Source organism: Xenopus tropicalis, chromosome 5 (assembly GCF_000004195.4).
Source record: "Xenopus tropicalis strain Nigerian chromosome 5, UCB_Xtro_10.0, whole genome shotgun sequence".
NCBI lineage: Eukaryota > Metazoa > Chordata > Amphibia > Anura > Pipidae > Xenopus > Xenopus tropicalis.
In genome coordinates this window covers 103833204-103905292 of record NC_030681.2, presented here as the reverse complement: position 1 = coordinate 103905292, position 72089 = coordinate 103833204, and the positions used below count along the sequence as shown (strand labels likewise).

Genomic DNA, 72089 nt, shown 5'->3' with positions numbered 1-72089 from the left:
TTTCCTTTCTTTCTGGGATGCATTCTTCATGAATTGCTCAATTGTCATTGGCACCATTGTAAGGGTCCACAAAAATGTACAAATATAAAATTATATCCTACCAAGAACTGACGATAGATAAATCCTACAGGAATATTATAAAGGAATATAAATGATTTGTTTAAAATATTACAATTAATACATTTAAAGGTGAGTCAGGGCAAGACCAACTATCTGCTTTTGAGGCAGAATTAGAGTTTTCACACTAGCAGCAAGAGGATAGAGGTATGATGGATTTTTTTACTTAAATGAATAATGATAATAGAGGATCTGATTTCTACTTTCAAGGGATAACTAACAGATAGAAAGGGAAAAAGAAAAGCATCCTTAAATACTAAGTATATTCCCAAAGTGCTCCGCCTAAATCCATAAGTTGTAAAAATTCCCACATAGTAAAGAGGTTGTAGTAGGCAGAATGCATAAAATGGAGGGATTGCTTTGCCAGTGTCTCACAAGCAACCTGTTGCTTATCACCCCCTTGGATGTTGCTCCCAGTGGCCTAGGTGCCTATTTACTCCAAGCAGAGCCTCCTGCAGGCCAGCAGTCCAACTGGGGCACCCAAATAGCCAACCACAAACCATATTTAGCATCTCCAAAGAACTTTTTTTCATGTTTGGCTCACAAGTAATCATTCTATGCTTAGCATGATTTGAGGCAGCAGGCTGGAAGCACCTGAATTTTTTTCTACATATATTGTATCCTTCAGTTTTTCAACAGTTAAATGTAGCCGTCTCAAGCCAGTTTGTGTTATGTCAGCACCTGGTGATGTACTGCCATTATTCTTATACAAAAGTGTTAAGATGTGTATTAATGGGTACTGACATTAGGCCATAACTCATTAACGTTTGAGATCATTGCCAGGAATGTAAGACTTTGCCTTTAACAATGTTAGTTACATACAGTAAATATAAAAAGAACAGAGAGAATAATTTTTTTCACTTTTGTGTAATTTAATGTCTCACACCCATATAAAAATTAAGCATGAACTTAGCTTCATTATCCTTTTAGTGAAAGACAGTGGTACCTGACCATAAAGGAAGAACTTTCTATACAGTTCTAAACAAAACGTTAATAGTTTTTCCATTTAGGAGAATTCCACTAAACTTAATCACAAACTGTTTTGCTTCAAGTCAAGTATGACAAACGCTTTGTGTATAATTCAAGCAATCATTCAAGTGAATTATAACCACATTTGTAGCCCTGCTCCTGTGTGTTTATTGTGGGGAGTGTAGTGCCTGTACAGCTGCACAGTCATTCATGATGTGTATATTCGGCTAAAATGTGATGAATACTCGACTACAAATACAGGCACAAGCATTCAGACTGAGAGTGATTGTATCACCTAATCAGCATGGTGGTGATGTGTCTCGAGTCTGGACAGACATAATACTGGGTGTGTATGTACAATGCTGATTCCAGAACACAGCTTTTCTTTACTCATCTCTAATTGTTATGATATATGAGATCATTTCCCATGAACACAGAGAGAGAGAGAGTAACCATGTAGTAAAGGACTGCACCTCACTGATTTAGCAATATGCCGCAGGAACAGGGATCAAATTATGGGGCATATTTACTAAAGGCTGATAGTTAAAATTTGTATAACATCAGCAATTTAGGTGAACTTACTTATATAGGTGACATTACTTATATTTGACTGTTAGAGTACACGTTTGTAGGGTCATGATGTATTAGGAAGCCATACTTGTAAACTCAGAAGCCTGTAAGAATTTTTGAGAGTCTTACAGGCTTTAAACCCCCTCATCTAGTCACCTACAGTAACAGCCCACTCACCCGATGTCAGTAATTTGCATCAAACCCTTTTCTTACCACACCTTTTAAAAGTATTGAAATTCACCTGAAAACCTCAAAAAAAAACTTAGCAAGGATGATCAGGGCATGGTTGGGGTGGCCAGGAGGAACTATATCCTAGTTTGCATCTCTGGGGTGAATATAGCTGTATACCCTACTGATGTGCTGGGATTGCAGAATGAATCACTTCAGCCAAGGGACCAATGAAGAAACAAGCAAACAAGCAGAACAGATGCTTGTGTGTGTGTGTGTGTGTAGATAGACAGACAGATAGATAGATAGATAGATAGATAGATAGATAGATAGATAGATAGATAGATAGATAGATATAGATAGATAGATGATAGATAGATAGATAGATAGATAGATAGATAGATAGATAGATGATAGATAGATGATAGATAGATAGATAGATAGATAGATAGATAGATAGATAGATAGATAGTAGAACAGCTTTAGTACAAAAAAAACCCAAAACCTATTACTTGCCTCTGTAGGATAGGGGTAAGGAAAGAAGGCTGCAAAGTACCAGGTGATAGGTTCAGCAGAGGACAATAAAACAGGATATAGTAGTGATACGCCTTAAGCAACAGAACTTTCTGAGTAATCATGGAAATGTTACATTACTCATCTGAGTGACTTCTACAGTTCATCCTGTTGGATGAGTGAAGAAACATTTTCAAGGTTGCTAGATACAGTATAATATGGATGAATAAAAATCTTCATAGTTACAAAACAGCAGGGGACAGAACTACCTGGGGTACGGCAGGTGGGATCACACCTGAGCCAGCACACCCTTGGGCCCGTGGGGGCATGCTGCACCTCCTGCACTGGGGCCCCATCACCACTAGTTCCATTATTGCAAATCTGTATATGCGTTTTATAAGTGCTCAGCATGCATTTGTAAACACATAAAAAAGCCTGTTTATTAGAGCACTTAGGTGGCTTATACCAATAGGTATCGTGGGAGCAGATTTAGTTGCCTGTTACCTATCTATGGCAGTGGCGTAGCACATTGCCAACTGATCACCCCCATCTACTCATTAGTAACACAGGAGAGTCAAGTTCTATACACAAAGTATGGCATGGCAACATGGGGCACATCTGCTGGGGTTAAAAACGTGGGTCCATAGAAGTCACTAATGAAATAACCACAGCTACTAAGGTTGTAACAATAAAGAATTTGGACCTTGTGACTGTTAGAAGATCCAGATCCAGTGAAGCCCTGGCTCATGTGCAGTTTCAATAAAGGTTTGCAAAAACAGGTCATTTAGTCAAGGATTTATTTTTGGAGGTAAGGGGGCAGTAATTAAAATTAAGGTATTTTTTTTCCTATCAAAATTTGCTCCAAACAACAGAACTGGTAGAAATAGGGTTACTTTATGTTTAGTTGATGAACTGAGAACTGAATAGCAGAGTATTTCTCTGCACTTCTTTGCTGCTGTGACCCAGACACAACACTGACAGCTGGCAAGCAGACCAATAAAAGCCCAGTATTTTGATCTTGGGAGAAGGACATGCAGACAGACAGAGCAGGACGGGCACAGCTGTGACAGCAACAGATGCCGGGCAGCACAAGAGAGAGCAGGGAATTTCTGCAAATGCAAGCAATGGTGGAAACTTCCAGAGAGTGGCGTATATATCTGGGACAGGTGTGAAATGTTTACCCTGAAATAAGAAGGACAATCGTACAGGGGGGGGGTTAGTTTGGTCAAGTTGCTTGTGACCCAGGGTGACACCAGGCTTAAGGTTCTTAAACTGTAAGCTGTGTACCCTGATTACATTATATAACCAATCATTTCTGTTCTCCTTTGCTTTAGTCTTTCATTATTTGTTACTATCTTTCTTTAAGCAGAACATGTTCTTCCCTTGGTATTAAAGAAACAGTAAAACCTAAGATTAAAGGTGGCCATACACGCACCGATATTATCGTACGAAACCTCGTTTCGTACGATAATCGGTGCGTGTATGGCATGTCGGCGAGTCGACCGATATCGCAGGAAGCTGCCGATATCGGACGACTCGCCGATCGGACAAGTTTGAAAATTTTGATCGGGCGCCATAGAAGGCGCCTGACCAAAATTCTCCCTTCAGAGCTGAATCGGCAGAAGGAGGTAGAAATCCTATTGTTTCTACCTCGTTACCTGCCGATTCAGCCCTGAATGGTGTGTGGCGGATCTCACGATGTTTCGTGCGACCGATGGTCGTACAAAACATCGTCAGATCGCCACGTGTATGGCCACCTTAAAGTTTAGTAAACTAATTAATATATTATGCCCTGCACTGATACAAGTTGTTTATTTGCTTCAGTAACCCTACTATAGTTTATATAAACAAAGCTGCTGTGTAGCCATTTAACTTGAAAAAAGGAGAAAAGGCACAGGTTACATAGCAGATAACAGATAAGCTACATAGATTCTTATTGTATTCTATAGAGCTTATCTGTTATCTACCATGTAACATGTGCCTTTTCTCATATTTTCCAGCTTGAATGGCTGACCCCGTGGCTACACAGCAGCTTATTTATATAAACTATAGTAATATTTCTGAAGCAAACACACACACTTTTACCAGTGCAGGGCAGCAGTAAATTATATTTTATGTACTTTAAAACATTTTCATTTTTGGTGTTACTGTTCCTTTAACCCTTAGGGAGGTATTTAACAGTGGAAGAGTTTCTATAGATGTCAATGGGAATATTCTCTAACAAATTATTTAAGCTCTGAATTATGGAAAGCCCGTCTTCCATAGACTCCATTTTAATCAAATAATTCAGAATTTTAAAAAATGATTTCCTTTTTCTCTGTAATAATAAAACAATACCTTGTAATTGATCCCAACTAAGATATAATTAATCCTTATTGGATGCAAAACAATCCTAATGTTTTATTGATTTTTTTGTAGACTTGAGGTATGGAGATCCAAATTACAGAAAGACCCCTTATCCGGAATACCCTTGGTCCAGAGCATTCTGGTTAACAGGTCCTACCTGTACTTATAAGTTAAATAAGTTAGTATTCGGGAAAAAAAATCACAAAAAGACGCTCAATTTTTGTCTGGATTTTTTTTCGAACATAACTGTTGAGAAATCATTCCCATATTGTTAATACAAAACCCTGGAACTATGTGTGTTGTGCTGGAAAGCTATGAGGTTAAGTCATTGCAAGCTGCAGTTTTTGAGAAAGAGTGCCGCTAGATTTCCCAGCAGAAATTTCTATGCATTGTTTATTTTACTCGCACCCTTAATATGCTGGCAGCACCATACTTCACAGTGGGCATGTTCTGCTTTAGCTGTAGCAATAGAGCCATGTGTAGCAATAAATATTCTGCTATGTGAGAAACTCTATACTATCATATATCTGAGCTATGATATCTTCACTGTTTAGTAACTGATGCCAGTTATTGTTATTAACTAGTGATGAGTGAATTTTTTCGTCAGGAATGGATTTGCAGCAAATTTCTGCATTTTGCCATTTGCGAATTGATTTGCGATTCGTGGTCACGTCAAAAAAAGACACGTCAAAATAGGCACAGTCGTGTCAACATAGGGAACAGTCGCGTAAAAAAAACAACGACCGTGATTTCTAAAATTTTCCCCATTTTGCAAATTTTTCCATAGTTTTTGCAAACTACTTCTTCAGCACTTGACAGTGGTATATACAGTGGTATATTAATTCATGCAAACTCTCAAAAGGTTTGTAAGGGTTCGTAAGCCATTGGAGTGTGGACTGCATCAACAAGCTGATGCAGTCATTGCTACAATGAGATTTTTCAACCTATCCAGTCAATATTTGGCTAATTTTCGGCCACATATTAATCAGGTAGGCCTGTCAGAGTGCCCTCCAAATGGGCAGATAAGCTGCTGACTTGAACTGATGGAGCTGAATTGGTAACTAACTTCTTCCCTTGTATGGCCACCTTAAATGGAGGTAAGGTATGCTCTGCAGTAAAAGAATTTGCAAATGCAGTCCTTGTAGCCTCTGACTTAAGTCACAAATAATGCTAAAGACCCATCATGTTTTTTTCTGGCTTTTCTTGAGTAATAGCTTCCTTCACTTCTATTACACAGGTCAAAAAAGTGTGCGGAAATAATTGCTTGCACCACTCGCACACTCTAGTAGTAGGAACCAACCAGTAATTAGCTTTGAACAGTCTAGTAAAAGCTCAAAAATGATTGGTAGCTTGTCACACCTGTACATTTACTATACCTTTATTACTGAGTTTAAAGGCTATGGACCAATCTGTGAACTTGTATCCAGTCTGAAGGCCAAAACTAATCTAGGAAAGGACTGGTCGTTTGTGTGTGCATCCCCTAAGCTATGTGTGCAATGTGTCCTAGAGCTCTTTAAAAAAATCAGATGTGCTCATAGTTCAGACTTTTCTTTGAAATATACAGTCCAGTAGAGCAATATTAAAGAATCCAATTTATCTTGCAATTACATTAATCTTTCAGATGTTCAGTGTATCTACCAAGTACTAAGTAAGCTCTCTCAAATGTTCAGTGTATCTAACATGTACTACCCAAGCTCCCTCAGATGTTTAGTGTGTCTAACATGTACTGCCCAAGCTCTTTCAGACATTCACTGTATCTACCAAGTACCAACCAAACTCTCTCTAATGTTCAGTGTATCTAACATGTACTAACCAAGCTCTCTCAGACATTCAGTGTATCTAGCAAGTACTAACCAAGCTCTCTCAGATGTTCAGTGTATCTACCAAGTACTAACCAAGCCCTCTCAGACCTTCAGTGTATCTACCAAGGTGACTGACAAATCAACCAAGTTCTTTCAGATGTTCATTGTATCTACCAAGTACTAAGTAAGCTTTCTCAAACGTTCAGTGTATCTAACCTGTACTACCCAAGCTCTCTCCGATATTCAGTGTATCTACCAAGTACTAACCAAGCCCTCTCAGACCTTCAGTGTATTTACCAAGTACTAAAAAAGCTCTCTCAGACCTTCAGTGTATCTAGCAAGTACTAACCAAGCCCTCTCAGATGTTCAGTGTATCTACCAAGTACTAACCAAGCCCTCTCAGACCTTCAGTGTATCTACCAAGTACTAAACAAGCTCTCTCAGATGTTCAGTATATCTACCAAGTACTAACCAAGCTCTCTCAGATGTTCAGTGTATCTACCAAGTACTAACCAAGCTCTCTCAGATGTTCAGTGTATCTACCAAGTACTAACCAAGCCCTCTCAGACCTTCAGTGTATTTACCAAGTACTAACCAAGCTCTCTCAGATGTTCAGTGTATCTACCAAGTACTAACCAAGCTCTCTCAGATGTTCAGTGTATCTACCAAGTACTAACCAAGCCCTCTCAGACCTTCAGTGTATCTACCAAGTACTAACCAAGCTCTCTCAAATGTTCATTGTATCTCCTATGTAGTAAGATTATCAAATGATGTGGGTTAGACTAGTAGACAGAGAAGGCCTAGGTTATACAGTATATTAGCACTTGTTCAGAGTGCTTCCTAATATTGCAAATGTGTTGAAGGTGGAATTATTCTTAGTCTATAAGGTAATACGTGCATATTGGAGAGGGCCTACACTTTCTACAGCTCTTTATTCTATGAATAGCAGTACAGCAAATTGAAATTTTGACAGAGAAATTCAAATTAAAGCATTAACTGTTAGGTGTAATATTGAGATATTGCCACACCTTCAATTACCATCATATACGCTCTCAATTGTCCCTGAACAAACTTTTAAGGTTATTTCCCAGGCTCTGGTGGTACAATAATGGGTTATGCGATTATTTATTGGGATGCAGCATTAAATCTTAATACTAATATATTGGTTTTGGGGTTTTTTTTTGGTTTATTTTGTCGCCCGCGCCTATTATTTCATTGAGCGGCTATTCTTTTGACGCCCGCGACTATTCTTTTTTGACGCCAGCGACAATTTTTGGACATGTGGCAAATTTTTCTACGGCGAATTTTTTCATCCGTTTCGCGAAACAATCCACCAATGGTGAAACGCGGAAATTTGCCACGAATCCATGGCTGGCAAAACATTTCGCCCATCACTAATCAGAAGTAAAAGACTAATCAGGAAATATAAGTTTTGCAGAAAATGTCTCTCCCTGTGTATTTTCCTCTCATGTGCTCACTGCTCTAAAAATGTTATGTTTACAAGTGGGGGTGTTGTAATAACCTGTTGGAGGAGATTAACATTGAAATGTTTTCAGCATCCATACCAGGGTCTGTTTGCATTCCTTTTTCCTGTCTTCAATGCTTTCCCCCTGGCAATGGCCATTGCTGATGTTTGCATGTTTCTCCTATGGTTAGAGGCTGATACTTTATGCATGACTTTAGCACTATTTACCTGCCTGTATGTATTTGGAATGTGGGGGGTAACTGGAGTACCTGGAGGAAAACCACAAAGACACAAGGAGGCCATACGAACTCCTGTTGCAAGGTGCTACCCACCATGTTGCCCCACACATAGGCTGACTTATAAAAATGCAGTTAGAGTATATTTGTTGTAAAAATGTAATAAACATACAAAATAGTAACTAATGAAAATGTTTGCACTTATAAATAGTGCATCTTGCCCTTAGGTAAACGATGATCACAAGGTGAGACCCTGTAATATTTATGGTTGTACTTTTGTAATCTTGTGTGTTCTGTTTCACTGCTATTCTAGTTACAATTTCAAGTGTTTTATTATATTAAGCACAACACATATGAGAACATTACTTAAATTAGGTGCAAAGTCTACTCCTCAGCCACAAGACTGTATGTGGCCTTGGACACTTGCTTGGAAAAAGCTAAGTTTAAGTTTAAGTTTAAGCTGGCCTTTGACAACTGCACCTAGTTTAGGGCCACATGGGAGATTTGCAGAAATAATCAGTTTGTTATCCTCTGGGTATCACTAATACTAGTTTCCCAAAAAAGCTTTATTGACTTGTCCAGATATAAACTAGGTAAGACAAATATTTGGATATTGGAGGTCAGGATATTTCTACTATACCCCTTTAGGATATGTTCAGAGTAAGACCAAGGGATTTGCTCTTATTTTAAACTCATTTCTTTTAATTAAACACATGAAATACAACTTAATTGGGCATATTTAGAACTGCTCTTATCCTCATTTCTTTTTAGCCAGACATTAAAATGTCAGTCCTTATAAGGTAGCTAATCCTGCTACTCCAAGGAGCTCTTCTTTGACATTTTACAGAGCTGGCGTATAATAAGAAGCAATGACTAGTTCTCCATAGGAATTACATTAAGGGAGCTGATTGCAGGGCATTAGTTGCCCTTTAAGCTGTAGAAGATCGTAGGTTAATCTTGGCAGGTGTGGCTCACCAGTACTCAGATACAGATATCCTAAGGCATTCACTAGCTATTTTAGGCTCTCTAATTGTGTTTTTACAAAGAAATCACAGACTGCAAATTTACTGAAGAAATGAAGGTAGATGAAATTTTCCTGAGCCACACCATGCCAATAACTGTGTAGCTATAGCCGTTGGCATGTTTTGTTTTTTTGATCAATTAAATTGCTACCAGAAATTAACCATTAAGACCTATACTCCTGCTCTTCCATGGAATAGCCCACAAGGTTCGGGAAGAATTTTAGTGATTTATAGGAGTTGGGTTGATAGTGAGGAATGCGGAAATGTACATCACTAATCACATCAAAGGCAGCCTCGAAGTACCTGGCATTTGTGATAAAGATCACAAATAATAAATCTCTCTGATAGAACTTTAGCCCTTAAGCTGCTGCAAGTCCTCCAGTATAACAGCACTACGAAGGCAATCTGCATCAGGCTTCAAGTATCCATCACATGGAGGGCAATGCACACAATAAGCTGAAATGTATTGTAGCAGCAGAACATGCAGTAAAGCCTACCATGTGGATATGCCTGTAAAATGCCCTTATACTCAAATATGTGCCCATTTGGGGTGGTCAATAATGGGTTGATCTGATCTTCTGGCCTCCGAGCCGAAGGATCAGAAAACAATGACAAGGATACAGGTCGTCAACGAGCCAATGCACTTCTTTTCCCAATAGGATTTTTAACCTGCCCATCAATTTTCAGCCAGATATTGGTCATGTAAGCTCCATACATGGGCTGATAAGCTCCCAGCTCAGCCTGTCTGCATCTTTTATCAACCCATGTGTATGCCTGCTATTCATTGGCAATATTGAAATGTTTTATTATTGCTATATCCAGAGTAAGCAGTCTCTATATTTAGTACAGCAACAACTTGTTTTTTCAACCCTACACATGCTTCACTTTTATTTTTCATAACCCTTATCCCAGCAACCATGTGCCATTTATTAAAGGCAGCTTAAGGTGTTGCTGTCATCATGTGAAAAACTGCATGTTGCCTCAAGGATTGCATTATGGTGTTTCATCATGGCATCAGTTCTTTTGTTTAAGCCATGGGCATAATTATAGGATGCAGTGTTGATGGTGCCAAGTTATGAAAATGTGTCATACAATATAAAAACATACACAGAAGATCACAGTGAGAGAAAGTTCTAGAAGCAGATCTACAGTGTCCTGGTATAGCCATAGTAAATGCATTCAGTGTACAACTTAACTCTTTTACAACTGTTTTGGACAAAGTGACTACAAGAGAGGCGATAGATCAATGCACATTCCCTGGCCCCCTGGCCCACCAGTAATCTGTGCAGAGTTATGATCATATTGTCAAGCAGTGGTGTAACTACCATACAGAAGCCCAGGAAACAGGGGAGGCCAGACCACATGGTGGTCCTAACTATTTACCTCCAGTTACGCTTTTAATAGGCTGGCACCTTCCTGCATGGAAGCATTTTCAAGGAAAAGTGTCCTGATCAATGCATTGGTCTTCCAGGCTGATCTTTCAGCACTGTTAGCTTTTATAGGGGAGAGATAGCCACAACCAAAACATTGGTCTCACAGACTTAATCCTTCCCTTCTTGTGGCTTTTATAGTAGAGAGATCGCCCAGAACAACCATTAAAAGGACAAGTGTGGAGATGCTACCACCACATGGTTGTTGGTTACACCTGCAGAATCACTCTGCTAAAGCACAGAAATACACAAAAAGGGGTTGTGCACTCCAATGCTAAGCAATATATGATAACAATTGAAGTGAAAATTACCTGACCAAAATGAACACAACATACAAAAGAGAGGGGATTGTTCAGTCAACATTCCATGAGGTAAAGATATGGCGTCAAACTCAAATTGGGTTTCCTTGTCCTATAAAAATAACTTAATCAGGTACTAAAAAATTATACAGGCACGGGACCTATTATCTAGAATGCTTATGACTTGGGGTTCTTCAGATAAGGGTTTTTTCTGTAATTTGGATCTCCATACCTTATGTCAGCAAAAAAAATAACTTAAATATTAAATACACCCAATAGGATTGTTTTGCCACCAATATGGATTCATGCAGCTTAGTTACCATCAAGTACAAGGTACTATTTTATTATTACAGAAAAAAGGGATGTTAATTTTAAAAACAATTAGGTGCATAAAATGAACTCTACGGCAGGCGGTCTTGCTGTAGATCAGAGCTTTCTAGATAATGGGTTTCCAGATAACAGATCCCATACCTATGGTCAGATTGGATTTAGCAATTTCAAAATAAATGCAGATGTTATTCATACATATGATAAAAAAGGTAAAATTGTACTGTATTTTAATATACATTTCTGCTGAAAATGAAGTATTATAAATAGCCAAAAAGTCAGAAAAAAGGTGCAAATGGTGACCAGTTTCAGCAGACTTGAACTATCCTGCGAGGGTAACAGATAATGTCCTAGTGGGCTCCAGACTGACAATTCAGTAACCCTTTAAATTATTTGATTAATATTGAGTCTATGGGAGAAGGCCTTTCTGTAATTCGGACCTTCCTGGATAACTTGTTTTTGGATAATGGATCCCATACCTGTACCATTATGTCAGAATCTCTGGTGGGCTCTAAGAGGTCAATTCCAACAATGAAGTTTAGTACTGTCCTCTGTAAATATGGTGCCAATGCATAAGATTTATATTTATGCTCATACACAGTGGAGAACAATATGGTGGCACTTAGGAATGTTATAGTATCAAATAAGGGTTTTGGTTTCATGTGTTTCAGGGCTAATCATGTAGTTGAGGATGCTACTGTATTTGTTTTGCTTTATTGCAGTATTGCCCGTGTTGGGATTATTCTCTTGGCATTTGGTCAGGGGACAATCAGTGTTGTGTAGAAAATTCCTCCAAGGGGCAGCAAGGAACTGGAGCTAAAGATTTGCTTGTAAAATCTGGATACTGTGTTTGACTGGCATGAGGCGTGAAAGGCTTGCAATCCTTACTTACATTCTCAGGATTTTATAACTGGCGCATGAAGACTTTGCCTATTCCCTGCTAGGAGCTTCTATTTTAGAATGTACTCATTGTTTGAATGCTTAGAACACAGCTGGCATGAATCATTAAATGTGAGCATATCACGATATGGTAGCCAAGTCCTCTTGTGATTTATGATATGAAAGAGCTGTGCATGGGTTCTGCTTATTCAGAATCAAAATATTAGTGTCAGTTTGGCCTAGCGTGGGGTGAGAACAGAAACACATTTTTTTGAGCTGTTATATATACACAACAGACCACCCAGCACAAATGCTACATACAGTATGCTGAGTAAAGACACTTTTTGTGGCATGAATCAGTTATCAAATAATAATCTGAAAATAAATTCCAATAAATTTACAGCTTCCATATTCACAGTCACACTAAACCACTGCCTTTGATGTCAGTCTGCAGGATAGGTCGTACAGGTAAGGCACATGGGGAGATTAGTCGCCTGCAATAAATCTTCAGTATTGCGAGCGACTAATCTCCCCGACATGTCATCCCACCGGCAAGAATTTAAATTGCTGGTGGGATGGTATACGCATCGCTTTGGTTGCCCAAAGATGCCCCGCAAGGAAACTTTGGAAAACAGAAGCGACGCGCATGCTATCCCACCAATGATTTACATTCTTTCTGGTGGGATGGCATGTCAGGGAGATTAGTCGCTAGCAATCATGAAGATTTATCGCGGGCAACTAATCTCCCTATGTGCCACTGCCCCAAAGAGTCAGTTATCTGGAATGCTTGAGGCCTGGGGTTTTTGGTAAAGGTCAGTGATATGGATCACAATACCTTAAATCTGCTAAAAATAATTTAAACATTTGGGTAAATAAGCCTAATATGATTGTTTTTTTTCAGCACCCCCAGAAACCTTTTTCATGCTTGTGTTGCCCCCAAACACTTTTTCCATTTAAATGAGGCTCACAAGTATAAAAGGTTGGGGATCCCTGCTGTAATTCATAGTTTTATAGAAAACTGGTGTCTTGATATGGGATATATGGGATAGGGATAGGGATAAGGGAGTATATTTTATATTTAATGCCCTTTTATTGGATGGATGGATGGGCAAATTCTCTTAACCTAATGTCTGAGCCAGATAACAATTGGACATTGGAAAGTGAATCTGGTACAATGTCCAGCCTTTTTCCAAGCTAAGTATTTGCTTGTATTTAAGCCAATACTATAACTAGGCAATTACATATGAACAACAATGGCTCACAAAGTCAGGCTTTTTTTTCTTCTAAAAAAATAAATTTTTGTTAAAACGCTGCAAAATTCCATTCTTTATTTGCTTGACTGTTGAATAAGCCCAACTATGTTTTGGATACCTGTATAACCTTAAAATCTGCAGCTGCTGATCTACAAATCTAGTTTCATAACACTTGTGATTCATGCAAGGATCATGCAGAAAACTAAGCCAAATGCCATAGATCTTTAAATATATAGAGGCCCCACCACCTCTCCAGGCTAGGGTTGTGACTGGATCTTTTCCTGCGAATTAATAGTAACAAAAAATGATTGCATCAGCTACCATTAATCAACACGATCATGAAGAATCAGCATTAGTCAGACATTTCTACATTCAGGAAGTGTGATGAAAAACAGCTAGTGAAAGGTATATATGATTGCAACCCACGTCATAGGATGCTACTTTTTAAGAGATTTATATAGAATTATGCAATACTGGCTAATACAGTATATGGTCCCAGTCTAGCCACATATAAAGCATTTGCTAGGTATCACCCTCTGAGAATATAATATAAACTAATATCCTTTTTCCTTATATTTGGAAAGCTCACCCCCCATTTTAGTTGCTCACAGAAATAAGGTGCTGAAGGAATCCAACCCTACCTAATGAGAAAAATGTCTATAAGTAGGATTAGGATAAATTTGTCTTTAAATGTAAAGCAAACTGTGAGAGCTTCACTCCCTGACCGACATCTGGCATGAAATTGGCTCGATAGGGCAGGTTTGATTTTTCCATCAAATAGTGGACTGTATAGGCTCATTGATGCGGTCCTTGAACCGACGACGCCCATGCCTGCTGTTTTAATTGTTTGGCACTAGGGCCAAAAGATCAAATTAGCACGATATTGCCCATATTGGGAGAAGATCCTATGTGAATCAAATAAACCCTGCAAACTGCTGCTGTCAGCTACACAAATAAAGAGTCTATGAAAAAAAGACTATAAAAAGGTAATCAACATGGCAGCCCTCCAGTTATTTTACCAGGGCATTAAACCCCTTTGTTCAACATGAATTAAATGAATAGAACTTGGGCTGAACATACTTTTTATTGATTGTTTTTATCATGAAAAAAACATGATTTTTGTTATTTATTGTTCTCCAGTAAAAAGACACTGATTAAACACACTATTTAACTTATTGTTAAATAAATGTTTTTAATAGTAAGTACAAAAATTGATGGCACGTTTTATATAAATCTTAATTTATGAAAGGTCAATATCAGTGTATCAGCTAAGTGATTTTGTATATGGAATATTTGTACAAGGTGTATGCCTCGCATCTCACAGGGCTATTTGTAAAAACGTACTTAAATGGCTAGATAGAATTAACATTTGGATCTTGAATTGTAATATGTAACCGCATATTTATTATTTTACTATGTTAATGATAAAGTAATATGCCTACACCTACCAAGCCACTGAAACCAAAACAATGATAACATAATATAGTATAATTGCAGCTGCTGCAAACATTCACCAAGTTCAACAAATGAATCCATTTCAAAAACCAACACTTCCTCTGGCAAGCGAATAGCCAAGTTTGTTGCGATTTCCAATAAAGGACATTAATCCAACATAAGTTTCTATCGCAATTGGCTGCTTGAGGACCAGGGCTCCATTGGCTCTGCCTGGTACAGGATTCTCCTTATGAGCTTCTTCTACAGCATGTATCAGGCTGTCGGCAAAACCAGAAATCTGCAAAGAGACAGTATAAGAATTTTTCAGATTTCCCTAAACAGATCTGAATATAACAATTTGTTTGACAGTAACAAAGTATGTAAAGAAATAATAATTTGCAGTGAACACAGTCATTTTGTACTATGGCGGGATTCAATTTACTGTCAAAAAACAATCTCCTAGTTTATATCATGAAGACTGAAGTCCTTGGAGGAAATCTTAACTCGGTTTGAATGATGAAATACATTTTTTTCTCAATAAATTAAATCATGTCCTAAAGCTTTTTAAATCATATTAAATCTCAGGTAACAAATTGAAGAGAAAATACAACTCCCTCTTTAACCAGAGCTCAGTTAGTTGGGCTTAAGTAGAAAAGGTGCATAAATGCTGATGGAACTTCCACAAATAAATATAAATAAATATTTTTTCCACACAAACATGCATAATTTCACAGATTGAAAGGAAACCATGATAATCTGTCTCTGTACACAGGCACCATCTCCCTTAAATTTACACAGTAATGCTACCCCTCCCTACATGGTGAAGGGATGTTTTCTGGAGTCCCTCTGCTTTGCATAGTGGCTGGTAGACATATTTTCTGGAAAGCAGAGGGACTTTAAGATCCAGAATGCATCACTTCACAATGGAACAAGGCATGGGTGGGGTTGCCTAACATTGTGTGTCTAAGGGATTTTGGGAAATTAGGAATGTTTGTATAGAAAAAAAATAAACTTTTGGGAATTTCAGATAGTATTTATGCACCTTTTATGAGCTGAATGCGCTCATGTCAAAAAGGGGGGAATTGGGACATATCGCACACATTTATCTTTCTTCAGTTGGATTTAGATTACAGCTAACACAGAGCTGTAGACAATAAGAATAAAGTAAGGCAATGACAGGCAGTGATATCATCATCAACATGTGACCCTCTCACCCAGACTAAATTATGATCCCCCCTTTCAACTTGATCCGGAGAAGGCAGACAGTGAAAGAAGCTATGAAGGGTAATATAAAACATGCATTTTTGGTTACCATTTTTGATAGTAACACTTTTAATAGGGCACAAAAGTTGAACAGATCGTTAAGATGGGCAAATGAACAGCCCCTTTAAAGTTCACTATACCTTAATGTATTGTATTATTTTTTCTTTGTATTTGTCTAATGAAAATGTTAAGACAGGAATTTATAATTATTTACTATTTCTTACACTGCCCAGCTTCTGGCCCAGCTTCCAGTTTTATCCATGAATAAGCAGCACGACCAAAAATAGAGGTAGGCAGGTGCCTTAGGTGCAACTGGAGGGAGCAAAATTGTGTATGGGGGGGGCTGGCGGCAATCAACAGGGCTGGCATCAAGTGGGCAGGCGTAGTGATGGCTAGCAGGAGGGTGTTTGAGGTTGCCTTTGATCAGTTCGGCAATAGGCCAAGGGATTGTATGGGATGGCCAACAGAACACCTGTAATTAAATGAGATCTTATAAACTTTTTCTTTCAAAGAATTGCTTCATTAAAGGGACACATATAAAAGTATCATGCCGATAGCATGCCCAGGACCCTATTTCATGGGTATTAAACCTTTTTTGTTCAACAAAAGGTTTCCATTGTACTGACACAAAAAAAGTTCAGCAACCAAAATGGTCTTATAATTTCATGAGATATGTGCATATGGGTTATCAAAAGTTCCAAATACTGGAAAGGTTAACTGTATCCTTAAGTGTGTATGGCAGTGGGGGCCGTAGACATTTTTATTTAAAATGTGTTCAGTGACATGTTGACCTTTTGGTTTCTGAAAATACCTGTTTTAAACAACCCAGGTTCTGGAGAATTCTCTACACACAGTAACCTATGGCCATAATTTACATAAAAGCTGTGTTATTAAAGCTAATGGCAACATTACATTTCTGACAAAATAGAACTTCAGGCAGTGCACAAGAGAAGAATCCATACACAAACAGAGAATAAGGTTTCTGCAGGCTAAAAACCACAGCTCTATTAGGAGCTTAATATAAGTGCAAAGCTAGAAGCAAGCTGGATTTTCCATCTATATATATATATATATATATATATATAATACCTGGCAGATTACTGAGAACTTTTCAGAGGAGCTTTTTAGTGGGTGATCAATAAATGTAGTGTAAGGTAAAACTTCTGAAAATGGATTCCAACGATTGGCAAAAGTGGGTTCACGCAATTTATCCCAATGAACTCGAAGACCCTCTCCTTCTCTCCTAGAAAGACAGAACAATTTGGTTTATTAGTACATTTGTTGGCACATTGTTAAATGCTGGATAAGCAAATCCTTACACTGGGCATCACTGTACACTGAGCTTTCCCACATTATATTGGGTTTTGCCAAATTGTGGTACAACAGTGTCTTCTTCAGCGATTCTCAAACCATTTTCTCCCTGGCCTCATAGAAATATCAGAAGCAACACCCTGGTTTTATTCATCTGCTTCCAAAACTACAATAAGTGGTGTCTGCAAATATTACTATTATTTATATTTTTTCAGTAAAAGAAGAAACATTAATTACTGGAGTTTATCATTTTCACACACTAAAGAGTTATCACCAAAAAACTATTTTTTTACATCATGAAAGGGAATGTAATTCTTAGTAACTCTCCAATATACATTCATAAAAGTGTTTTAAGGTTATATGTAAATGTATTTGTTAGTGAAAGCGTCAGTCAGACCTTTCCTGAACCTACGATCATCCCCCAGGCCATTGGATCTGCTATCTTTATTGGTAAACTTAGCCACCAGTACAAAGAAACTAAAGAATTTACAACAGAGAATTAGTGGCTTAACTACTATGTGGGGCAAGTGCATCAGGGCGCTCTGTCTCAGTGTGGCCCACCAAGAGACCTGCACCGACATAGGTAGAATCCATTTTAGCTCATGGAATCCCTGCATGGACGGTGGCTACAAGCTGAAGGCATGGGAGTAAGGGGTGTCGTATGCATTGATGGGGGCCATGCTGCACATTTTGCCTCAGGGCCCATAAGTCTATTATAAATCTGCTTGTAAAAGGATATGAGCAAAGTATTGTAGAGTGCCCAGAAGACAATGGCCCAACTACCTAAAGATTCCAGTTATTTAATAAGACATTAATAATCATTTGGTATTATAGAGAGCTGTTTTGTCAGCCTTGCATTTTGCCACAGTGCATTCTTTTAGCCTTTTTTCAAAGGGAAAAAATATCAGATTCTACACTGACCTCACCTATTTGGACACATTATACTGTATATTAAGATATTTGGCATCGATTGGCTATTGTACTGTACTATTAAAAAACTTTTGCAATTAAATTTGAAAGAGGAAACCTAATAATTTTTGCATGTAATCCTCTTTACAAGATTAGGTATCTTTCTGTAGAAAAATATAAAATTTAACTTGGAGAACATGCCCTTCATTCTCTCTAAACTAATGGTTTTAAGTAATTATTAGAATGTTTTCTTTGCATCCCACTACAAACCTCTTTCTTAGCAAAGCCTGGTATGTGTGGTTAATTGAACCTCTTGGCATAAGTCCACCAAAGCTTTATGTACAGTTGAGCGTTAGCAGCTTTGTATGTTAAACTCCTTTTAACAAATTTACTGGATGTCTAAACTACTCAGTGTTTACCCATCTGTCCTTAAATACAGGTCTGCATTTTCTGCAAACCCTTTTGTGCCAGAATATAACTTATTTACTAAATATAAGTAAAATATAAGCCAAAGAATGATTTGCTGACCACACAACTAAATAAATTAAAGCACTTTATGCCTTGCTGCTGTTTATAAAGCGATACTTATGATTTATTTAAAGTAAACACTGGTTACCAGTACAAAGAAACTGCTGTTCTAAACTGGTTACAATGATCAATATGGCCAGAAACTATCTGATTAAAGTAATCATAAGACAATAAAACATATAATGGCTCATTGAATAAAGGAGCCAAGTGCGCAAAGCTGGCTTGCTGGTAGGATCCTTGCTTTAAGGCATCCGAGCTGCAAAGTATTCTCCTAATACAGGCACATATTAAAGTGTAAGGGAAGCACAATTCACTGTGGGGTGCAATTTTGTTTACCTTTCAATTTACTAAGGGGGTGTCTACATTTTTCACTTGGTATCTAAGATTTCAATATATCTCTGCCTTAGTTTTTTACGTGGCTTGGTAATGATTAAGAAATTAAAAAAATTGAGAAAACATTGCTTGATATTTTAGTCTTGAAATGGAAAGAGGGGGAGGGGGGATGGAGGCCTCTAATCAGGTGTATGCCCAAAGAGTCTTTTCAATGTTTAAAGGGGAAATTTGTTAAAGAGCCCCACACAAGACAGAAACCCTTGATAAACCTATCACTTTAATCTGTTCCTTCAAAAAGAATCATCTCTACCCTGCTCAGCGTTTTTATTTCCTGTTTGGCTTCTGATCTTCTGAACGGGTGAAGTATGGGGAGACTTAAAGGCACTATTGAGACAACTGAAGGTATGCCTGCAGTTTGAGATTAACTCTTTATTAGCCTTTCCTTCTCCTTTAAGGCAGGCCAAGTCAGCCAGATCAGCAAGAGAACAGGGGGCTAGGATTAAGTTACTCTTCCAAACCATATCATTACATAAAAAAAAATCACAAAAAGGCTGCATATTTTTAAATTGATGTATATTGCAAAGTTGCTTGAATTGATGTTTTCTTTTCAAAGAGCTTAAGTATCCATCCAGACGAAATATGCACAAATACTAAGTACAAGAACTGTTTAACCTTTTGGCACAAACAGCATTTTTTATTGTATAAACCCTTCTCTGCTTCCCTTTGCACTGTCCAGAGGTTAAAACAAAAATGACAGTAGAAGAATGCAGCAAATATAGAAGAAAATATAATAATTCAGTGAAATTAATCTGTTCTCCGTTAAATGACAGCTAAGTGATATGGAATTTTGTCATTTTTATATTGAGAAGGTAAGTGATACCACATACTATAGAAGTACATATTCAGTTATAAGTATCTAAAAAGTTAAAAACAGGCACTGACCAAACAATTTTTACAGTATAAAGTTATAAAAATCAAAAGGTGTATTACAAAAGAACACTCCTAGGTATATAGAGAAGTATATAGGAGCATATATAGCAAGGGTAGCACCCTGGGATATGAAACTGACCCCTACATCTTTCAGCACTGAGGAAACCTATCCAATTAGCTCCAGGGAAGAAATGTTATTTTAGTGTCCACATACAAGCTTTAACTCAAATGGAAGAGTAGGTGGAATCTGAAACACCACCACCATCACAACACAATTTCTTGTTAGCCCCATCATCAATAAAAATTAAGGAACATGGCAATGGCACTCACAGAGGGGTATAGTTATCAGAAATACACTGCCACTTTTCATTTAACAAAATGTGTGTAGGTATCAATAACTGATGTTTCTATACTTTGAATGCTTGTACAGGTATGGGATACATTATCCAGAAAGCTCTGAATTACGGGAAGGCCATCTCTTATATACTCCATTTTATTCAAAAAACTATTTTTTCCATTTTCTCTGTAATAATGAAATAAATGCTCTCTACTTGATCCCCATTAATCTAATTTATTTAACTTATTGGAGGCAAAACTATTTTATTGGGTTGATTTAATGTTTAATTTATTTTTCGTAGAATTAAGGTATGGAGATCTAAATTATGGGATAACCCCTTATCTGGAAAACCCAAGGTCCCAATGATTCTGGATTACAGTTATTATACCTGTATGGAGGAATCAATTCCTGGTAATATTGTGACTATTTTCGTTTCCTTTATTCTGAGGAGCAGATCTAAAGGCTCAGTTTGAAACACAAGAGTTTAAATGATTGCATTATTTCAGGGCTGCCTTAGTAGATGCACCAGGTAACCCAGGCACTAATGCTTTTAGTGAAGCCATCACAAATGCAGTCAGAAAAAATTAGCACCGCAAATCTGGGAAAATACCTCCACTGTGATAAAAAAAAATTAGCAATTTCTGTCATAAAATTGCATTTTGCACATTGGAGTGTGTTTGTAAATGAGCCCTCTATTATCCTGCAAGACATAGCAGGATTAAATGCCTTTTTTCAGGCCAATTTTAACATTTGCTACCCTAAAGCTGGGAGATGCCTGTGGGTGATTTAACAATAAGAATTAAAGTTATATGAAATCTTACTTCAGGCACATAAAACAAAAGCAATGATCTTGTAAAACATTATACAAATTTTTAAAATAAATATAAATATATGAAAATAAAGGGAGGTAATTATTTGATGACAAAGTGTTAATTTAATAGTATAAACTCTCGTCAGATAATCATGTCAATAGCTAGATCGTATTGGGACCCCTTGCTAGAGAGACCACATCAACATGCCTATGAAGTCCTCACACAATGGGATTTTCAAGCCTGCCTGATTGATACCTGCCTTATATCCAAAGGCTCTATACATGGGGTGAGCTGCCAACTCAGTCTAATGGGACCAAACCAGCAGCTTTTACCAGCCCATGTATGGCCAGCTTGCTTTGGCCAACTTGGAATAGGTGACAACCTAAGCCTTGAATCAGACATGAAGGAATCCAAGACAGGAGAATGCTGACGCAAATACACATCCACAAAATATACATAAATCTACATTTATTATCTGATTATAGTTACACCTTTAACTGGGAGAGTCTCCCAACTGAAATAAAAGTCTAACCCCTAGGGGGAAAAGAAAAGAAAGATTTACAAGGCAGATTATGCTGTAAATGTTGGGTGTGTGTATAGGAAAGTATGCAGGGAGATAGAATAAGAAAAAAGCTACTTGGCTACCTTCTGAAAACAGACATTACTGTTAGAATAAAGGCTCCACCCCACCTTTCTCAAGGAAATGTGACCCCATGTTTATTTTGTGAGCACAAAGGATGTAAAAGAGCTGGCATCACAGAGGGTATTAAATGCTGTTTTGCTGACTGAATGACCTTAAATGAAATATTTTAAATGACAAAAGCAAGGCACGCTGGCACTGTGTCAGACAAAAAGATTGCAGAGTGTCTCGAGTCTATCCATGCCCCAAGGCTCTTACAAACCTAAGGCAGGTGCTCCTTTATCTGCTCTTTGCTCACCTGGCTCCCAACCAGCTTCATCCTGAGCCCTTAACTTCTTCCCATTAACCGTTTGTTACCTTTGGCAGACAGAGAAAAATACTACTAAATGCTGATGAGGGAGCCTTAGGGTTCCTAGTCTGGCACTTACTATTTACCAGAAAGCTAATTACTAATGCCCCTGAGCAAAAGATAACTTGGAAGAACAAAAAGTGTTGGTGATAAAAAATGATTGCAAGAAAAAAAAGGTGCTCAGAGAATTGACAACATAGAAAATTGCTTTATGAACTGTCATTTGCCATTCCTTCTGTAGGGATCACAGACTAAATACTAACTAGCCGTAACACCTGTGTGATCCAACTGAAAGGCAGCTTTGTATCAGTCTGAAGCAGTTATTTTATTTGTGGGCATCCCTGTGATTTACTCTCAGTTCCACCACAACACCAGAATTATTTGCATAAAACCACAAAGGAAAGTAGAATAGGCAAGGTTGTATAGCTCAACAACACAATTATTGTTAACACAGAATATGTTTGCCATATCCTAATAGCAGCCATGCCTAAATTTCCCAAAATAAAACCTGAGAGATTGTTCTTTTTCTTTCACTTGCAAAATGTATAGATAGCACAAAACATCAATGTTGTGGCAATTTAACCTTATTAATAAATAATCCACCAAGGTTCATGTTTTAACCTACCACCATTTCCTTCATATATACAGCAGGTTATGAAAGACGAAATGTTCTGACTGGGGAGTAGGTCAGGGCTTCAATCATTAAAAACACTGAAAGCATGACTCACAGTAAGCCAGCATACAATACATATAAAAATTAGCTCTGTGGGACCAAATCAGACTGACCTGGTGGTTGGCTGGGACCAACAGAGACCAGTTGGGTGAGGACTGCATCATCACTAGGGATGTAGCGAACCTCAAAAAAAAAGTTATGCCAAAAAGTGCGAAAGTTCGCGAACCCAATAGACTTCAATGGGAAGGCGAACTTTAAAACCTAGAAAAGCCATTTCTGGCCAGAAAACTGATTTTAAAGTTGTTTAAAGGGTGCCACAACCTGGACAGTGGCATGCAGGAGGGGGATCAAGGGCAAAAATTTCTCTGAAAAATACTTTGTTGACACAGCGTTGCGTAAAAACGCAAGCTATTCCTATGTATACGCAAAGGCAGCTGGCAGACCTAGCGGAAATACGCGGCGCTTTTTACTATTTCGCACTATTAGCACCATGGAAACGGGATTTGCTGAAAAATGCCATGTGTGGCTTGTGCTGCATTTTTAGGCTGAGAAAAAACGCAGCGGAAAAACGCCACGCGAACCCAAATTGCCAACATACGCGAAAAGTTAGCGAACTTGTGAACACCCGATGTTCGCGCGAATTAGTTCGCCGCCGAACAGTTCGCTACATCTCTAATCATCACACCAATATGGTCCTCATCTGAAGGTATTTTGAAACCTACCAATGGTTGAACAGGCAGTTCTGAGTACCGCCTTTAATGCATATTTATCACCACCTTTAGCCCCTTAAACCCGCAATATTCTTAACAAATAAATAAAAGTAGTAAAATAATTACTAATGCTAATGGATTAGTGTATAAAGTAGACTTATCCACTCAGGTTTGCTCATTATGACTTGATCCACCACCTGTTTGAGAACAAAAAGAGTTTCTGAGAAACAATTAGCAACATATAATTTATATATATATATATACAGTATATATATATATATATATATATATATGATATAGTCTTGTAGTTTGTTTAAAAGAAACAATATGGCTTTAAACCATTTAACCACTTGCTAACAATGCTCCCTTTTTTAGTTTCATTATGATTTACATTCCTTTATCTTCTTTATTAGCCCAATGGTTATGTTTTTTCCTGCTTTGATCCAATGATAAGGCAGCAAACGTCAGAATAATGCAGATTGACTTATTATCACACAAAGTGAAATAGAAGAAACAAGGATACCTTGTTAATCTGTTGGGTACAGTAGTGTGTGTTCTAAGGAAAATCTTTTGGCTGGCATGTGCTCAGAGGAAAACTCTTGATAGGATATCAGTGTTAAGATGAAGGACCCCTTATAGAGGATTCTTTTGGCTTATAATGCCTCACTGTGATAATCCTGTAAATCAGGCTTCAGTGCTTTTATCCACTATTTTTATTTTGATTGTAAGCCTTGTTCGTACAGTAAAGAGGCACCTCATTGATACAGCATGTTCCCACGTGGCTATTTCTGCTGGAAAATGTTTAATTCTTTGATGTGATTCAAAAGATTATTACTGGCTATCTGACCTATGCTTAAGGGCTCTGGCACATGGGGAGATTAGTTGCCCACGACAAATCTCCTGTGTCTCGGGCGACTAATCTCCCCGACATGTCATCCCACCGGCGAAAATGTAAGTCGCCGGTGGGATGGCATACGCGGCGGCGAGATTTTAGTGAAATCGCACAAGTTTCCTCTTGAGGCAACTTGCACGATTTCACTGAAATTGCGCCGCCGCGTATGCCATCCCACCGGAGATTTACATTTTCGCCGGTGGGATGGCAATCTGGGGAGATTAGTCGCCCGCTAACAGGGAGTTTTGTCGCGGGCGACTAATCTCCCCGTGTGCCAGAGCCCTAAAGGACAAGGCAACTCAAAATATAATTTTTTGCCTAATAAAAGAAACCAAAATTCTAAGCAGCTTTACAATATAAATTTATTACAAGTTTGTAATTGTTTTTGAGTTATTTGTATTTATAATTGCTATTACAAGCAGTGCTTGCCCCTCCTTTTCTATTCTCTGCACTGGTGGCTCAGACTGTTGAAACAATGTAACACAAGGCAGCAGACCTGACTCGCTGGAGAAGCAAGACCTTTGCAACATTGCTTAAAATGTAACAACCAGGAGTTCAGAAAATGCTGCTTTCAATAGCAATTACATTTACAAATAACGTTTAAAGCGCTACAAATTTTTAATTATTTCATATTGGAAAAATATATATATAAATTTTTGGGGTTGACATGCCCTTTTAGTTGTGTTGCTTGGTTATAACCTTGCAGTACTGGAATGTAATAACAGAAGACAGGTTATTAAGTGCAAAAAGGCTTAGTATACTCATACACTTTATAAGTATACAGTAGGAGGAATGAATAAATAGAGACAATGACTGGAGGCAAAGTTAATGTCATTATAGGAAATGTAAATAGTTGACGGTCAATTATTCATACTGCATCATTGCACAAAAATGCCATGTTGGATACATTCCCTTGATTATAAGATTATAAGATTTGAATATATTACCTGCAGCAATTTATATGGCCAGCAATGGCACTGCATTTTGGCCATTTAGCTTTAATGCTGGAAACAAAATAACCTGTGTGTCATAGCATAAGCCAATTCTGCTTGGGTTCAAAGTTAATCTTTCAAAAGGACAGTTATCACAATCACAAGGCCAAAGTAACACTGGTATGGCTTAAGACCAAAATGTCAAATGCCCAACAATATCCCATTTAAAATTATTACTGAAAAAGGTGGCACTACCAAACATCAAAGTTTGGACATTGAATACTCATGGAACCACCAAATTATAGGTTTTTTTACAGGTTTTTTTTTATTATTATTATTATTATTTTTAAGATTTTTTTTCTGACATAAAAGGATGTTACAACAATAAAATCTTGTTTTGTTGCTTTGGACACAATTTCTATAAAAGAAAAACATGAAAAAATAACAAGAAAAAATGAAAGAACTGGACAGGAAACTATATTTTGCAAGGCACCATTATAGACAGCAAGGACGACTGCACACACAGGACTTGCCACAAGTAAAGGAGACCAGTCAAAATTATTCAGCAATAAAAGTAAAATGTTTATTGATCCAATGTCTGAGTTTCATACTGGAACCTTGGTTCCTGAAGGTATAGAACTGAAACATTGGATCAATAAACCTCACCACTTATTCATCATTGCTGAATAATTTTGACTGTTCTCCTTTACATTCTTGTGGCAAGTCCTGTGAGTGCCATCATCCTTGCATTCGTTTTTGGCACTGGCACCTGGGCATTACCCTTTTCTTATTGAGTGCTCCTTTTTCTGGACTAATATATATATATATATATATTAGTCCAGAAAAAGGAGCACTCAATAAGTAATTTGTACTGTCTTTTCTCTGCCTCCTGACGAAAGTCCCTGTGGGGGACTGAAACGTTGAGGTCTGTAATGTTCCTTTTTCATATTTTGTAATAAAATGTATCTTTTTTCAAATATTTTAAATCCTGTGAGTGCTGACACTTTTTTGTCTTATTATATATATATATATATATATATATATATATATATATATATATATATATAAATAAAAGTTAAGTAGAGAAATTGTTATATTTAGTCAAAGGCCAGGCAGACAGGAGAATACGGTTAAACAGTGTTTACTTGATCTATGACAAATATTAAGTCACTGTGCTTTCAAAGTGCAAGGAAAAAGAATGGTATTAGATTTAGCTTGGCTGTGTAAATACTGCAGATTCTATTATTTTTTCAGGTTAGCAATATAATAAAAACCCACAAAATTCCACAGGACCGGTGTCATTCCATAGACGAGCCACAACATGTTGAACAGTGTTCCAGTTGAGAGCAGCCCTATTTCAACTTTGCTGCTAGACACCAAAAACTTTACCTTTACAAGCTACATGTTAAAAAACTATTGCTGACCTATTAACCTGGTAACTGGCTCTTTGGGGAGGGCAGAAATAAAGTGATATTCACAGAACCAGAGATGGAGAAAAAGGAACACAGAGTAATCCATAAAGACTGAAGGGGAAATTATATATATAAAATTATGGCTTAGAAGGATGCTAAGAGTTGTATTTTAACAACACCTGAATTGTACTGAAAACTTAAATGTCTTTTGTGTGCAATGGACCCTTCTTGTGCTGAAGGCCCTACCTAAATGGAACCCTGAATATGGATCATGGATTTGTACATTTTCAGTTTCATGTGGACCTCTATAATAATGAAAGGACTGCAATTTAATGAAAACTGGATGTTAACAGATCCTTGGCATAACTAGTGGAGTAAACTTTTAAATAATTCATGTTCTATAAAACAGCAAAGGGATGGACCTAAATATTTTAAACATAGAGAATGTAAGAGAGAAAAACTGCATAGACTGCAAGCTCCTGTGGTGCAATGACTCATGAATAACACATTGCTGCTTTAAAGCAGTATGAAAGATGTAGGTGCTGTATCAATACTGGATTATAAATGATAAAAGCAATCATTATAATATAAATCCAGATGGTTTGTAAAAAGTCACTTAGGGAAAAATAGCACTAATCACTTGGGAGGAATCTGTTTCTCACAGCATGTGGCCAGTGAAACTCTAGCTACTTGGCCTGGAGCTTTATATAGTCATGTTTAAAATACTTCCACGGGATAATCGTCAGAGAAAAAAAACCAGTCACTCGGCACATTAACAAGTCATATCATTTGTGTTAATGTAAGAGACGCATTATAACAAATAGTAATAGTAATCATAGTAACATAGTAAGTTGGGTTGAAAAAAGACATACGTCCATCACGTTCAACCATAACGCCTATATCTAACCTGCCTAACTACTGGTTGATAATCAAATAAAGCTAATTCCTTGTATCAATGCTGAGATGTAAAACCTTGTGGGAAGTAATAATTTAATAGATAAGATGTGATTTTGCATGTACCTTTACTAAGATAACACTTCTATAAAATATAAATATAAATAATATAATGAGATTGCGTTGAATGTTACAATGCTTACTTTAATGCTTAAATAATACAGGGTTATTAGTAGCTGCTAGTAGCTGCTAGAATTAGGCTTCTTTGCTTTGTAGCAGGTCGTTAAAGTACAATGCAGGATGCTGTCACTTTGCAGAGTGATTTGAAAAAATAGGAAAACTGCACAACAGTAGTGATGTGCGAATCTGTTCCGTTTCGCTTCGCCGAAAAATTTGCGAATCTTTCAAAAGATCTGTGAAACGGCGAAAAATTCGTGAAGCGGTGAAAATGTTGTGCGGCAAAAAATATTTCGCCCACGGCTATTATTTTGTCGCGCGGCTATTCTTTTGTCGCCCACGGCTATTCTTTTGTCGCCCGCGGCTATTCTTTTGTCGCATGGCTATTCTTTTGTCGCCCCCGGCTATTATTTCGTCACACGGCTATTCTTTTGACGCCCGCGACAATTTTTGGACGTGCGCCAAATTTTTCCGCCGCAAATCCATGCCTGGCGAAACATTTCGCCCATCACTACACAACAGCAGTTAGGCTTGTAGAAATAATATAAATGTGAGACATACACTAAACAATAGGGTATTGGGGGATCCTTAATAGAGTAGGATCTGGAGATTTTGGTAGATAACTAGTTATCTAATTCCACACAGTATCATTCTGTGGCTACTAAAGCAAATAAAGAGCTGTCATACATAGGATGAAAATATAAATGTGCCTCTTTATAGGTCCCTGGTAAGGCCTCACCTTGAGTATGCTGTGCAGTTTTGGGCTCCAGTCCTTAAGAAGGATATTAATCAGCTGGAGAGAGTGCAGAAAGATTAAACTATGAGGTTAGACTGTCAAGGTGGGATAGTTTTCTCATGACGTGAGCAACGTCGGATCTTGACCCGCCTTTCTCCCAACCCTAACCCCTTTACCTCTTTTACTTACCATCCCGCAGAACATTTATTAATAACAATCAAAGTTTTAATTTAAAACATATCATAAAGAACAAATAAGATACAAAACATCTCATGAACACAATACAAATGTTTGTATAACAAACAACCAACTTTGAATAACCATAAACCGTAACAAGCCAATAACTGCGCAGCGCAACTGGCGCTTCCAGCTGCCCTTCCAGCCCGGAACCCCCTATCCAACAAAACTCACCTCCTGATCCACTTACTTACCCCTGAGGTTCCAGGCATGCCAGCCCCAATCAACTATCAAACTCCCTTCCTAACCCAACTCAATCACCCCGCCAACAACCACTCGTTGCCTCCACCTCTATAGGGAGGGAGGGTGGGTGTTTTACTATGCTGCCTAAAATGGATTGAGGAGCAGGAACGGTTTCCACTATTTATACCTACTACAAACCAACCAATCACCCACAACTGGGAGTGACTATGTCTGCCCTACAGCTCCGTCATGCCCCTGCTTCCCTACATTTCCCTACGGGTCATTGGGCTACTGGAAAAAAGGCGCTTGCGAGTGGACATGACTACTCTGTACAAGTACATTATAGGGAATTATAGGCAGATAGGGGTGTTCTTTTCTCCCATAAAACAGATCAGAGCACCAGAGGCCACCCCTTTAGATTACAGGAATGGAACTTGAATGGAATTTGAAGCAAAGTAAGTGGTTTTTCATGGTGAAGTTGGGGAATGCCCTTTGTAGTGATGTTATGATGGCAGATTCTGTTAATGCCTTTAAGATGGGCTTGGGTGATTTCTTAAACAATCATAATATCCAAGGCTATCCAAGGCTATTGTGATACTAAAATCAGTATAGATATTGGTATATATTGTTAATATATGTGAGTATATCGATAGGTTGTATAGGGTATGTGTGTGTCTTTTTTAAACCCAACTTAACTATGTAACTATAACTATGTAACTGTACCACTTTGCATGTAACCTAGGCCCTCTAGGATTAATAACATTAGAATTAAGATCTATAGTGTATACAAAGCTATAAAATATACTTGGGATAAAGGAGTTGGCTTTTCTCTCATTGCCTTAGTGATTTTTGAACTCTAATAAACTATGTAATGTAATCCCAGCACCATACCAGACCTCAATGAATTCTTAAAAATTAAGTAAAGAGGTTTAACATTTACAGAGCTAAGCTCATTTATTACCCTGTGATGAATACCATCCAGTCCTGGGCTTTTGTTTATCTTTACATATTCAAATCACTTTTAAATTCTTCCTGAGTGACCCATGCATCAGTAGTTATATGACTAGAACTGGGCCTATTAAATAGGAAAACTTTATTAGTTGGCTCCTTAGTTGTGTAGACAGATGAAAAACAACAGTTCAGAATTTCTGCTTTTTCCCTGTCCTCATCAACCTACTTACCCCTCTATTATTATACGGGCCCTAACCCATAATTTTTATTTTTTGCTATTTACATATTTAAAAAATGCTTGCTGAAGTACCGTTTTCCACCTCTACTTTAGCTTGATATGTGTGCATCATTATTGCTAACACTGCAGTGGTGTCTCAGGCACCATTGAGGAACATATTTTGGAAAAAAAACCAATAGAGTCGCGTGTCATGGTGCAGTATAAAAAACACTCAAAAGCAGCAAGTTTATTAAATAAAATAAACACACACTGCCAATAGTCAACCCAATCTTTAATAAATATCACATGTGGGCAGAATAGCCTTAGTAGCATACTTGGGTGCTCCAACTTATAACAGTTCAGCTGTCAACAACCAAGTCCTGCATGAGCAAGGTACCTACCAAGAAATAGAAAAGGAATAGATTGCCAAGTAGTTGTGGCTATCTATTATGTAACCAGGGAACTTATTATGGGTAAGTCTGACCACATGTGCTATTCATTCAGTCATGTGTTTAAAGTGCTTGTTTACATCTATTCTTTATTATACTAAGGGTTTTTGGTTTAATAACTCCCCCAATAAATGAATCAGCACAGATATAATTCTAATTAGTGATGGTTAAAATACAATGGCAGGCATGGATTTTCGACAAATTTCCCATTTCACCATTGGTGGATTTGTTGCTCGAAACAGACGTCAAAAATTGCCATGCATCAAAAAATTGTTGCTCGCGTCATTTTTGCCGTTTTGCGAATCTTTGTAAATCTTTCAGCAATGCAAATAGGGACAGATTCGCTCATCACTAATTATAATGTTTACACACTGAAATATGGCAGTTTATACTAACAGTGTTATGGATTTTGTATGCTTTGGCAAGCTATATTGTTCTACACTACTGGCACCTTTTACATTTTAGCACTATTTTCATAGGAGAAGGATCACAGACAGAACGAATGACATATTAAAAATATACCATCCTAGGGGGAAAAAAAAGTACTAGGTATTGTAAATATGATATTAAAGGAGAAGGAAAGGTAAAAACTAATTAAGTTTTATCAGAAAGGTCTATGTAAATACAGCCATTTTTTGTCTCCTTTTTTGTAAACATGTTCTTTGGTATCAGACTTCCCCTCTCAGAAAAATCCTTCATTCTTGGGGCCGGAGTCTGTGCACCTCTCTCCTTTCTCCACCTTCCCCTCCCATAAGAATTCATAAGAACTCACTCTCCCCTCCCTTAGGAATGTGTGATCTGAGCTACCAATGGCTAGAGCTGCAGCAGGAAGCTAAGAAGACCACACTACAATGGAAACTGCTATCTTAAACAAATAGAGGGAGTTTCTAGGGCTCTTTACTGAGGTATGTTAAAGCTTTCTTCAGAATAAATATAGTGTTCTAGGTGGCACTAATGTAACAAATCTATTGGCAGCAAAATGCCAAAATGACTTTCCTTTTCCATGCTCCAAAAAGGTAGGACTGCAATATGAAGATGGTGTTAAAGAAGCCTCTCATTACAAATTTCCACTTCCATTTCCAGTTGATGTCAAGAAACCTAATATACTGTAGGTTTCCTGCTCCATAAAAAAAGGTGATTCAGCATCTAGGAATAGCTGCTCCACTCACTCAGGTAATAGGCATACCTCAAATACCTGCCATGCTTTCAGCAAGCAGCCTTACTTAGCATGAGTGGCACTCTGAAGCAAACTACACACATTTCCAGACCTCTGCTATTTCATCTTATCATCTGCCAAACCACTACAAGCATTATTAGCCTAGCTGATAGAGTAATGCAGCCTGACTTTGCAGTTATCATGTAAGCAAGGGCAGTATGCTGTGAATGTCTGCACTGAAGATGCCATATATTCTTTACACAATATATGCTTGCTGACATCAGAATTGTACATTTCAGCATTATTTTATACTACAGAATTATTACTTAATGCTGTCAAATGATTTCACACCCCATTTAAAAAAAACAAATGACCTATGTCAACCTATTCAAGTTACAGCATAGCTGTGTATGCTCAGCATACCACTGGAACATGTAGTGCTAGAGTTTGTTTAGTATATCAACACATCACAAAACTGCTGTATTTAAAAGTATATGTCCCAAAGTTTTCAGATAGGCTAAATTGGTATTTATTTATTTTTTGTTGCTGTCGCTCTGTTCGGAATGCAACAAAATACTCAGCAATCCAGTACTAGATGAATCCTGTCATCAGACCACGCAGGGCATTAGTGGTCCTACCGCACCCTAATGAAACATGGGACATTCTTGGAAGCAAGCCACAAAGGCCTGGTCATTAGAAACTCTAAAGAATCTGTTGCTTGAAATCCCAATAGTGGCATTTGGAATATGATCTCATGTGGAAGGCTGGTGCTCATATTCACATCCCTCTTAGCTACCGTGTAATACACAAACAGCATTTCTGGGCTTGGTTTACTGGCCAAAGAATTGTAACTATACAGATGTTTTCGTGTTTTACACTTGTCTTGGAATCGATACTAATTTGCCAGTTGAAAAAAAAAATTGGTTTGGTTTTGTATAATGTATGCATCCAGCATACTGGATTCTACAGATAACATAACCTTCCTAATCCTCTCAATTATCTTGTTTCAACTGTGGGTCATGTAAATCATGCACACTACACTTGCCTATTGGTAAAAAATACATATAAATTTATAACACATTTAAAGATGGGTTTAAAAAAATCTTAAAATTTTTAATTTTAATGGAGAACTCCAACAAAGAATTAGGCTAGATCTCCCTTAAGTTGTAAAGATCTGTGTCTCTACAGATGACCCCAGTAGATCCCCATTTTCTTTTCTGATGATTTACATTGTATGGTCTGATATGTGATTAGTTACCTGAGTTTATGGACTAACTGATAATAAATACAATATACACATACACACAATTTATCATTCACAATATTTGGCAGATTAGCAGTTATTCAGATTTAAATTAAACAGAATCAGGCCAGTAGCAACAGCTTTAAGGACAAAAGTAACCTCACTTTATGGTTTGTGACAACCTTTTGTGAGAAATCTTAGCTTTTCAATAGCAGCCCAGAGTACACTGGGCATGTGCAATGTCACGGACACTGAAACAGTGGTCTAGAAAATTTCAGGATAGGGAGCTCCTGTGCATTACATATAAGGCATGGATCATTACTATTATAGGGATGCTGAACGTCTGGGCTGGTACAGTCTTCTACCCATTTGCTTTTTTTTTACATGTTTTACTACAAAATTTCCAGACATATTTCTTAGATTATAGTTCTTCTTTAAGGCTTACAGTACTTTTTTTTCAAAACTATCAATCCCCCCATCACTTGGTCGCCTAACATCCATCATGCACTAAAGAGGTTTTGTGAGGGTAAGAAAAGGAAAGCAATGGCAAATTCACATTGTGCTGTGAGTGTACTCTACTTCTACAATTATATTAAGAAGAGATTCCTTTAAGTATATCATGTACTGAGCATAATCATGTTTATCCAGAAACAGGGGGTGGACTGGATTCTTTTTAACAAATATATACTATTTCACTTACACTATTTGCTATCTTGTATGTGTGTTAATAGCATTTACCAGAAGGGTAAGGCGTTTAAGATTTTCATTTATTTTGTAAAAACTTACATTCACCCATTTATGCTTCTGTTATTTGACCCTAAACAAGGTGTGCACACTAATATACAAAGATATTATAGTTGCAAAACTGCCTCTCTAATGAGGTGTAGAGGATAACTTAAGTAAAAGAATTAGACCACAAAATAATATTTGTAATATGAATGCATGTTACATGCTCTGCCCATACAAAACCACCATTGTATTCATATTAAATTCACCCAGACCATGAAAAAAAAATCCTAGCAAAGCAAGCGTGGATGTTCCACAAGAGTAAATGGTGAATTGCAAAAAGAAAACATCAGCTTCATAATAATATGATCTTAATGCTACAAATACAAACATCAAACAATGTAAGATAAAAAGACATCAGGTTGCAAAAGAAGAAAAATAAGCAAGGAAAACAGTTGCCACCCAGACAAAGAAAAGCAGTAGTTTCATCCATTACAAAGAGAATGCTTCAAAAATAGGTGAGGTAATTTTCAACATTTCCTCTGTCACGTCACAATCAAGTTGACATTATTGTCACTATATTTGTGGCTTGTCGAGGTAGCCACTAAACATTTAATGGCTTGGCACCATTCTAGTAAAGCATTCCCTAATACAGGGTATAACAGACTATATGCCCTGTAAAAACAAATTTTTTAGCAAATTAAAAGTGGCAGCTTTAAAGGTGCAATACTAGTTTATTAGTGTTCAAAATGACACACACTGCATTGTTTTAGGAGCACCCCTGGAACATTTTGAGATAAACGAGGAGATTCCAAAATCAGTAAACATAGGTACAGGTTTGAAAGGCGGCGCTGACTTTATAGTGACACTATTATTGACATACCCAGATTAGGTTAATGCTGCCACATGACAACCCTTATTGCCATCATCATGATTGCTGTTCTCCAGCAACATAAAAAAAACTGGGCAGCTAACTGGAAAATGAGGTTCAATGTTGACAAGTGCAAAGTTATGCACTTTGGTAGAAATAATATAAACGCGAACTATCTACTGAATGGTAGTGTGTTGGGGGTTTCCTTAATGGAGAAGGATCTAGGGGTTTTTGTAGATAACAAGTTGTCTAATTCCAGGCAGTGTCATTCTGTGGTTACTACAGCAAATAAAGTGCTGTCTTGTATAAAAAAGGGCATTGACTCAAGGGATGAAAACATAATTTTGCCTCTTTATAGGTCCCTGGTAAGGCCTCACCTTGAGTATGCAGTGCAGTTTTGGGCTCCAGTCCTTAAGAAGGATATTAATGAGCTGGAGAGAGTGCAGAGACGCGCAACTAAACTGGTAAAGGGGATGGAAGATTTAAACTATGAGGTGAGACTCTGTACTTACATTTTATAGGTAGGTTTTGAGAGAACTTAAAGGACATTGTATGTGGCAGCATTGCAACACCTGACAAGGCTTCATTTGTTTTTTTATTGACATTCTACTGTTGTTGAAAAAAGGCATGAAGTCAGGTCTCAGTAAACCTTAGTACTGACTACTAGCAATTAAGAAATATACTTTTCTCTATTACAAAGCTTCTAACATTGATCATAGTTAAATCAATTAAGCAGGCAGCTACTTGCCTAGATTTCTCTTCTAATTAAAGCTAAATAATCATACACTTGAGAAGGTCCTTGTTGTTTAGTAATGATATTATTGTTATTATAACATAGTGCTTCACATCACAAGCACAAAGGTATTATTTTATGGCCATTTTACCGCCTTTGTGGCGTGTTTTGTTTTTTTCTTTTTCGTTTTTGTTTGCTTGTTTATTTTTTTGGAACACATAGTTTTTCTTCCAACTTTCCTTTAGGCATTTATAGGAGTACAACCCTCCTAGGTCATTTATTTATAGACTAACAATTAATTGCCCCATTGTTAATCCAGACAGGATTGTCAAAGTAGACAGAATGGCTTCCAGGTAGCTGTAGCGTAAGTTTCTATTTGCACTGTGTATCGTACTGAAAACCAAGTAACCCAGATGGGCCATTCTGAAATCCAACAGGTACCACAAAGCTGTATTTAAAAAGGGAGATGGTAATTTAAAGCTTCAGGGACACAAAGTTGTGCTTATAGAGCTCCATATGCTCTAGACTAGAGCAAGGAGGTTTCCAAACTATGAGACTGGCCCAATGCTTTAGATGGGGTCCCAGCCTGAAAGCTAGTAAAGGTGAGATTTAAGATGAATTTATATTTGTTGACCCCAATAACCCTGACAATGTCTCAGGTGCATAAGTTTAATACTCACAAAACACAATGGTGAAAATGTATTGCACTTTCCATTTTACCATTATTTTAAAACCTTGTGATTATGACACATGGGCATTTCAGGGAGACCATAAAACAGTTTGTGCCAACAATGCTCCTGCAGAATTGTGTCACATTATTGTGCTGGTAGCACAGGAATGCTGACTTTCACATTCCTGAAAGATACCTGCCTACTGCCAAAAGTGTGTGCCTTTAACAGCTCACTTTCCATATTTAATAATACCATCATTATAATCAGAGGTTCATTCCCAACAATACAAGATGATCGTTTTTTTTTACATTTTGACACTTAATTTCTCTTGTCAACCCCCTCATGCTAGAATCCAGTCCCACAACAATCTAAAGGTGGCAACCCTATGGCAGTTGCAAACTTTGCATCCGCGCCTGTAGGTTTTACCAATATAGTAGTAAGTCAAAATATGAGCCCTCTTTACTGGATTGATTATCATGGTGACCCCTCTTTTTTCTAGCTTGACTGATCATCTTCCTGAGTTTATAAAGAACATAAAGTGGTGAATGAAGGAGGTGTAAACCATATCCAAGGCCAAGTGTTGGAAGAGCAGCATTGATTTCCACTGAAGAAGAAACACTGAACACGTCAACAGCACTTGCCAAGAAACAAAGGGACACACCATATCTCCCTGTACAGACCATGAGCAGGGATGGGAATGGGGTCATTCCTGTTGCTATGCCTTCAGATATCTCAACATTTGTATCTGCCCCCATTAGATGTATAGGGACCTATAACTGAATAAAAATATTCCTTCTTTAAAGAAGTTAAAATTCATAGATGTAATGCTTTATCTCATCAGTATAATTGATTCATGGTTTTGGTGTTACTTCCTAGTCATATTCTGCTGTAAAGTGAAGCTGTACAGTGACTATTCTAAACCAAAGTGAGATTTTCTCAGTTTAAGGAATGTAGAACATGCAGTGGCATGCTGGGTGTCTGTAACTGACATACACATGTGTACCCATTCACTTGCTTCATCATAATTATGTTCCTCAGGGAGGAGTTTTTGCACCAAACCAGTTGCATAGTACAACAACAAGAGATAATTACTAGATAACCACACATATCGGAGACACAATGCCAACTGCAAAGTAAAAAGATAACAATAACAAAATATAATGGGGGGGATGAAAAAGCCCAAATGACTATCAGCCTGGAGTTATTGGCTGGAAAATGAAAATAACTCAGAGAAGACAAAATGCATATTCAATTTGAAATTATTGCTTCCCGGCACTGAATCATTTCTCCCGCCCTAGCTTAGGGATAAAAGCATTTAATATGCTGACTTAAAAACTGGCAGCTCCCAGGCCACCATAAGAGACTAAACGTTCCCTGCCCTGTAACACGCAACTGCAGCTCTTTGTAATGCCAGGGCAACAATAAACATTTAGTATTAAACAGACCGTGCAGCTGGTCTAATATTTGATGGTTCCTAAAATACAGTTTTGTTCTATAGCTTTTTGACATGCTGGAAAAATGAATTAGAGAGGGGGCGTGAGAGAAAGGAACAAATAGGTTCAATAAACCCATTATCATCATCATTAAACTTATCTTGGAGCAGAATAATTAAAGCTTGCAAAAAATTCTTTACCCAGTCCTGCTACCAACACAGTTACTTCAACTTGAAACAGGGGGACACTTAAAACCATTAACAGATAACATACATAGACATATGCAGTCTTTGGTCAACTGGATTTTCTTTCCTGCCCAATGAGTACTTAAACATGACCAGTCAGATAGGATTTGATCAAGCCCCATACAATCAACAAACTAGGATATTTTAAACACTTATTCTGTCATGATCTACTGTTCTCTAGTTAAGTCTGAAGATGCACTGTTTGTAACAACAATTCCCAGCAAACATTTTATTTCTGATGAAGGAATATATTCCTTTTACAACAAGCAAGGAGTATATAGGATCATGGTAATCCTATCTAATATTACAACTGGTCACAACTGAGGGGGGATTATGAATTATGCAAGCAGCATCTTGACTAAAGGATATTTTAAATAGTATATAGCAATATAGTTTAGGCCATAACACTTACCAATTGAACTTCATGAAGCTGCCTTACATAAATAGGAGTACCATACAAAAAGTAGCCAATGGGCTAATTGATCAGATAGTTCTGTATGGCCATCTTTACTGAGGCCTAAGTACTGCACAAACCAAGGGAATATACTCAGGCAGCACTGGTGTTATTCTCTAAACTGTTCTTTGTCATAAAAGTACAGAACGTTCCTTTAGAAACTTTCAGTATTACTAAGATCTCCAGGTGAGTAATTTGGAAAGTATATAAATCTGCATCATAACAAAGACAAGTCATATCTTACTTTAACAAAGAAAATCTCATAATAAATTTAGCTTTAGCAAGCCCAGAGAATGCACAGTGTACTGGCACATATTCACTTTTGCATTATCTGGCACTAAAATCTCTGGGCAGCGAATGTCATATTCATGATGCTGCAGAGGCCTCTGCTGGCAAGAAACTGCAAAACAAGTTAACAAAGCCTGTTCCTCAGGATGTGGAGGTGTTACTTATTATTGTGTACATTTCTTCTGTCCCTTTTTCTACAATCCAGTGAGAATCGGCACCTTTGCCTAGGCCACATGTGGCAAACACAAGGCCGAACACAGTGAAAGTGGTGAATGTGCCTGGCCGTGCACCACCAATCGCCTGACTGCACTGTGACTGTGCCTGACCGTACAGTATCTTAATAAAAAATTGGGCCTGCAACTTAGCCTGTGTTTTAGAGTTTGGCCCCTTTATGTGATTGAGTTTGACACCCCTGGCTTGTTAAATTCATTTATACAAAGAGAGGGCAGGATATTATAACTTGGACTGAGATAATTTAAAGGGGAATATCACCAATTTTTTTTCAGTATGTCCTTAACGCTTTTCTGTGGTGATTTGAAAATTAATTGCGTTCCAATTATTGCATATTTGTAACACCAAATGGTTTCCAATCTTTGAACAAAATGTAACATTAGACAAAGGTAATGCAATACATTTGTTATTGCTACAAGGCCAGTTACATTGTTTCAAAATAAACTGGACAGTTGTGTATGTGGAGTTCCCCTATAAGGAATAGGTAGTTTGTACCATGAGAGTAAATCCTAAATTGGCCTTATTATCATGTCTCTGATCCTCTATAGCAGGGATCCTTAACCTTTTTTACTCATAGTGATAAGACAAAACAGAGGCGCCAAAAGGAAAATACAGTGGTTGCCTATTGGTAACCCTGGCTTGTGAGTATTTATTTGTTTATTCTACCATTACTCCTTGTAAAAACATATTACACTATTGGGGCTCTTGGTGTTCCTTTTTGTCTTCTTTTTTACTCATAAGCCATGTTCAGAAGTTAAAAGTGTTGGTGAGCCACAGAAGCATGAAAAAGGCTCTTTGAGGCGGGGGGATGCCAAAGAAGGACTGTGATTGGCTATTTGGTAGCTCCACGTGAACTGCAAGTCTCCAGGAGGCTCTACTTGGAGTAAAAGTAAAAGTCTCTGTGCTTCACCTTCACATTCAACATTCATGAGCCACTGGTTGGGGATCACTGCTCTAGCTGTAAATAGTACTTTGAAATGTCCCAAGCTTTGTGTAACTGTAAGCCATCATATTCTTTATTCAGATGAGTTATTCTCCCTAGATCTTAGTGGAACAGTCCTGTGTAACTATATTTTAGTGTTTTATCGAATGCCAATAATGGAGTCAACTTAAAGGAGAAGGAAAGGTACAATCACTGGGGGGGGGATAATTTTACTGGACAAGGCTGGCGCAAGTCAAGGCGGATTGTATTCAAACAGCCCATCCTAATTACCCCTTTAAAGGGATGGTAAACCCCAAAATCAAATTTTGCCTAATGTATCAAACTAAAACTTCTATTAAAAGTAGGATATGTCTGTCCCTCTACACTCTTGAGTCGAGAAACAATGTAGTAGAAGGCAGCCCTTCTCCAGTTCTCACAATGCCTTGCATGAGTCTGTGAAGATAATTTCTGCAACAATGATTTCAACAGCAATTAGATTTAACAAAAATGAATATTTCAATAAATGTCTACTGGAAAGTTACATAGAATTAGGTTTTCTTTAATAGGGCAAAATGTTATTTTTAGGTTTACCTCTCTTTAATAACAAAACACCTACAACTGTTTATCTTCCACACTAGGAAAATTACAATAATGGTGTCATTTTTTTTCTCCCAGGTTCCGCATACAACTACATCAAGAAGATCAGCTCAAAATTACGGAGATAGAAACGCCCAATCAAAATCTTTTAATCCGCCCGATTGACGAGACGACCGATATCCACAGCCTTTGTGATATGTCATCTTGTCGATCCGCCATACACGCACTGAATATTGTATGAAACGAGGTTTCGTACCATATTATCAATGCGTGTATGGCCAATGCGTGTATTCCCAGGGAAATGAGTTTTTCATAAACAATGTTGACTTTTAAGGTAGAAGTTAAAGTTATTTTTTAACTCTTAACCCCTGTGACAGTCTGCATGGTTTTATTTCTCAAATGTGCTTACAGAGACATCAGTCTTTGGCAACATTTTGTGAGACAAGACCAGGGCAATATGATCAGGTAGTAAGTAGACTCCCACTATATTTAAAAAGTAGAAATACTCCCCCCCCCAAAAAAATAGCAAGAAATCCAGACTACTGTTCTATTTCGTTGAACCTCATTTTGTAACCTAGGGCTGACCCACCATTTTCTTCTCTGTTGCAGTCATTTTTTACTGAAATGCTGCGCACACTGATGTTTAACACTTTTATATTATTTGTAGATTATGTTTTGCACAAAAGCAATATCAGGTACAAGGGCACAAATGTGGCCTTTCTTGGTCATGGTTTCAATTGTGCTCCTCCTTTAAAGTGCTTTACTTACTTGTCAAGAGATCTCTCAGGGAATGTGAAAGGTCCAAGACATAGTTTGTCAATGAAGTTGAGAGGAACCTTTTGAATCTGCTGGCAGCACAGCATGATAAAGTCATATTTACAAATGAAAAGGCTTTTATCAGTGATAAGAACAAGCCGTTCCTTCTCGTTGTTCCAATGATCAACTCTGCAGAGAATAAAAACATTAGTGGGTATTAGCAAATGTCATAAGGCGGCATGCTAAAAGCATCTCAAAATGTTTAGACATCATTTCATTTAAAACAAAGTAGCGAAGTCAATTTTAAATACAAAGTTCTTGCATAGTGCTAATGTTTGGTTCCAGAACAGGAGACGTTGTGGGGAATGGAGTGTCTTTGAGCTGACAAGATGATTTCATGTTCTCTCGTGTTTTTCAAATTGCTCTGAAGGTGGCAGCAAAATACCAATTCGAGTGTAAGTAAAATCACGCAAGTCTTTTATTTGACATTATGTGATTATACATTCTGAAATCTTGTTAAAAAAATATATCCCATCTGGATTATCAACAAAACTGTAAATCCTCACAGGTTTCTGGGAATTGCTGCATCCTTCTCTAAAACATTCTGACTGCCAAAGAGAATGTGAAAATAAGTTAGAAGCATCTTTTTTAGCAATAAACTGTACTGAAATCAAAGAACTTCCCTAAAAATAAAAGACTACCAAATGAGCAATCCTGTCTGTCTACAAACAATTAATTTAAGATGACTGTGCCAAGATTATTCAACCGCAATTATCTCAGTCTCAAGTAAATACAACCGAGAGTGCTGTAACCTAAGAGGTCAATGCGCAATGTCCACATTATGACACATGGCTTAAGGTATTTTATATATGCAACTAGTGGAGTGTCTGCATGTTTTATGTAGAAGTTGCAGACCTGCTGTTCTACATTGAACTTGTTATGCCTAGAGGCTTAAATGATGTTTATGGTCCACCATTTATAGATGGGAGGGGGATTATATTATATATAGAGAACAACAAAAGAAAAAAGCTTAGGTACACTTTTAGCAAATGAATATATGCTGTAGAGAAGGTTAAACATTTACAGATATTGATTAAAGAATTTTTTTTTTTTATTGTGAACCACTGTTTCAGCCTCCTCCTTTGTCAAGGTTACAGTGCAGTGAAGTGTTCAATAACAAACATATACCCAAACCCCTTAAAAAGAAATGGCGCACTTATATAAATGTAGTAATCACATATTCAGTTCATCATTATATCCTTGCATTTCTGCATGCATATACATGGCCACAATGGTTAACACATGAACAAATCTTAAATGTTGGATAACAGCAGACTGCATGGGCTAACTAATTTCTCATTTGTTCTTATAAAAGGACACCAAGTTAATATTAAGGAGACAGATTAAAAACACAAAGAGATAATAGAGATGTAGATAGATCGATAGATAGATAGATAGATAGATAGATAGATAGGCACATTCCAGCCATTATTGTTATACAGTATAAAGAAATTGTGGAATCTATTGGGCATGACTTTGCTCCATATAAACAGCAACATGATCTGGAAACCTGAAGACTCACTAGTGAGTTTATGGTACATCTGCAGGGAGTATGCTTTGGACCTTTAAGTCAATTTTTGGGGGGCTCTCAGAGGTGTCAGTAGGCATAAGGTACAACATAAACCCTAGATTTACTTGTAACCAACATTACAGATGAATATGAAGTTCTAGATGTGGATACTAGGAACCCCGCTTCATAATTGTTTTCAACTTTCCATCCTTTGTAATGTTTCTATACACCTTCGTCTGCTACCTTTGCTATAAAAATATTTACTTTTTATGATTTCATTCAGCAAATGGAGCTAGCAAACAAGCTAATATTTATAAATGGGCAGGTAATGTGTACTCAGGAGGTAAAGGGTGACATTTTATAACAGAATGAAAGATGGAAGTTATTATGATATATGTGAATATTGTTTGGTCAACAAACAAGAGGTCAAGATAGCATTTACACATCCCTGTATTTCTTTTAACTGGAAACTAGCCTGCTTTGGAATGACCAGTTGATCATTTCCTTCAACGGGTTGAAAAACTTTTTTTTGTAAATTGTGTGTTTTCTTTGTCTTGTTTTTAAAGTGGATATAGCAGTATTATTTGCAGACATTGTAATCTGGCCTGCCACCAGGAGTTAACTGAAGTCAATGGCCCCATGGCAAAGGGGGGGGGGGGTTGTGGGAGTGGGCTGGGTTTGACCAGGGTGGATCAGGGGCATAGCCATGCATGTGTGGGGCCCTTTTTTTTATTAGGGCCCCATTTTACTTGTTGGGCTCATAACCCAGTGGAGCCAGATGACCAGTGAGCTACTTATTGGGGTCCCCTTGGGGGAGGTGCCCCAGTAGTAAGGTAAGATTACTAATGTCAGCCTTGTCTGTTATGCGAATTGCAGGTTCATGAACGACGTCTCAATTTGGCCTCGGTGCTAGTAAGTATTGCCCAAGTGGGAGAAATGAGAACCCTTACTACTTTAGTATTAATTTCAATACTTCCATTACTTTCAAGTGTCCTTCTAGGATAGTTGCCAATATGCCCATTTCAAACACCCCAAAGGCCAGCTCTTGCTGGAAGTTTACTGCACTGAATTCAAACATATTTGACCATGCTACTCAGCCATCCAACCCTTATATTTCAACTTTTACTTTTTAGGTATATTACACTGTATGCTTAATATTAATTAAACCAAAAAAGAATGCTGAATAAAATTTGGCCAGCAGAGGGCAACAAACTTACAACAGATGGGAGACATATTAAATCCAACACAGTCACTGCCAGTAATATTATTTAATTTTCTGGTATATGGGTTTGAGTTTGAGAGACTCAGGAATTCTGAAATCCAAACAGTTTTGGTTACTTGTTAGGCCAAGGAGCTTACAATATTACTTTCTCAGCGCTATATTTGTAAAAGCATCACATCTGGTAGAGAAAATGTTTGCACAAACTATTTCCGGAAGGCAGTGCAGACACAGACAAAGATACTGCCACACAATTCTGGTTAATCTGGTATGAAGCTCAAGCCCTCATTTAAAATGCCTATATACAAGCAATCCTGTTGTTACACAGTTCAAATATAAAGTAAAATGTACTGTCTATTGAAACTGGTTTTGTAGAACTGATCAACATACTTTTTAAAATGTAGGAGGTAAATATGAAGATAAACAGTTGCTGAGCACTTTGAAACTCTTGTTCCAAATCTGCATACATGTGGCAGACTGTCAATCAGTCAGACCTTCAATCCTGCTGCCACTCATTCTCCCAATTACAGAAAATGGTTAAATAGAACACGGAAAAAAAGTATATTTTTTTATTTTGTTTTCAACTCCTTTTGTTTTAAACTGCTTTTAACTACTTACAGAGCACCCATTTAAAGAGCAGCTATCCACTAGAGCAAGATCCACTGGAGTCCCAGTGATTCTATTTATACTGTCTGTTCAGGTGCAACTAATTAAACCCCACCCACCTGAAACTGAGGGAAATGTACCTACAAAGGTAATGCTAAGCAAAGCTTCTGGCAAACTTGCTGCAGGCCTTATAGTTTATCAAACTTTGTAATTCAGCACCTTAAAAAGCAAAAACTTTGAAAAATTAAACCACAATAAATATTAATTTATTAAGGGTTCTTACACACAGGCATTTACAACTGCAATCCCTGCATGCTACATTTTATCTACATTTGGTGTTTCAGTGTACTCCCATGGGTGCAGTCCCTATAGAGTCAGTTAACTCCTTTGTTCCAGTTCAGTGGAACACAAATAGAATATACTACATGGGACTGCAGTGGTATATACCCTTCAGCAAGAACCCTTAGACAGAAAAATAAAATATGACCCTCTGATAAAATGTGTAAACCTGGAAGTAGCAAACACATAAGTCCACACTTTGCTGCCTGTGTGCAAAACAACCGATTGCATCTTTCAGTTTCAATTCTCTAAAGTTACCTGCTGAAGATTCTAAAGTAAAGGTTGAATGTTTGTTAGTCTTACAGTGGTCACCAGATAACTTGTATTCTCAGCAGGCTGTTCTGTGCCACATGCTTTTTTTTTTAACTACAAAATGTATCTTTATTACAGAAAATATTATTTATGGCGGTTCATTGTTATCGTACGTATATGTTCCTTTATAAGCAACCTACTGGGGATATGTTTGACTAGAAACAAATAGAAAACACATTTTGAGTGCCAACAGAGAGCTGGCACTGACAATCATTGAGCCGAAGCAGTTACAGCAGATAGAGTCTCTGTTGGAAATGGAATTGATCTGTAACTTCAGCATGAAACAAAATGAGCCATGCCACGTGATTCCATAGTTATCAGAGCAGATGCTAGGTCTATACAGGCAGATGTCTATCCATTTAATCTGTAGATACATAAGATAAAGAAATAATACAGAAAGCCATACTTACTCTGCCAAAAGCCAGGCACTGTTTACAGTTTCATTTTCCTTTGTCAAAATTTGGTTTCTCAAGTCTTCATTGGCCTGCTCAAATGCTCCCGGCTGAGGGGAAACATAGATCTTTGTTAAATAATTGAGTAAAATGTAAGATATTATTCTGCAATTCAGGAATGTCCAGCCAAAGGCTGTTCAGCTTTTGCCAAGGGCATAACTAGGGCTTTTTTTAGGGCTTTTTAACAAAAAAATTATCATCTTACAATGGATGATAGTAAATAAAGTACCACCTATTACAACTACTACCACTTAAACTACCTGCAGTGTAAAACTTTTTAGGGGCAAGGATTATTGTTAAATATCTTCTTGAAGCAATTTATATTTATTTTGGGACTATGGGCCCCTCTTATGGGGCATTAGTTAAGCAGAGCCCATTTATCTCATGAAAAGCTTCAAAATACATGTAGAATGCTAAATTACTCATCGTGATGCAGGCCCACATTTTGTTTGTAAAGCAACGCATTGATAGGTTTTTATTCTGGGAATCCCTGCCATCCTTTGAGACAATGGCCTTTTTTCTTATACTGTGGTTAAAAAATAAACAATTATAGGAGGCTACACAGTGTCAGAGTTTCAGGAGCACATTGATAAGTAAAATCTAGCAACTGTACCATTACACTTAAAGGAGAAGGAAAGGTAAAAAACTAAGTTAGCTTTATCAGAATGGTCTATGTAAATACAGCTATAAGCATTCACAGAAAAGCTGCACTGAGTCCTCTATCAAAAGATACACGGGATGTCTTGCCTTTCTTTGTGTACACATGTTCTTTGGTATCGGACTTCCTCTCTCAGAAAAATCCTTCATTCCAGGGGCTGGAGTCTGCACAGCTTTCTCCCTTCTCCTGTTTGCCCCTCCCATAAGTATGCATAAGAATTCACTCCTGCTCCCATCAGAATGTATGATCTATGCTAGCAGCAGAAGGAAGCTACGAAGACCAAGCTAAAATGGCACCTGCTATCTTAAACAAACAGAGGGGGGTTCTAGGTCTCTGTATGGTAAAGCTTTCTGCAGAATAAATATGGCATTCTAGCTTGCACTAATGTGGCTAATCTATTGGCAATAAAATGCCAAAATTACTTTCCATCTCCCTTAACGAGGCATTAATGGGCAATACATAAGAAGTAGCAGTCAATGGAGATTGGTATGTATGAGCTCATTGCAGTGTTGATGCGTATCTTAGCACTCATTTGCTAATATGGCTACAACATTTTTAAAAGCACTATGTTACATTCTAACTCTTATTTATTGTGAGAAACAAACATAGTTGTTTGGTTTTTTTTTTAATATATATATTAAAGGTAACAGATTTTTTTACCCTAGCCACAAAAAACTTTCTCATAAGGTAGGGTGGCACAGCATTTTGAGAAGATGACGGCTCTTGTTCCTTCTTGCTTGCAGTGTCCTTTGGGTCATCTGAAATAGGGAGATTCTTCCCTCCCAGTTCCACAGGTCGGAACTCCGCAGCTGGACCAGACTCAGCCATATTGTAAATCTAAAAAGGGAAATGGAGCTATAAATACAACTGAACTAAATAGCAAATTGTAAGTATATGTATGCTTATAATACAAAAGATTTGTGAATATCTTGAAAATAATATCCTTATAAAGGTGGTCCAGTCTGAATCTGTACATTTGTATACTAACAGAGCAGACACTGGTGCAGGGCAATCCCTAGTTCCCAGAATTTCTGTGAACCCATAATCTTGAACAGATTTGCCTGAAATTTAAAGAGATAACTCTCCTCTAACGTTATTCATTATATTCATTATGACTGAAGAAACCAGTGGCATACTGCCTTCCAGGTAAGTGGGTACTGGATGGACAGCAGCAGAGCCAGAACACATTGCAGGATGTTTCGAGCTGTAGAGAAGAGGTTGCTACTCTCCAATTCTAAGCCCACAATTCCCTAAATATTGGATCCTAAACTGACACAAACATTTAAATTTACATTCACCGATATGCATCCTTCAATACTACATTTTAATACAACATACATTTACCCTGAACTGCATGTATGGCACTATACCAGGGATGAATAACCCTCCAGCTAATACGAAACTACAGTTTTCAGCACCTGCTAGCAAATGGTATTTCCTGGGAGTTGTGGTTCAACAACAACTGGAGTGTCACAAGGCAGACATGTCTGCATTATATGTATGTATATCTTTATTTATAAAGCGCTACTTATGTACGCAACGCTGTACAGTAGAATACATTAATACAAACAGGTGGTTATTAAGATAATAAATAAATACAATAACAATAAATACAAGATACAGTTGCAATAAGTTAAGAGTCAAAGACACAAGAGGATGGAGGTCCCTGCCCCGTAGAGCTTACCATCTATATGGATTATCTATAGATTATATTCACCAAGCAAAGAAATTAGTAAACACAAAAAGGCAAATCGATTTAGGTTTTAAGAAGTCAGTCAAGGCAGTTGTTAAGCTCACCAGTCAATGAAAGCATTCACTTCACCACTTATTGCTTAGTTAAGACCACATGCATACTGATTAAAAAAACTTGCTGTGTCATCACTGTTTGTTCTTGTCTGTTATGACCCATAATATCATTTAAGGCATTTCTATTACACAGCCATAAGCACTTAAGGATCAGTAAGCACATATGGCAATAGTATGTGTCTAACATTATCTGATCCTTCAAAGACAAACATTATCTGATCCTTCAAAAACAAAAAAATAATATAAATACAACAAGCTAATTTATTAGGTCAATTTGACACCAGTGCATAAATTCAAAGTAACCATTTGAAAGTACTATTCATCAGTCTGGTGCAGTTTGAACACTGAAAGTAAATGTCTGGTCAGTCACTAGAAGTTATTGTACATGTGGCAATTTGTACCTTTAAGTAATTGTGTCACAACACATCTTGTATTGAGCCTGTTGGGTAGAAAAACCTGTTTGACAGTAACAAAAATGCTGCTGCACATGGAAAGTACATAGATGTGACCCTGCTGACATGTCATTACATCCAACATTTAGTGCAAATACAGTTAATGCAGATATTATAAATGCTGTACGGATTTCCCAAGACTGTCCCTAAACTTCTGGCTCTGGGAGGGCAGGTCCCTCAGCTTTATCAGAGCATTACTTCTAATAGAACAAAGGGTGGGGCATTTGCAAAACAATTATTGCCGTTTGTTTTTGTTTAATACTTGTTAAATCCACTTACACATTTTAGTTCAAGCAAAGTTAAAATGGGCTTTAGAAATAGTCACTATAACATGCAGTACTTTACACACACTGGCTTTCTTACAACTTTCCATTTCCCCTTAGAGACACACAATGCACTTCCTGGTTTGCACACAAAACTGACTGTCTGTCTGTCTGAGTAACTGAGTTGAATCTTCTGCTTTCCCCAGCCAGCCCCCCTGGCCCCACCAATCACTTGCAACAGTTGCATCTTACCCGGGCCTGTGCCCAAGGACGGCCTGTAGTCTGTGTCTGGATCAGGCTCGGCTGATTCCCAGGCTGCTGCTTCCACACACCCACAAGCTTGTGATCGTTGTTGGAAACATAAAGGAGGAAGTGGCTGGTCACATATTATACATCCTGCAGTTAAAGTGGAAGGGTTACTTTTCTTTCTGTTTGTTTGGCTTTCTTCTATTGTTCAGCTTTAGCACTTATTATGTGGTGTCCCTAGAGCAATAAATACAGGGGAGATAAAGCTGGGGGAGGATTCCCTTTTTAAGCACATTTTGTGGCATAAATATGTCTACCAATAATTCACAAACATTTGAATACCAGTTTTATTTTATTTTCTTTTAAAACATCAAAAAATAGGAGTAACAGGGTAACCAATAACTTAACTTCACCTTTCTGTCACTAACGCATGCAAAATTAGTTAACAGAACCAAAAAAGTTAACAGCATATGACATTCTGACATGCAAGTTAGGGATAGGGTTGCTGCCTTTCCCCCCTGCCGAAAGCTGGGGTCAGGGGTGCTGTCATTGGGCAAGAGACAGTGATGTCATGGGGTGGTGACATCACAGGGCCAGGGCTATGATGTGGCAATCCGCGATTGGTCAATCATCATCTCAATCTTGACTAGTCCTGCCTGGTTTTCCAAATTAGGCAGTTTTCACCAGGACAGCCCTTCCGCAAACTGCGCTGTCTGGTTCAAAGCCGAATGGGTGGCAACCCTAGTTAGGGAGCAGCAGAAGGGGCAGGTTGCAATGAAGCCCTGTACTTAACTCTTGCCTTTTGGGAGGCAGTAAGCACAGGGCTTGCCTGTGTCACCTGACGCTTCCTTAGTGCCCTTTTGTCTTTAGCTGTCTGCTGGTGAGTTGGTTCAGTCCACTACTGGTTCTCCAGTTTTCCACTCTGTTCATTAACTACTCTATTCATGCTGCCTACATCTCCCAGAATCCTCTGCTGCAATGTTACATCAGCAATATCTTAGTTTTGTATATTCTATCACCAATTTCATATCAAACATCTTTATTTCCCATTCAAGGCACCTGACCAGAAAGTGGGGTAGGTAGGGTTTTTTTGGTCTTTCTTCTACTTCTGCGCAGCCCTGTGCCTGTTCCATGTGTCTCTCTTTGTTAAATCAATACACTGCACAGGTGCAGTTCTGTATCTTAGGTCCCAGGTACTTAACAGCTCATACAAATGGACAATTGTCCATGCATTGTGGTAGTATTTCTTTGCATTTCACTGCACAGTTAACAGAACTTATTCTTTACTATTGTGTGCCTGTATCCAGTGCATCACACACAACAAGTAGCCTGAGGGACAACATTTAACCCTTTAAGTGCCAGCCGAATTCGTCATTTCGGTTCCCCCCAGTGCCAGACGTTTTTTAAGCATTTTGTACTCATTCACTTTAACAATGTTTTTTGGTAGAAAAACCTCCATGAAACTAGGGAAATTATATATCGTTTTTTTCGTCACTAATTGGGCTTCGACATACATACCAAATTTTATAACTTTTCTGGAGATATGATGTGTATTTTGGGTGAAATATGTAAAAAAAAAATAAAATTATGAAAAATTTCTGTATATTTTGAGTTTTTTTTCCATAGAAAAGTTAATTTTACACACTTTTTTTTGTTGTTTGTAAAAGCCCTGATACTCCCAAGTCCAACGATACCAAATATGTGGTGGTACCCCACAGTTCCTGTCCAGAAGTAACCCCCAAACTAAAGCAATACTTTGTACAATATCACACCAGAACAAAGCAGAAAAGCGCTTGTAACAGTTAATGCAGCATAACTTATATGTAAATCTAAAATATCCCCTCATGTTTGGTATCTTTAGAAACTACAGACCTTCAGGTTTCTAGGTGCAATGTAGTTTTCACTCAAAAGCCAAATACCTTTTGTCAGTGCATTGTGAAATTTGGAACTTTTTATGACATTTTTTTTTTTTTTCTAAAACGTAAACTTGGACGCATGATCAAATGTGGATTTGACAAAAAAAAATCTCATAAAAATTTTCTAACAAAGGCATATTTGAAAGACAAACTTCTCCTGAATAAAATGATGCCCCATATGTATGGGTGCACATAAAGACATGGGCACCAAACACTCCAAAGCAGGGGCAATGCACAAGGGCAATTACAGCTAAAAATGTGGGGGCTGCGCTCTATATGCACTTCCTGCAGTTTTTCAGTGTTAACCCCCCTACCTGTGAAATAACCCCCACAAACTATATATTTCTGAAAAGTGCACACCTTCAGCTATTCAGAGACACCACTCTTCTCTTTCTACATGGAAAATTGTGGCCGCAGTCCCTTGCAGAAGTCAGCGCTTTGGTCAGAAATCAAGGAAAAACCAGATAAAAAACCTAGATTTCTCCCCAAAATCTCCATGGCAACTACCAAAAACTTACTAAACATCAATCTGCAAGTTCCCCTGAATAAAACGATACCCCATATGTATGGGTGCACATAAAGACGTGGCCACCAAATGCCCCAAAACAGGGGCAATGCATAAGGGCAATTTCAGTTGAAATTTTGGGGGCTGCGCTCTATGTGCACTACCTGCAGTTTTTCAGTGTTAACCCCCCCTAATTGTGAAATAACCCTCACAAACTATATATTTCTGAAAAGTGCACACCTTCAGCTATTCAGAGACGCCACTCTCCTCTTTCTACATGGAAAATTGTGGCCGTAGTTCCTTGCAGAAGTCAGCGCTTTGGTCAGAAATCAAGGAAAAAACAGATACAAACCTAGATTTCTCCCCAAAATCTCTATGGCAACTACCAAAAACTTACTAAACATCAATCTGCAAGTTCCCCTGAATAAAACGATACCCCATATGTATGGGTGCACATAAAGACGTGGCCACCAAATGCCCCAAAACAGAGGCAATGCAAAAGGGCAATTTCAGTAGAAATTTTGGGGGCTGCGCTCTATGTGCACTACCTGCAGTTTTTCAGTGTTAACCCCCCCTAATTGTGAAATAACCCTCACAAACTATATATTTCTGAAAAGTGCACACCTTCAGCTATTCAGAGACACCACTCTTCTCTTTCTACATGGAAAATTGTGGCCGCAGTCCCTTGCAGAAGTCAGCGCTTTGGTCAGAAATCAAGGAAAAACCAGATAAAAAACCTAGATTTCTCCCCAAAATCTCCATGGCAACTACCAAAAACTTACTAAACATCAATCTGCAAGTTCCCCTGAATAAAACGATACCCCATATGTATGGGTGCACATAAAGACGTGGCCACCAAATGCCCCAAAACAGGGGCAATGCATAAGGGCAATTTCAGTTGAAATTTTGGGGGCTGCGCTCTATGTGCACTACCTGCAGTTTTTCAGTGTTAACCCCCCCTAATTGTGAAATAACCCTCACAAACTATATATTTCTGAAAAGTGCACACCTTCAGCTATTCAGAGACGCCACTCTCCTCTTTCTACATGGAAAATTGTGGCCGTAGTTCCTTGCAGAAGTCAGCGCTTTGGTCAGAAATCAAGGAAAAAACAGATACAAACCTAGATTTCTCCCCAAAATCTCTATGGCAACTACCAAAAACTTACTAAACATCAATCTGCAAGTTCCCCTGAATAAAACGATACCCCATATGTATGGGTGCACATAAAGACGTGGCCACCAAATGCCCCAAAACAGAGGCAATGCAAAAGGGCAATTTCAGTAGAAATTTTGGGGGCTGCGCTCTATGTGCACTACCTGCAGTTTTTCAGTGTTAATCCCCCCTAATTGTGAAATAACCCTCACAAACTATATATTTCTGAAAAGTGCACACCTTCAGCTATTCAGAGACACCACTCTCCTCTTTCTACATGGAAAATTGTGGCCGTAGTTCCTTGCAGAAGTCAGCGCTTTGGTCAGAAATCAAGGAAAAAACAGATACAAACCTAGATTTCTCCCCAAAATCTCCATGGCAACTACCAAAAACTTACTAAACATCAATCTGCAAGTTCCCCTGAATAAAACGATACCCCCTATGTATGGGTGCACATAAAGACGTGGCCACCAAATGCCCCAAAACAGGGGCAATGCAAAAGGGCAATTTCAGTTGAAATTTTGGGGGCTGCGCTCTATGTGCACTTCCTGCAGTTTTTCAGTGTTAACCCCCCATACCTGTAAAAAAAACCCCACAAACTATATATTTCTGAAAAGTGCACACCATTAGCTATTCAGAGACGCCACTCTCCTCTTTCTACATGGAAAATTGCGGCCGCAGTCCCTTGCAGAAGTCAGCGCTTTGGTCAGAAATCAAGGAAAAAACAGATACAAACCTAGATTTCTCCCCAAAATCTCTATGGCAACTACCAAAAACTTACTAAACATCAATCTGCAAGTTCCCCTGAATAAAACGATACCCCCTATGTATGGGTGCACATAAAGACGTGGCCACCAAATGCCCCAAAACAGGGGCAATGCAAAAGGGCAATTTCAGTTGAAATTTTGGGGGCTGCGCTCTATGTGCACTTCCTGCAGTTTTTCAGTGTTAACCCCCCATACCTGTAAAAAAACCCCCACAAACTATATATTTCTGAAAAGTGCACACCATTAGCTATTCAGAGACGCCACTCTCCTCTTTCTACATGGAAAATTGCGGCCGCAGTCCCTTGCAGAAGTCAGCGCTTTGGTCAGAAATCAAGGAAAAAACAGATACAAACCTAGATTTCTCCCCAAAATCTCTATGGCAACTACCAAAAACTTACTAAATATCAATTTGCAAGTTCCCCTGAATAAAACGATACCCCATATGTATGGGTGCACATAAAGACGTGGCCACCAAATGCCCCAAAACAGGGGCAATGCAAAAGGGCAATTTCACTGAGCTCTATGTGCACTTCCTGCAGTTTTTCAGTGTTAACCCCCCATACCTGTAAAATAACCCCCACAAACTATATATTTCTGAAAAGTGCACACCATCAGCTATTCAGAGACGCCACTCTCCTCTTTCTACATGGAAAATTGCGGCCGCAGTCCCTTGCAGAAGTCGGTGCTTTGGTCAGAAATCAAGGAAAAAACAGATACAAACCTAGATTTCTCCCCAAAATCTCTATAGCAACTACCAAAAACTTACTAAACATCAATCTGCAAGTTCCCCTGAATAAAACGATACCCCATATGTATGGGTGCACATAAAGACGTGGCCACCAAATGCCCCAAAACAGGGGCAATGCATAATAATGGGGCTGCAATTTATGTGCACATCTCAAAGTTTTTCAGACAAAATTGCCCCTTAACTGTAAAAAAACCCATATAAACTATACATTGATTAAAAATAGACAACTTCAGCTATTTAGAGACACCATTCTTGGTCTGAAAAAAAATATAAAGTTAGATTTCTCCCCAAAATCTCAACGGCAACTATCAAAAAACTTGCTCAGTATCAATTAGCAAGTTACCCTGAATAAAATTACACCCCATATGTCTGGTTGCACATAAGTACATGGCCGCCAAACCTGAAAATGCACTCTATGCACCCCTTGCAGTTTTTTACTTTACCCCCCCCCCCAAATAAACCCCTAAATTGTACTTTACTCACCTATTTCTGTTTTGTGGAGCATCTTTGATTTGAGTTCCATCTTTCCTGTGGTGTTATGATACCAGTTTTTTGCTTCTTCCTACACTACTTTAGAAATGACAAAATCTGCACCACATTTAGAAGGATATTTGCCAAAAAATCCATAGTAATTTGGCCCATAAATGATGCAAATGTCCTTAGAAGTTGCACTAAAGGTTAGGAATTTAGGTGCCAACAATAAAGCTTGGGGCATTAGCATCAGAGATAAAATTATGTGCACCATTACGTGCCGTGCAGCAGTCACCAGTGGCACACCAGTATTACGCAAAGTTTTTATATTTAGAGAGCCACTGCAACTTGTGTAACCTAACCAGAACATACAGTAGATATTCAATTTGTACTACAAGCACAAAAAACCATAATGTATCTGTCATCCTGTGCTCAAGAACCTTTGCAAAAAACTCAAGGCCTACACTTACAGTAGTTAAATGCTGCCCAGAAATGCAAAGTAATATACAAAACTATGCACAGATAACTGCGCTGACAGGCAAGCTTTTGAGGTGCCAGTAAAAGGACTTGTGGCATCAGCTTTAGAGATAAAAACATCTCATTGATTCATCACACACCACAAGTTTTATCATGCGCCCTGTCAGTCACCCAGCACCTCAGTTCGCTATACCAACAGCACAATATAAGTCCTACCCCATAACCAAAGAAACACTGCAACTAGCCTGAATAACCATAGCTCAAACACAAAAATCTGAATGCCCAAGAACAAGTCTAAACAACCACAAGCTACAAGCACACTTTGTTTTTCTGACAACCTGTGCAAAAAACAAAATCACACACCATAAATCCCTACTTTACTAAAAAAAAAACAACACTTTTGCCAATATGACACACCTTACCAAACTTTTCATCACATATATCTATAACCTAGTTATAAGTAAAGTACGGACCTGCCAGAATAGATAAACTCAATAAATAAAAAACAGCGTCACTTTGCCAGCACAGCTAAGTTTGGAGTCCTGAAACCTTGTGCATAAAAACCTAGAACATGCCAAGTTCACTATTCTGATATGCTAAATCCTTATTCCACCAACAAACCCAGAGAACCATAACCTACCTATAAAAACACAAAATTCAAGTCCTCTCATAGTGTACCACAGTATGGTACACTTCAAAACATGGGTGGAAACACAAAGCAGGCTTGCTAGGACACTTGGGACAATAATACCGGACATCTCGCCTAACACCCTTGGAACGGCAAACCTTACATTTTCTCTGGGCATATGTTTTTTTAGGTGTTGGTGGAATTTGTGCTATAAAATGCTTACCCACCATTCGGGCAACATTGTCATTACCTGGCATGTCAGGAACCTCCTCTACATCACCAAACAACAAGGAAGGGAGCAACTGCAGCAAATAATTGTAATAAGACAATCTGGGGCCTGGTACTGCCGCCTTGTAAACGACATAAGAATTATAAAGGGCCATTTGGATCATATAAATTGCTGCTTTTTTGTACCAGGCCCTGGTTTTTCGGGTGGCATTATAATAATGTTGTATTTGGTCGGATTTATCAACACCACCCATATGCTTACTATATTCTTTACTACACAGTGGCTTTGTTTTTGAGGGCCTACCGCCACTTCTGTGTTGGACAATCATGGTCTCATCGTGGATAGTAGTAAGCATAAAAACAACTTTGGTGTCTGAATATTTTATGGCCAAGAGCTCATTGCTTCTTAGAGCATGTACTTCTCCACGCTTCAGTTTCTTATCCAGCAATTCCCTGGGCAGTCCTTTGCGGTTACGGTTGACTGTGCCGCAGGCTGGGGTGTCCAAAGAATTTAGGGCTCTAAATAAAGGGATGCTTGTGTAAAAGTTATCCACGTATAAGTGGTAACCTCGGCCCAGCAGTGGAGTTATGAGCTCCCAAACAATTTTACCACTGGTAGTCAAGTCAGTGGGACAACCGGGGGGGTCCAAATTAGTGTCCTTTCCCTCATACAGCATGAAATAACTAGTGTAGCCCGTGCTGCTTTCACAGAGTTTGTAAAATTTCATCCCATAGCGAGAACGCTTACTTGGGATATATTGGCGAAATTTTAGGCGCCCTTTGAAGAGCAAAAGGGACTCATCAACACAGACATTTTGGGAGGGGGTGTAAACCTCTGCGAAGCGCTGAGACAGGCTATCTATAAGGGGCCTCAATTTATAAAGCCTGTCATAACCGGGCTCATTAGGGGCAACAGCCGTTGTGTTGTCGTTAAAGTGAAGAAACCGCAATAAAATTTGATAACGGTTTCTTGGCATAACGGCTGAAAAAAGAGGGATGGAAAGGACTGTATTGGTATCCCAGTAGGAAGCTAAAGAATTACGTTCTACGAGTCCCATTGCCAATGTAAGAGCCAGGAATCTTTTTATTTCGTTTATATTTGTGGGATACCATGCCTGGGCTCTTGAAAAACCCGGTAAAGGGTTGCTGGCAAGATACTGCTCAGCATACAAATTTGTGTAACGGACCATGTCCTGTAGGATGGCCTCTGTAATATAGAGATTAAAAAAATCTATAATTTCAAAATTAGTGGTGTCCACACTGAGGCCAGGGACTGCAGTGAAAGGGGGAATTTCAGGGACATAATTACAGTGAGGCCCCCACGCAGGCTCTCCAACTGCTGCATCAGTGCTACCCTCACCCTCTTCTACTTCCATGGGTACATCTTGGGCACTACCACCAGCCTCTGCCTCTTCAGCAGTAAGCGTGCCACCACTACTAACCTCTGCGCTAACCGTGTCACTATCGTCTATCTCTGATTCCTCAGTAGAGTGGTCAGATGGAACATACTCAGACCCAGAATCGCTAAATTCTTCTGAGCTGGAGTCCATGCAATACCTAGCAGCTTCCTCGGTGCTGTAAAACCGTTTGGCCATTGTGCCAGAAATATACCGACAACTGCAAATCTAGCAATCAGCAGGCAAAGTGAAAACAAGCAAGCAAAAAAAAAAAAAAAAAAAAAAAAGCAGCAAGCAAGACAGCACTTGTAATAGGAGAAGCTAGAAAAAAAAAACCTCACTGTAACCTTTTGATAAACTCAAGCCAGCAAGGGATGACCAGGAGTTAACCTTTGGCAATAGAAACTACTAGAACAATCTGAACTTAGCACCTCTGGATCTTTCTAGAACAACTGAAACCAAATGGAATAAAACCACTAAAAGCAATCAAAGAACAATAATTACAATGAAATCGGTGGTCAGAGCCCTGGATCCACCAATGTCACTGCAAAAGCAACCTTTTAGGGGCACTAAATACACAATAAAGAACAATGCAAAGATAAAACACCATAAAATCAGTAAATTCAAATAAAACCACCCAAACCAACAAAAGAACAATAATTGCAATGAAATCGGTGGTCAGAGCCCTGGATCCACCAATGTCACTGCAAAAGCAACCTTTTAGGGGCACTAAATACACAATAAAGAACAATGCAAAGATAAAACACCATAAAATCAGTAAATTCAAATAAAACCACCCAAACCTACAAAAGAACAATAATTGCAATGAAATCAGTGGTCAGAGCCCTGGATCCACCAATGTCACTGCAAAAGCAACCTTTTAGGGGCACTAAATACACAATAAAGAACAATGCAAAGATAAAACACCATAAAATCAGTAAATTCAAATAAAACCACCCAAACCTACAAAAGAACAATAATTGCAATGAAATCGGTGGTCAGAGCCCTGGATCCACCAACGTCACTGCAAAAGCAACCTTTTAGGGGCACTAAATACACAATAAAGAACAATGCAAAGATAAAACACCATAAAATCAGTAAATTCAAATAAAACCACTCAAACCAACAGAAGAACAATTATTGCAATGAAATCAGTGGCCAGAGCCCTGGATCCACCAACGTCACTGCAAAAGCAACCTTTTAGGGGCACTAAATACACAATAAAGAACAATGCAAAGATAAAACACCATAAAATCAGTAAATTCAAATAAAACCACTCAAACCAACAGAAGAACAATTATTGCAATGAAATCAGTGGCCAGAGCCCTGGATCCACCAACGTCACTGCAAATTCAGCACCCAATAGCAATAAAAAAGTTACAGTGCAATAGAATAATTCAAAAACAGAAATCAATTATGAAAATGCCAAAAAAACACTAAAATGCAACCAAATAAATCAGATAATTATAGAGCAAGATCAGAAATAAAGTTTTAGTAAAAAAAAAGACTGCCAAAGAAAGCAAAGAAAGAAAGAAAAGAAAAGAAAGAAAGATTTTTTTTTTTTTTTTTTTTTTTTTTTTTCTAAGTGTAAGTGTGTGTGTAAGTGTCTGTGTGTGCTTGGGAAAGTTGTAAATAAGTGTGTATGTGTGTAAAAGTGTAATAATGACAAAGATAGAAGAAGAAATGGAAAAAAAAAAATAAAAAAAATTTTTAGACAGTTGAGATAGAAATAAGCAAAATAAACAGTGGTTAGAGAGTTGTAGTTCAGCTCACACAATGCAGGCAGGCAATCAGGGCGACCAATCCAGCAGGAAGGCAGCAGGAAGGCAGCAGGGGGGCTCCAGCAGTCACATGTGCTCAGCAGGAGTGAAGAGGCGACGCGGGGGCGGCGACATTTAAAGGGACAGCAGTGGACACGTCATCAATGCGTGTCCACTGCTGTCATTGGCTGAGGGACCGGATCGGTGCGGCTCAGGGACCGGATCCGTGAGTATGTGTTCATTCGCTCGTTGCCTAGGGGGTTGTGCAGGCTTTACAAGCGCTGCGCTGCTTTAAAAGCGAGCGCAGCGCTTGTAAAGCCGACAGTGCCATTGGACGTAGATTCTACGTCCCATGGCACTTTGGTCCCTTGGTACCTGGGACGTAGAATCTACGTCCCTTGGCACTTAAAGGGTTAAGGGTTTGTTCACCTTTGCATTAACTTTTTAGATTGTTATTCTGGGACAATTTGCAATTTGTGGTTTTTCAGTTATTTAGCTTTATGTTCAGCAGCTATCTGGTTGCCAGTAGTGGTGTAACTATAGAGGAAGCAGACCCTGTGGTCACGGGAGCCCGGAGTGTGGGGTCTGCTTCCTCTATAGCTGTAAGAAGTACCCCCTCCCCAGCCTCTCTTTTACCTACTTGGCATGAGCGGACAAGGAGTGGGGGGGGGGGCACAGGCAGGTGGAGGGAGGACCAGGAAGATGTGTGCACAGTCCCTCCAAAGATTATTTTTGCAGGAGGGTGCGGCGTATTGTTGCTAGGGTCTTGTTTACCTTAGCAATCAGGACAGAAAATTTTTTTGCACCTAATTTTTGCGAAAAAATTCACCAATGGCGAAATGCTGAATTTTGCAGCAAATTCATACCTGGCGAAAAATTTGACTCATCACTAATTAAAAGTTAACATAAAGGTGAACCTTAGTAGCTTTGAAACATATAGGTAGCTACATTTAGTTATTCTGTGTTTGTTTCGTTTCTATAAAAAAGTAATACTTAGATCCTTGCATGGTATGGCACATAGGCTAAGATTAATGAAGGTTTAGTGGAGCTTAGCCTTCCCGAAAAGAGACAACCTGCCATGTATGCATATACAATATGCAATACCTGTCACACCCTGCCCCTATCCTGCCCGTTTTTCCCACTGTCCCTGTTCTCTTCCCTGCTGTGGGTTCAAATTACTGACAGCCAGCGCTGGATTTGTTATTGGGGCGCCCCCATTCAAGCAAACCCCCCCCCCATGAGCGCATGAAAGCAAGATCTCAGTGTGGCTTGGGAGGCATGCCGCCTCTAAATTTGTGCTGCCCTTGGCCTGGGCCTTTATGGCTTCGCAACAAATATGGGCCTGCTGACAGTAAGAGAATGACCTGTTACTGCTGGTGAGTGAGAAGGGCTTAAATCAGGAATATTTATAATTCTGAGTACCTCACTGGGTAGGCAGTATCCAATATTTTAATTTCAATATTTCAACCTGTTATGAGAAAAAAACACTGTTTAAATAATGCCTGGTACCTTAATCTTACTGTGTATTTCATTTATCTCCGTCACAAGTGTTATGTTGGGGGTCCATAAATTATAATTATTGTACCTATATAACAGGATCATGCCTCTTGTAAAAATTGCAGTCTCTGGTTCTACCTGGATGTATTCTACTTATTATTTAATTTTTTATACTTTGTTATATAATTAAAGATCCAGGTCAGGGGTGAATTATCATCTCATGTGAAATACCAGGGTACTTTCAATGTATAACCCAACATTCTATTCATTTCTGAACAGAAACTCCATTATTCATGTTCTACAATATGATACAACCAGAGAGTCAGTGTGCTCTTAGATACATAGTGTAGGGACCCATAGGGTTAAGCTCCCTATGGCTTTATCCCCTACCTCTTCATATCTCTATTGTTATTGGGTAGAAGCCCCTGTGTTTGAGTTACAGTTCCAATACTATTCCCTATAGGTCTAGTCAGGTTGACCACTCCCCCCTGCAGACTGATATAGTGTCTAGCTAGGAGGAGTGGCTTCCTCTGTGGCTGCCTGTCTGCATTCCAACAACAACTCCACTGAGCCTGGAGGCAGACACAGGCCCCAGTAAGCCACTTTCATTTCAGATAAAGTCGGGGACAGGGCCCCGTGAATGAGGTAAAGTTAGTCTCAGGACTCTGTCATAGCACGCTCTAGGAGTGTGACTTAGTCAGGGCTACTTAGAAAGAGCAGCTGTCGCTCCAACAGGAGAATTTAGTGGGTTTAGCATACCCCAGGCTCTGTCTGCCTTGCTGTAGGGACCACAGTTCAGACACAGGTATCAGGCTAGTATTAACCCCTGAACCACCATTGGCTGAAGGGATCCGGTCCAGTAAAGGGTATTCAACCTTGGCACTCCTGCTAGTACCTCACCTCCAATCTCTGTTGTGGTGCTGCGCTGTTTCTGTGCTTTACAACTAATATTACCAACTGTACCAATCTACCTCAACTTCTAGGTACTGATCCCTGTGATATTAACATCTGTCTTGGACAATAAAGAGTTAACTAGTTCATCTGCAAGAGCTCCTGGCGTCCTATTACTTAACACCTTGCACAGTACCAGTGGGAGTTGTAGTACAACAACATTGTGAAAGTTACCTTCCACTGAGCGAAGGCCCACTACTTTGAAAAAGAGTCCTAATGTGCCCCATGCTCTAACCATAGCCTGGTGTTTAAAAGTGCTTTTTAGCCAAAAAGGGGTTACAATAGTTTTAGTAGTTAATAAAGTGAGTAGATGCAGAGGTTGGACAGATCCCTACAGAGCGGAAGAGAGCAGGAGGGAAAGGGAAGAGAGCACAGTGGAGTGAATTGTTAAAAAGGGTGAAAATACAAACCGAAAGGGAATGCAGAAATGAAGTAAGAAAGAGCAGAATAGGAGTAAATTGGGAAGGGGAGAGTGAAGGTAAGTGGGAAGAACCTCAGTACTGTAGGATGTAGACCTTAATAATTTGCCTTTCTATCCTGCCACTCTGCATCCAGTGTCTGAGGTCAGCCAGGAAGCAAATTCATTCTAAAACTGGATTTATATTGTTATTTACCTGGGAAAGTCAACCCCTATTTATCTTTATGTTGGTTTGAAAAACCCCAACATACTGTTCTACCACTTCAGCTTATTGTTCTTAGCGCCCCCCATTTTCTAAATGCTACTGCTCCTACAGTTTTAGGGGCAGACTCTCCACACTTCTTCGCCCTATAGCAGAGCAGGTTGCTTGTGTTTTTCTAAGAGATCCCGCCCCCCGTTTTTTTGGGGCGCCGCTCCGAACACCCCAATTCTTCCATTGACTTTGAATGAAACAGCGACATTTGTTGGATGACCCAAAGTGGAAGGAGTCAATGACCCATTGTTTTTAATGGGAAAATTTATACTGCTGCCAATCTTACAGCTTTGAGGCAACACTCACCAAACTTGAATCACGGGGTCAGCCTGAATGAAAATATGACATTTGTTGGATGCCCAAAAGTGAGAGGAGTTACGAACAGCCAATCAAATTTTACCTATTGACTTTCAATGGGTAAATTCAACCTGCTGCCATTTTCACAGTATTAACACCAGGGTCCCCAAACTCTTCACAGTTAGTCATTAGGGGACTGCCGTTTCAGGTTCAAAAAAGTGGGTGGGGCTATCAGCAGCCAATCAGATTTTACCAATTGAATTTTATTAGTTTATATTTATACTGCTGCCTTTTTCACACTATTTATGCCAAACTTTGCACAGTCAGTCACTGGGTGACAACATATTCAAGGTTAGAAAAAGTGGGCTGAGCCACCAACAACCAATCACATTTCTTTAAAGTGGACCTGTCACCCAGACATAAAAACCTGTCTAATAAAAGTCCTTTTCAAATTAAACAAAAAACCCACTTCATTTTTATATTAACACATCCAAACCCATTATACAGGCATTTAAAAATCCCAGCTGTCAATCATAAATTGCCTGCCCCGCCTCTATGCCTTAGGCATGGAGGCGGGCCGGCAAGTACTTTAACTTTCAATTAAGCTCTCACTTTCCCCCTCCCTCCTAACCATCTAATTGTGTAGCCAGTCCATGGGCATCAGGTCCCCCATTCTGGCACATACACTCAATTTTGGGGTGATACAAAGCTTGCCTTAATAACAGTGTCCACAAAATGGCACCTGCCTATTTGATGTGATTGTGCAATTCCAGGACTAAAGTAAATAAGATTTATATTTCTTATATAGTGTAAGTGAAGTTTATTTTGCTTGACAAACACAATAGAAAAGAATTTCGAATTATTTCTTAGGGTGACAGGTCCTCTTTAATTGATTTCAGTGGGGAAATTTTAACTGCTGCCATTCTCACACGTTTAATGCCAGTGTCTCCCCACAGCTGGTCAGTGGGGGACAAAGGTTAAAGGTTAGGAAAAGTAGGTGCCACCAACAGCCAATCCATTTTCCCCCATTAAATTTCATTGTTTTAAATTTAAACTGATGCCATTATTAAACTATTAATTCCAGGGAGCCACCAAAGCCAATCACATTTCACATTTTTACTTTCTATGGTGAAGTGTATAATGCTGTCAGTCTCACAATTTTTACACTTGAGTCCCCAAATTTTGCAGAGTTGGTCACTAGGGGACTGCAGTTCAAAAATAGGAAAAGTGGGTTGGGCCACTGGATTTTATCAATTGAATTTCATTGGTTTATATTTAAAATGGTGTCATTCTCACACACATTCTTTGCACAGTTTGTCACTGGGTGACTTTGACTCAAGGTTAGGAAAAGGGGGCACACACCAACCACCAATCACAATACACCTATTAACTTTTATTGGTTTAAATTTAAGCTGCTGCTGTTCTTTAACTATTAATCCTAGGGTCCCTAAACTTTGCAGAGTTAGTCACTGGTAACTGCAATTTCAGGTTAAAAAAAGTGGGCGGAGCCACTTAACGTCAATAACATGTCACTCATTGACTTTCAGTGGGGAAATTTAAATTGCTGCCATTCAGACACTAATAAAACCAGGGTGCCCAAACTTTGCATCATGTTTTTTTACTATACAACTGTGGACCAAGGTTAGAAAAACTGGGTGGAGCCAACATTAGTCAATCAGATTTCATTCAGTGACTTCACGTTTTTCAAACCAACATGAAGTTTGTTCTCAAAATTCCCTTTCTAGTTTAACTTGTAATTTAAACCACTGACTTGTTGCTAATGTAACTGAGATCTGTGCAACCAGATACCAGTTTAAATTCCTAGTTACAGAGCAAAAAGTTATATACATCAAAAATCAAAATAATCTTATTATGAAATGAACAACACATATCACTGGTCTGTATAATGGATTATGCAATGGATTTGTTCAAGAGCAGCTCTCTGCTGTTGTAGAGGTATTTCTACCTGTATGTATGTGGCACCATAACAGGAAAACTATACCCCCAGAATGAATACTTAACCAACAGATAGTTTATAACTTTATATTATGTTAAATGACCTATTAATGCCGCCAAACTGGAATATATATATATTAGTAAATATTGCCCCTTAACATCCTTTCCCTTGATCCACCATTTAGTGATGGGTTGGTCATGTGCTCTCTCAGAGATCACGTGACTAGAAATAATGCAGCTCTAACTGTAACAGGAAGAAGTGTGGAAGCAGAAGACAAAACTCTGTCCATTAATTGGCTGATGTGGCCTAGCATGTATGTGTGTCTTGGCTTGTTTGTGTGCACTGTGAATCCTATAATCCTTCATAAAATGGCAATTTTCTATTTAGGAGTACCCAATAACACATACAACTAAAAAAATGAAAATTATTTCTTTAGATGAAGCAGGGTTTTACATATGAGATATGTTAATGCAATACATTTTTATAGAGATCTACATTGTTTGGGGTATAGTTTTCCTTTAAGTGGCTGCTAAGGGGTGTGTTGTTGAAATTTGGATAGTTTAAATGCCCTGTCTCAGTGCACAGATTCCCCAGTTGAGAAAAGTCACTTTATTTTTTCAGGTAAATACATATATTTTATATATATATATATATAAAACATTTTATGACTTATTCTGCCTTGCACAGCAAAAGTGTAAAAAAGGAGTTAATCCTAACTGCAGAAAAATTGAAGGGGAAACAAAGGAAAGTGGAGGAACTACAGGTTCCTTAAACATCTCCAGATTTGAATGGAATCTAAAAGCATCCGTTGGTAAACAGCATTTGTTTGAACTGGCAGGCACAGTTGCACACAGTAGCTGCCCGCTTCCAAACAGAAGAGACAAATATAGTTGCCTCTCAGAAAGCAGCTTTTGATTTGTATATTCTTGTTTCATTTTTAAGGGGTTGAGAGTGGGATATATATCGATATGTCCAATTTATAATATATCATAAAAATATGGCAATAGCACTGCTTTGAAGCAGGCTCCCTGTGGCAATTAAGTCACTAATATCAGCTGTAAGAGAAACAGTGCTGGTAAAAAAATTGATTTAAAAAGAGAGTATATTTCCCTTTTCAACATGAACTCAATGAATAGGACTTTTGCTGAACATACTTTAGCCTTTTTTTGGTTTCTGTTATTTCTGGCACTAAACAAGAATATAAAGCCTTTCACTTTAGTACTTCCTGTCACTTCCTGATCCCATAGTACTTCAAAGAAGCCCCTGATACTAAGCTACTCATTAGCTGTTGCTGTCGTAGTGAGACTTGGTAGGTTAGTGAGACAAGCATCTGAGGCTCCAACAAGGAGAGAGGAAGGGATCAGTGTCCCAGTGGTACCTCACCGAGATTGGGACCCAGTGGAAAAGGGACTAGGTTATGTAGGACTTAGTTTGCCTAAAACGCAAGGCTGACCACTATGCTAAAAGTCTGTAAAAAGGTGCAATATCCCTGGCAGGAAGGAAGAAGCAGGGAATTCGACATCAGACTGGGACCCAGTGGCCTGGGATACCTTACGCTGGTCATATTGTTCATTGGAAATTTGCAAAGTTGCCCTGGTGACTGCAAATAAATAGTGATGAGTGAATTTTTTTGCCAGGTTTCGAACTCTTGCAAAAGTACAGAGATTCAGCCAAATCTTGAATCAAATGCAGGATTAATTTGCAGATATGGGACCTTAGAGTTGCCACATAAAGGGTTTTTCTGACTTTTTCTTCCTCTGCTTCCTACAGTTCCAGTTTAAAAGGGGGACCCAGCAAGTCTCTTCTAAATCCGGCAAAATCATGACTTTGGAATAGATTTTCCAAGATTCAGAATAAGGTGAAGGGTCAGCAGTATTCCAGGTTACATTAATGACATGTAACCTCTGTTTCAGCTCAATAGCTACCTTCCCGGACTAGTACCAGCAGAACATGGGTTACACTGGACTCTCTCACCCAGAATGGGCCTTTGGAAGGTGAGGGTGTTGTGCCACTACACCTCTCTTGCTGCTATACAGAAAAATAAAGACAGAGGGCACCAGAGGTTTTTGCAAACAACAAAAAAGAACAAATTTATTGAACATCCACAGTGTTTACACACAGCACAGTGCAAGTAGTACAGACAACATCACTTGTAGAGTGTAATACAGACTGACACTCCCCTGAGGAATCTCACTTCACTTTTGCGACAGCCTGTAATAGAATCAATCACCCTGGGAATTCCTCTATCCTCATTCCCTACCTACTACTGCCAATATGGCCTGGGAGAGATATCGCCACTCCTGTGTTGTAGCATCCGTATGTAAATTAACTAATTTAGATACATTCCCTTCTGCCCAGAAACTAAGGGAACTGAACCTGTAGTGTTTTAAAGCCATAGGGGCCAGTTAACCCTATAGGTCCCTATAGACAGATAACAGGTCTCATATGTGAAGTAAACTAAAGAGTAAAGCTTTTATAAAGATTGATACTGGGACCTGAGTGTCATGCAGGGGCAACAAATTCTATAAAAGTAATTTGTGGCAATATTATTATATTATAATAATGTATATTCATATATATTATATTAATATCTATTAATATATTATATAAACACCACATATCTGCATTTAACATGCTTCAATCTTGTTCTAAAGAACATCACCTGCAGGTAGCTCAGGAGGCTTCCCAAGTTTCCAGTATTAATCAAGGAAGGAATAATCATTTTCTTTTCACAAAATGTGTAACCAAATGTTGGTTGTTTCAGTATCCCCATTATACTAACTGTAGGAGGATAGACTGTTTTGGAGTTCTATAAAGGTTTCACTGATGGTTGCATTGTGCCAATAGTATATAAACACCACGTATGTGCACTTAACATGCTTCAGTCTTATACCAAAAAACCATCACCTGCAGGTAGCTCAGGAGGCTTCCCAAGTTTCCAGTATTAATCAAGGAAGGAATAATAATTTTCTTTTCACAAAATATGTAGCCAAATGTTGGTTGTTTCAGTGTCCCCATTATACTAACTGTAGCAGGGTAGGCTGCTTTGGAGTTCTATAAAGGTTTAACTGATGGTTGCATTAAATAAAGCTCTGTGCAGTTCAGCGATACAGATGAACGTCTAATTAATGAAGCTAGAAAACAACTATTTCTTCAAATGAGATCATTTATTAAGCGCATTTCCAGCACCAAGGGGCTCATTAAACCAGAAGCCCTGGGGGTTCATTTCCTAATTCCTATCCTGAAGTAGTTCTTCTCAGTTGCACAACAATCTCTAATTAGGGATCAGCATAGAATGCTCAAAGATCTACATCTGTGCAAGTCTGAGAAGATACACTGTTTCTCTAGTCATAAAAATAAAATACCACTAGATGGGGTGAGGAGATGAACAGCTAACACATCAATAACAAGCCAATTTAAACTTCATGTTGTTCTTTCACTCTATAAGGCACCAACTTGGAAGTCAGCATAGGGGATGAATAGCAGGGGGCCTCAAAAGCTACATAAAGAATCAGATACTTGGTTACTGATACCTTCATAAGAATATGTAAATCTAGACCATTATAACAAAAATAATTAAAGGGAGAACTTATATTTTACTGGATTGACCTTGACTTGAAGTCAGCAACCCAGCATAGTGTCAAAACATGTCAGTCAAAGACTCTAGCATTTGTGAGTGCTCATGAAATGGCAAGGTATCACTACCCTTTTGGACAATCTGATTATTTGGTCCAAAGGCTGATTGAAAATATGCAACATTCTTGTCCACTCTGTGCGGTCATATTGCTTATGGGCTGAGCAATCACAAAGGGAACAAATGACCATCAGTGCATATGCAATATATTGTCATTCAAGACACTATTGAAGGCATTAATAGAATCTGCCATCAAAACATCACCAGAGTGCATTTCAATGCAGGATTCAGCTAGAGAAGCTCTATTAACTGATGCAAGCTCTATTAAAGGAGAAGGAAAGGTTAAAAACTAAGTAAGCCTTATCGGAAAGGTCTATGTAAATACAGCCATAAGCACTTACAGTAATGCTGCACTGAGTGCTCTATCAAAAGAAACACAGGATTTCGTGTCTCTTTTTTTTTTTGCAAACATGATGTTCCAGTGTCTGACTTCCTCTCTCAGAAACAGCCTTAATTCCCAGGGCCAGAGTCTGCACAGTTCTCTCCTCTCTCCCCTCTCCAGCTCCCTCCCCCTCTCCTGCTCCCCCCTCCCCAAAATGCTAAGAACTCCCTTCCCCCTCCCTTAGGAATGTATGATCTCAGATATAACAGCTAAAGACTGCAGGAAGGAAGCTACCTAAAATGGCAGCTGCTATCTTAAGCAAAAGGAGAAAGCTTCTAAAGCTGTTTACTCAGGTATAGTAATGGTTTCTGCAGAATAAATATATTGTTCTAGGTGGCACTAATGTGACAAATCTATTGGCAGTAAAATGCCAAAATGACTTTCCTTCTCCTTTAACCCTTTCCCTGCCAACAGGGAATTGGCGAATAATGGATACCGAAAAGTTGTTTCGGTTTATCAAATCTTTCATTTTTATGATTATAAAAGACGTAAGGGGGGTAAGGGATTCTAGCAAATTTCAAATACTTCAAATTATATTCTTTTTGCAATCCAAAACAAAAACCACTGCAAAGGGATGGTCATATTTGCAGAAACATTAAAAAAAAACATTTTCCAATTTAAAAATTACATTTCAGTGAAGACTGACAATGTGGCAACAAGAGGAGTTTCAGCAGAGACAGTATTAAATGTTACCATATGCCAGACAGTCTGAAGCTCCATATTGTAGGGGGCTAGACAACTCTGTGCTATGCTAGCATGACTGCAAATGATATTCTGTCACCTTCACTCTCTGGATGCCAGAAAGAAGTTAAAAAGTGTATTTCTGCAACTGTAAATGTTGCAGCTGTACATTCTCATTACAGCACACATAACTTTTGGAAATTAAGGTCTCTATAATTTCAAAAGGCAATTGATTTTTTTTTCAAGATAAGCATTAAATACAAATCATATGTGATAACTGTAACAAAAACACCAAGGGGCATATTTATTATGCTGTGTGAAACGAATTCGCTGAAAAACGGCGTAAAAAGCTATGTAAAATAAACAGAGAAGATCGGCGACCAAACACAAGATTTTATGCTGATATTTAACCTAAGCTCCAGCAGAATAAAAAAAATTACGCTGATTTTATGATGCCAGTTTTTACACGGCGAAGCCTGGCGATGTGTGGTGGATTTTATCGCCATTTTTTACACAGCATAATAAATATGCCCCCAAATGTTTCCATACATTAACTAAGAGTTTAGTGCTAGAAACCAAATTGATGTGTATTTTTCGCTCATGGTAGGCAAAATTTATCACAGTGAACTAATCTCCTAGTGTGCCATAGCCCTAAAGGGGAATCAGTCATTTATGGGTTGTGTATAAATATATTTTTATCAGATCAATATTTATATTTCTATTGTAAGTATCATTCTAGAATATTTTATCTGTGGAGGTATTCAACCTGCTCTATTTAACCTTTGTTTTGACTGTTTTGCAAGCAGGAGTCTATTATTAAGGGGGATTATCTGTGCACTGAGAATCTAATTTTCTACCCGCAATTTTGGAAGAGGGGGCCTGAAATATTTTTTTTCCTCAGGGCACCCCCCTGTAATTACATTAATACGTAGCATACTCAGTGATGTCAGTATATTAGAAACTGCAGAATTACAGATAAGAATTCTAGCTGACCGTATCACAAACTTTGTGCAGAAAATGTATATATATATATTTATTTCATTTTATTTTTCTTGAACGCATAGAAAACCCATATGGTTCTTGACCTGGGATTGTTTTGGTATGATACATAATAAACTGGTCAGCCATTTAATAGCTTAATTACTTTGTTGACAAAAACATAATAATGTAACCTAGCAAACTGTGGCTGGATATTCTGGCAGATAGTAGGTTAACTATAGAGCAGTTTTCTTGCAGTCTTTCCTGGGTGGTGTTGGCATTCAATGTGCATGCAGGGTGGACTCATTCTGTCTGAACGGCTGAGGCTCTACGTGTCCATTGCTTACAATACCAAATAGCTGGGAGCAAATTTAAGCGTGTGCCTGAGGATACTGAATCTGTTATACCTGCATGAGGCGGGGGGAACTGCATGTTCTTTTGGAGCTAATTGCTTTTATTCAAAGACAACCATTTCAAATCATGTCTGGTCTCTTTTGCTGATGAGCAATTTCAGGCTTTACACTGGAGGCTTTGTGTGAGGAGCAGACAACGTTTGCAAGCCTTTTTAATTCCTCTCATTTCATAGAGCAAGCGGCAGCGTGTGATTGAGCATCCATTCAGCAATATGGTAGTTTGATGTAGTCACACAGCAACACACATTAACTCCTTCTCCTCTCTGTTATCTTGAAAAAAGCTTAGTATGCAGAAAACAGAATATAGGTATCAGTAAGGCTGGTCAGTTTCATTCTACTTATATTAATATTTACCATTGTAGGCTTATTTGTAAATAGGGTTGGGGCAACCAATTGTAGATACCCTTGGACATCCTGTAGGATCCACCTCTCTAGCGTAGATTTGATGTTAGGCAAAAGTAGGGTATGCATCAAAATGACCAACAAATGTTATTTGTGTTATAGTTGGGCTATTGTAAATTATCTTTGTACCTCTCCACACTTCTCTCCAGACAACACAGAACAATGTAGAACTGTTCATAAACACATGAAACTGTGGGTATTCCTTTTATTGTGTATAGCAGTGCTGTCCAACTGGCAGCCAATAATGTAACACAAGCCAGCAGACTGACAGACCTGTCTTTCTGGAGGAGACTGACCTTTGCAACATTGTTTAAAAAGTAACAACAGAACAGAAGTTAAACAAATGCTGCTTTCAGTGGCAATGCCATTTACAAATAACGTTAAAAGCACTAAAAATTTTCAATAAATTCACATTGGAAAGTTGATTGGAATTATGGTTTCTTTTATTAGGCAAAAAAATATTTTGTGGTTAACAAGTCTTTTAAATAATACAGGTTATAAAGGGCTCCCTGCTGCAGCATCCATCCCTGGTTTGCCAGGCTGGCGCCAAATTGGGCTACTAATTTAAAGCTCAGGTGGGTTTCTAAAATATAAACCCGCCAAGGTATGGATTTCAGCTACTTTTTTGAGCCTTGATGGGTTTGATCTTTCTCACCTAGTCCATGGTTCAAGGTTGGGTATACTGTAACCTTGCTTTATGCCTTTCTGGCTGTGGCAGTGCCTGGGTCCCCTGGTTTCTCTGGACACGTTTCTCTGGGAGACATCATTCATACATTTCACTTTAAGAATTTATAAACCTTATAGCCAAATTTGCTTCACTATTTTAGTCTTATATTTCTCACAGCCTTCTTAATATTTCTCATCTAATGGCCTGCTAGTTTCTCAAATTAAAACAAAAATGGGAATAATGCTAATTGAAACCCCAAAATCACTTGAGAGTTCAAGTTCAACACACCCATATGTATATCATGACTGGGGTCAATGCAATATTCTGAAACCATTTCTGCCATAACATACCTCCTAACTGTCCCCCTTTAAATGAGACAGTCCTGATCTTTGTCACATAGGCCTTGGTTTATGATTGCCCCTTTTATGTCCTGTTTTCCAGCCAACTTGGTCAAAGTCTTGTAAGATAAGATGTCTTATGTCTGATGTCATTCCC

At 38.4% G+C, this 72089-nt stretch overlaps 1 protein-coding gene across 2 annotated transcripts; it reads right to left on the bottom strand.

The window, feature by feature from the left end:
• Positions 1 to 14461: 14461 nt before the first annotated feature.
• On the bottom strand, positions 14462 to 49186 carry tprg1 (tumor protein p63 regulated 1). Of its 2 annotated transcripts, XM_031902445.1 has the most exons (7): positions 48961 to 49186; positions 46848 to 47024; positions 45488 to 45579; positions 41044 to 41220; positions 17183 to 17336; positions 16318 to 16565; positions 14569 to 15128 (listed from the first exon to the last, which is right to left on the bottom strand). In XM_031902445.1, the coding sequence occupies exons 2-7, from the start codon at positions 47013 to 47015 to the stop codon at positions 15104 to 15106; spliced, it is 864 nt and encodes a 287-aa protein (XP_031758305.1). In that variant the 5' UTR covers positions 47016 to 47024; positions 48961 to 49186; the 3' UTR covers positions 14569 to 15103. The 2 variants fall into 2 exon arrangements, with proteins under 2 accessions (XP_002934097.2, XP_031758305.1); XM_002934051.3 differs by lacking the exon at positions 16318 to 16565 and having other exon boundaries at positions 14462 to 15128.
• Positions 49187 to 72089: the final 22903 nt, after the last annotated feature.

Coding starts and splice junctions, on each gene's coding strand:
- tprg1 (XM_031902445.1), bottom strand. CDS start 47,015: ATGGCTGAGTCTGGTCCAGCTGCGGAGTTCCGACCTGTGGAACTGGGA. Junction 41,221..45,487: donor AGTGCCTGGCTTTTGGCAGA/GTAAGTATGGCT, acceptor TATTCTCTGCAG/AGTTGATCATTGGAACAACG. Junction 17,337..41,043: donor CCTGAGAGATCTCTTGACAA/GTAAGTAAAGCA, acceptor CTGTCTTTCTAG/GAGAGAAGGAGAGGGTCTTC.